This window comes from Coregonus lavaretus (assembly GCF_964263955.1).
Source record: "Coregonus lavaretus genome assembly, contig: HAP1_SCAFFOLD_1932, whole genome shotgun sequence".
NCBI classification, from domain to species: Eukaryota; Metazoa; Chordata; class Actinopteri; order Salmoniformes; family Salmonidae; genus Coregonus; species Coregonus lavaretus.
In genome coordinates, this window is record NW_028159787.1 from 1697 (window position 1) to 73785 (window position 72089).

General features: G+C 43.0%; 1 protein-coding gene across 1 annotated transcript; it reads right to left on the reverse strand.

Annotated features, from left to right (window-relative positions):
* Window positions 1-3742: 3742 nt before the first annotated feature.
* Window positions 3743-31093, reverse strand: LOC311122443 (E3 ubiquitin-protein ligase Midline-1-like). The gene is made up of 10 exons (XM_084196794.1): window positions 31000-31093; window positions 28624-29395; window positions 14414-14509; window positions 11603-11710; window positions 10389-10537; window positions 10090-10217; window positions 9154-9297; window positions 5929-6090; window positions 5475-5682; window positions 3743-5227 (listed from the first exon to the last, which is right to left on the reverse strand). The coding sequence occupies exons 2-10, from the start codon at window positions 29335-29337 to the stop codon at window positions 4879-4881; spliced, it is 2058 nt and encodes a 685-aa protein (XP_084052920.1). The 5' UTR covers window positions 29338-29395; window positions 31000-31093; the 3' UTR covers window positions 3743-4878.
* Window positions 31094-72089: the final 40996 nt, after the last annotated feature.

Sequence of the window (72089 nt, forward strand, 5' to 3'; positions counted from 1 at the left end):
TAATCATCTTAAAATCACTACCCCTGACTGTCAGACATTGGCACAATACTTTCTATGATTTTTCCAAATTATGTTATTGATTATGGAAGTACTTTCTTTTCACATTATACTGGCCTCTGCTGGCCATTCATGGAGTTGACTGGATTTGACATCCACGGTCGATGTAATACTTTTTGTTTAAAGAAAAGAGTATCATGTGCCATAATATAAAATATACTTATATGGAAAACTTTTCGGTTTCTATTCCTTTTAATACATGACCAGCAATATGGGTACCCTGTTGAAATGTGTGTAGATGCCTGTTATACAACGAAACAGCCACACCAAACCAGACAATGTTTATCGAATTGAATGAAGGCAGTTGATATAGACATTTGTTTTTGTTATTTTTCCTATTTCCTTCTTATCAACTGTCCTTCACTTCCTGTGTCTGTAGATTGTGATTCTGTGCAGTTCTCTCACGGGTAGCTAAGACTCCTGGTGTGTTGGCCAAACAGGGGCCATGAGGGAAATGTCACAGCACTACTGCTAAGTCATGACCTCCACTGAAAAGTAATTGATGTGCAGGGTCACTGTAAGTTCATGAACAACAGACATTCACGCACACAGTCACATATCCATGCACACATGTATACACGCACACGCCTGCACTCACAAGCATGCATGCATGCATTCACACTCACTCATGCACACAGTTACAGTGTGGAAAAAAAGTTTTTAGTCAGCCACCAATTGTGCAAGTTCTCCCACTTAAAAAGATGAGAGAGGCCTGTAATTTTCATCATAGGTAGACGTCAACTATGACAGACAAAATGAGAAAAACAAAATCCAGAAAATCACATTGTAGGATTTTTAATGAATTTATTTGCAAATTATGGTGGAAAATAAGTATTTGGTCAATAACAAAAGTTTCTCAATACTTTGTTATATACCCTTTGTTGGCAATGACACAGGTCAAACGTTTTCTGTAAGTATTCACAAGGTTTTCACACACTGTTGCTGGTATTTTGGCCCATTCCTCCATGCAGATCTCCTCTAGAGCAGTGATGTTTTGGGGCTGTCGCTGGGCAACACAGACTTTCAACTCCCTCCAAAGATTTTCTATGGGGTTGAGATCTGGAGACTGGCTAGGCCACTCCAGGACCTTGAAATGCTTCTTACGAAGCCACTCCTTCATTGCCCGGGCGGTGTGTTTGGGATAATTGTCATGCTGAAAGACCCAGCCACGTTTCATCTTCAATGCCCTTGCTGATGGAAGGAGGTTTTCACTCAAAATCTCACGATACATGGCCCCATTCATTCTTTCCTTTACACGGATCAGTCGTCCTGGTCCCTTTGCAGAAAAACAGCCCCAAAGCATGATGTTTCCACCCCCATGCTTCACAGTAGGTATGGTGTACCTTTGGATGCAACTCAGCATTCTTTGTCCTCCAAACACGACGAGTTGAGTTTTTACCAAAAAGTTCTATTTTGGTTTCATCTGACCATATGACATTCTCCCAATCCTCTTCTGGATCATCCAAATGCACTCTAGCAAACTTCAGACGGGCCTGGACATGTACTGGCTTAAGCAGGGGGACACGTCTCGCACTGCAGGATTTGAGTCCCTGGCGGCGTAGTGTGTTACTGATGGTAGGCTTTGTTACTTTGGTCCCAGCTCTCTGCAGGTCATTCACTAGGTCCCCCCGTGTGGTTCTGGGATTTTTGCTCACCGTTCTTGTGATCATTTTGACCCCACGGGGTGAGATCTTGCGTGGAGCCCCAGATCGAGGGAGATTATCAGTGGTCTTGTATGTCTTCCATTTCCTAATAATTGCTCCCACAGTTGATTTCTTCAAACCAAGCTGCTTACCTATTGCAGATTCAGTCTTCCCAGCCTGGTGCAGGTCTACAATTTTGTTTCTGGTGTCCTTTGATAGCTCTTTGGTCTTGGCCATAGTGGAGTTTGGAGTGTGACTGTTTGAGGTTGTGGACAGGTGTCTTTTATACTGATAACAAGTTCAAACAGGTGCCATTAATACAGGTAACGAGTGGAGGACAGAGGAGCCTCTTAAAGAAGAAGTTACAGGTCTGTGAGAGCCAGAAATCTTGCTTGTTTGTAGGTGACCAAATACTTATTTTCCACCATAATTTGCAAATAAATTCATAAAAAATCCTACAATGTGATTTTCTGGATTTTTTTTCTCAATTTGTCTGTCATAGTTGACGTGTACCTATGATGAAAATTACAGGCCTCTCTCATCTTTTTCAGTGGGAGAACTTGCACAATTGGTGGCTGACTAAAGGACCAAAAGAGATGTCATTGAAAATCATGTCATCCTAACAGTTTCCTGGGCTGGTGGAAGAGCTGCCTCTTCAAAATCACTGTACCCTCCCACTGGGCACAGATGTCAGTTTAACATCTATTTTGGATTTACATTTGGTTGAGTTGTCAACTAACCTGAATTCAATGTGAAATCTGGACGGCAGGTAGCCTGGCGGTTAAGAGTGTTCGGCCAGTAACCGAAAGGTTGCTGGTTTGAATCCCCAAGCTGTCTAAGTGAAGATAAAAAATCTGTCAATGTGCCATTGAGCCAGGCACTTAACCCTAGTTGCTCTGGATAAGAGTGTCTGCTAAATGATGTGAAATCAATCAAAGATTTCACCCTGTCATTGAATTCAGCATACACAATTCAATTACTTTTTGCAAGTCCAATCAGTTTTTCACGTCATCACATTGAATGATTTAGTTGAAATGATGTGGAAACAACATTGATTCAAACAGTTTTTGCCCAGTGGGATGGCAACACTGTGACACTCAGTGGAGTACCGTTTTAGGTAAAATACATACATGAAGGACTACACACACACACACACACACACACACACACACACACACACACACACACACACACACACACACACACACACACACACACACACACACACACACACACACACACCTTCCCAAACACTGTTGTCAAACATGTTTGTTAGTTGTAAGAGGAAGGACCCCAGTCAGTTGTATTCAGTTCTTTGTTGTTTTGTCTGAGGCTCTGGTGGGTAAGGCCAATATTGCCCGGTCACACCGTTGCCCCTGTGAACCAGAGACAAAAGCCTCTAGCGGACCAGGAAGAGGCCCTGTTGTCTACAGGAAGTCCTCAGGATAAATTATCTAGTTTGTAGGCTAAACTTAGACATAGATGGCTGGTTGGGTTGGTTTATGTTGGGAAGGCAAGGGTCTAGAAGGAGAAAAAAGTATATGCTAGGCTACGTTGACGGTCGGAAACGCACAAAGACCTGTGGTGTATTGCTTAAGTGATGTTTACGGCAAAGTGTGTATGTGTGTGAATAAAATATACAGCATAGCAGGCAGTAAACAAGTTAAAATGTATCTCTCTTTATTGAACCTTTGACAATCGACAAATTCTACTTCATATTTGTACAGTGACACAAGCATTCCGATCCTCTTTCCTAAAATATTGTCCACAGGATTCAAACATACAACTGAATTTTTGTGGTAACATTAAAGAGTACATCATCGCTGCATCCAATACAAGGAAACAGATAACCCCAAACCACACCTAAGAGACACATTAATGAGTGAACCAATCCTGAACCAAGATGATCTGTAAAATATCAAGATGGTCCTTCTTTTGAAAGAAAACAGAGTTAAAGAGAACATAATCTGTTATGTACATCATGGAGTGCCTGTGTGTAGTGGCGAGATGTATCCTACAACGTTTGAGTTCATGGTCACTGGGTCATACAGTGGTCAAGCTGAGGTCAAGGTGTGGCTAGTGGTGGCATCGACCTTGTTGAAATAATGCCTTAGTTTGTACGTGTGGTGCTTCCTGATGACATCACTGTATGACATATGAATGACAAATGCCCAGAGGCATGGTTGTTGTCATTGGAATTTACCTCCCAGCAGCCACTGGACCTGAATAGAGAAATTATTGTAATAGTCTTGTCCTCACTGTACCTAACAACAAAGTGGAAGTGTTTTTCAGTTCAGGTTTGTGACAACTACTAAGGACAATAGGAATTTAGTATTCACTCAGGAGAGGACAAAGTAGTTTGCATTATTTTCATGGATGAAAACAGGATTTGGAATAGACCTGAGAGAGTCTCACAAACATGCATGGCTGAATTACAAAGGACCTATCCCATTGCAAAACATGAAAACAATTGAAGACACAATTTGTTGTGTATCCCTGCTTGTCTAAAGTGCAACGGTACTTTTACACTTGGGGGGTTAAGGTACTGTAAGGAAGAAAGTAATGATGTTGTCTCAAAATATGTATAATTTACACATTAATGTATTAGGCCACAATACTTTTCCTAGATTAGAAAGTAACATCGATAAATTACATCAAAATAATTTCCCTACATTTGTAAATGTCTCCTATCCCCGGTAAACTGACCATAAATAATGTATGAACAATGTGTAAATGCAAGGGAAAATGTACATATTGAAATGTATCTAGGCTATTTTCTTACACTTAAATAATTCATATCTATTATATAAGCACAAGAAAATAGTAGGTAAAGACATTTAAATGCATTGCTACTTTGGTTCCATAATCATGAAGGTGGGAGTTGGGCAATGCTATAATTCACAAATGTACAGCTACATAGCTCTTTCCTTGTTTCCCATCCCAAACAGTGGTCTGTGGTTGAATCAAGGGTGGTCTGTGCGATTGACGTTGGCCCAAGGGGTGGTCCAAAGTGCCTAAAATGAAATGAGGTGGTAGCATGACGTGTTCTGGGATGATTCGAGAATGAAGACGTCCTTTGCTAGTTCATGGTGGCCCAAAGTGCCTTGGAAGTGGCTTAACCTAACCTAACCCAACCCAACCCAACTTAGTCTGGTTTGGCCCGGTGGAACTCTAGTTCTCAGTCCTGGGTTTCCAACCCTTCTAGGTGTTCGGGGATGGGCAGGCCCGTGAGGACAGTCAGACACTTGTTCCACACGTTGAAGACGGGACACACGGGCTGGGTGAAGGACACGTGGAACGTGTGCAGGTGTTGCGAGCCCACGGCGTCGTAGAAGGTAAGTGAGCCGGCGTCGTAGTCCAGCAGGACACCCACGCGGCGCAGGTGTGGCGATGGCTCGATGGCCAGCTCCTTGCTGTTGTGACGCACCACCCACGAGTTGTTGCAGCGGCACAGGACCCAGGAGGCCGAGTTCTTGCCGATCCACTCGTGCTTGGGGGCCGACTTGTAGGCGATGCCCACCGCATACCTGCAGATAAATAAGTAAGAAGACTGTTAGCCAGCCTCTAAAATCAAAACACTTCAACACTTCTTACATGTGCATTGAATCTTTCTCTGTCTACATTCTATAAATGTGCCTTTAACTGACTTACAATGTGCCGTAACATGACCACCCCTTTAGCTCTGTCATTCCTATCCAGACAGATCCAACAGGCCAAACACCATGTGGTTCAGAGCAAGACATCGGTCCATCAGGTCTCCCAGGTCTAACTCACCATGTGCTTCCTCCAATCAGGGCCTCCCAGTAGTGACGTCCGCTGTCGATGTAAACGTTGCCGACGACTCCGTAGCTATTCTGGCTGGTGAAGCGCTCCTGGCCGTGTCCCTTCTTCGATGCCGTCTCGTCGCGCTCCACCGTCAGGTTGTCATGGGAGACCTTCAGCTTCTTGTGGGCGGACTTGGGGTCCAGCTTGAAAGGTTGGCCTGGACGAAGAGGACAGAGAGAGACAACATGGTTACGTTAGCAAAGGGCTAGGATAGGATAGGCTATGAAGGCAGCAGCTGTATGTATGGTGTCCATATTAGGACACCATCCCCGACATGTGATGCTGTGCTAATATGGACAATATGGTGTCCATATTAGGTAAGAATCACAAGATACTGTGCTTCTTTAAAAACGGCATGTTATAATGCCAAGTTTCCTTATATCGTAATGTATGGAGCCCTTACTGTTGGTTTTGAGTGTTCCTGGCTCACTGCTGCGGGCACCCGCCTGGTTGATGGCTTTGACGATGAAGATGTACTTGGTGCCGCTCTGCAGGCCGTGGACGGTGTAGTGGTTCTGCTTGATGTTAGGCACGATCATCCAGCTGTCTGCAGAGTTACAGAGGCCTGGGATGGAGACACAGATGCACAGTTCCAGTGTTGTCATGCATACACACTCAGCTATGCATTGGTGCGTATGAGTGAATACACAAATGGCTCCGTTTGCACACACGTAGTCACATGAACACACACAGAGTGGCTATAACAGACCCACAACACAGAGTACACAGACGTTGTTGTTGAAGTATTGTGGCTTTGATAAACTTTGAAAAGCAAACATCTTCAATTAATTAGGTCACTCGTAAACTGCTGTCAGGCACAATTCCATGACATAAGCAAAGTTAATTGTCACATAATGAGGAAAACTTTGCCTGCCGCAGAGACAGCCAATCCTCAGCCAAGGTAAGTATCATACTTGGACCAAATACCACCATTCACCATTTAATTAAATCCATATTTCCCCAACATATTGCATTTTTTGTTCTTCAGTTAGCGAAGTCTTATCTATAATTTGAACGAGGTCTAGGTTTGAGTCTGTTTGTGTTAGGGAGAGGAGGAAGTAGATTAATGTGTTCCTAGGAGACCAGAGCTAGAGGACAGAGAGGAGTGGTCCAAATTCCACTATCAGTCATTTCCTCAATCTATTCTATTGCCTTTGATCATATCCAAGTGAGAGGGGGAGGATTCATTATCAGTGTTCAGACAAAGCTTCTTGTCCAATATGATTTTGGTATCAGAGGGTGTAGTAAACGTGGAATTATGGGGTGATTTGTCATACAAAGTAAATTCATTATGAAAAATGTGAGTGATCTTCAAAAAGCCACTGTCAGCCAGAATGCAACATAGCATTATGACATTAATATTGATTAATTTATAATCATCCAACACATTCCCTTTCTATTGTGATTAACTCTACTCTGTTGTTTCATGTGGTTACTGTGGGCGTTAGGAGGTTGGAGGTCATTCACATCTCAATGGCTGTGCTATACATGTGATAGGTATATACTAAACTGCGCTGCGCCACATTGATGCCCGCAGGCTTAACTCTCTGACAGAGTGGCCATCATGCTGAGTGCACAGTGTATTCTCCGTAAGATTTATGCGACATCTTTTTGTGTGCGAACCCATTACACCTTTTTGTCCGTCCCTATAGGCTACCATGTCCCATCATACCCCATCATCATGTCTAACGTGTTCTGAAGGCTGCTGTGCTGTAAATGTACAGTGCACTGTGAATGTACAGTACATTTGCCAATATTTTAAATGGAAACGTGCCATTCTCACCTCACACATGGCAGCCATTTTGGAACGGAGTGCCTGCCACACATTATTTACATTAGTGAGAGAAAACTCAGTCAGTTATTCAATTGCCCTGCAATTAAATGACCCTGAGTGATACCCTATGGGACCAGTGTTTGCCGTCACCCCTTTCCTCTACCGTGTTTTCTAAGATGTGACATTGTGACAACACCTCAGCCTCAGCCCAGAGCTTAGACCTGGTGATTGGATGTGAAACTAGAGCGGGAAGAAAACATAGCAGAGAGGAGGAAGTGGAAAAAAAACAAGTGTCACACTGGGTTTACAGCACCCCTCATGAAAAGTGCTGATGTTGGTAGACTTGAAAAAAAGAAAGGCCCTTAGAGAGTCTTCTGCTCAATGGGGCTCCAAACACAGCAACTGACACAATTGTTATGTTCAATTATCATTCAAGGGTGAACATGGTAGACTTCTATTATACATTTATGTTCATTCATTTTGTATATCGGTATCGAAATACATTCTAAAAGGCATTCAACTTGAGGGCACTGGAGTTTCAACATGATTTAAGCATGGAAAAAGCCAGTTTTGCAGCAACACTGGTGATGTATTGCAATACTAAAGCTATAGTTCTGGTAGTGTTCAGTTTCTTCTCTTTTTTTGTTGCTAAAATGCTACTTGATGTTTGAAGTGAAGTGAGATGCTCACAATAGGAGACATATCATATCCTATTTATTCTCAAATTAATTCAAATCACATTTTATTTGTCACATACACGTGTTTAGCAGATGTTATAGCAGGTGTAGCGAAGTGCTTGTGCTTCTATCTCCGACAGTGCAGTAATATCTAACAAGTAATATCTAACAATTCCACAACATATACCCAATACACACAAAACTAGTAAGGAATGGAATTTAAGAATATATACATATATGGACAAGTAATGACAGAGCGGCATGGACTAAGATACAGTAGAATATTATAGAATAGAATACAGTACATATGAGATGAGTAGTACAAGATATGTAAACATTATTAAAGTGACTAGTGTTCCATTTCTTAAAGTGGCCAGTGATTTCAATAGGCAGCAGCAGCCTCTAATGTGCTAGTGATGGCTATTTAACAGTCGATGGCCTTGAGATAGAAGCTGTTTTTCATTCTCTCGGTCCCAGCTTTGATGCACCTGTACTGACCTCGCCTTCTGATATCTTATAACCTTTTTTGCTAGCCATCCGCTTTCATCAAACCACACTTCTCCTTCTGTTCTCTGAATCTAAGAAGCTATATTTCCCATCCCCTGACCTCATTTTATATTGCTTGCCCAGTGAAGTATGCATGAGTGTGGCTTTCGGCGTGATCCGTGGGGGAGGAGGGCTCTGAGCACTGATTCGTGTTATGACTGTAATTCGAGTCAGCTAGTCTCCCTCCCTCTCTCCTTCCCACTCTGTCCCCTTTGACTCTGCAACAACTCAAGCTGAGATCCTTAGATTTGAGCTCACCCCATTGGCCCTAGTCAGGCTCGGTGAGAAGAAACGCATGATTCGGTTTTGATTCTTGAGTCCTCCAGCTGTTTGGCTTTCCACTTGATTTTTCGCTTGGCTTTGAGTTGGAAAATACTAGAGTTATCATCAGGAGAGTGTTCTGTGAGAACAAAGCGTTCTCTCAAGGCATTCTGTGGACTTACTAGCACCATTGGCTTGCCATGTGAAGATACCATTGTGTGTCTGGTGGTGTGTCTTGTATGCCAGAGGGTAGTTTAGCTTACACCCTGATACATACTGACAACATTGGCTTGACCTATGAAGATAGTTGTGTGCTTGGAGGTGTTTCTGGAATGTGTGACTGTATTTTTGCCTACACCCAGATACTTACTGACAACGTTGGCTTGACCTGTGAAGATAGCATACTGGAGTTCATAGGAAAGCACACTGAACTCGTCGTCTGAGGTCCAGTGGACGGTGATGGTGTCGTACGATGCAGTGCAGAGCTCTTCTCTGATGCCCGGAGGACTTGGCGCTAGATATGGGTAATGAGAAATTAGAGAAGGGTAAGAATATAAAATGTTATGCATGCTCTGGCATAACAATGAAATAACAGTGGTTCACCTTTGAGCGTGCAGTTTTACAGGAGGACTTTTAAAGGAGGACTGAAGGCTAGTGACTTATATTGATTGCCAAGATTTTGCTTGCTAATGATCATTTATAGCCTAGATAATATTTCAGAGGTTGACAGTGTGATTTAGCTGATGACATCTCTCTCTCTCTCTCTCTCTCTCTCTCTCTCTCTCTCTCTCTCTCTCTCTCTCTCTCTCTCTCTCTCTCTCTCTCTCTCTCTCTCTCTCTCTCTCTCTCTCTCTCTCTCTCTCTCTCTCTCTCTCTCTCTCTCTCTCTCTCTCTCTCTCTCTCTCTCTCTCCGCCAGTGAGTACACATCGATGACTCAGAGTGATTCTCTTAGTGAGCCAGCCCTCAAGCGAAGCCCTCTGCTGCCATCACAAAGACCAAAGAAGAATCTCTTCCACAATCTCATATAAATCTATTCATATGATGTATCTTTTTTTGTACTGCAATAACATTGACAATTTTGACATTATGTCGATGTGGAACTTTCAACCCCAGTTATGTTGAGTGCATATATTGCCAGTGCTTTGATATAGTAGACATCATGATACAAAGCAATATCACGATATAGGCAACAATATCACAGTATATTACGATATTGCCAAATTATCACAATCTATCGCTATTGTATTGAACTATCACTATTGGCGCCCACCACTACTAGTAAGCAGAGCTGATTGTACTCTGTACCTGTGAGGTAGTCCAGGCTCTCCAGCAGCTTTTTCTCCTTGGTGAAGTCCAGAGCGAACGTGTCAAACGTGTCCGTCAGGTTGATCTCTGGAATCAGGACCTGAGAGGAGGCGGTCGCCATGGAAACCCTAACACAAACACATATCCCAGAGGGTTTAGTTCACAACTATCCCACTATGTTGCACATTTTCATAAGATGCCAGAGGTCATGTTGGTTGACTGTGAATTCCCAATGGTTAGTCAGAGAGCCAGTGTTTGTAGTGAACTTCTACCACGCCCTCCGTGCTGGCCCGGCTCACCTCTCGGTGATACTCTTGGCGGTCTGGAGGAAGCGGGCGTGGTCCGTCTCCTTCAGGGTCTGGTCGGCCTGGGTGATGAGGGCAGAGGACCTCTCGATGCACTGCTTACAGTTGGAGATCTGCTGAGCTAGCTTCCTAATCCTGACCGCCTGTAGAACAGATAGGACAGAGGGGGGTTAGAATGGGTTAAAGGTGATTAAATTAATCCCACGTCAGGGATGGTAGAGATTTAGCCCAGATTGGGCATTTGGGATCCTATCCAGATGTTTTTTGCTTGTTGCTTTCTCTTCACCTAATGAGAGGTTTAGAGAGAGTGATTGAGGGCAGTGAAATGTGGTTGGTTGGATGTTGTATTTATGTCAGAGACACTACCCTCATCAACATTTTCTGACCCACTCTAACTAAACAACTAATCTTTGGTTTCATTCGAATGTGTATGTTTTTGTTGCAATTTTCTGGTATTTATATGAAACAACTTGTCACCCGTATCCTATATCTGGACAATGCCAGAGGTGTGGGAGCAGGAAAAAATACAAAATTGTCTCTCTATCGTCTCAGCGTCAACCACCCACCATAAAGGATTTCCATTTAGGCAGGTTTCATTTCCAGCCGAAAGATCAGAGCTAAACTGCCTCTATGGCCCTTCAACTTTAAAGCCCCGCTCCTGACTCAAGTCCTGACACGAGACCAGGAAGGAAGGAAGGAAGTCCCGCCCTTTAGAGAAATAGCAGGAACCTGGCTTCTGACTAACCCTGGAGAGCTATTGGTAATTCCAACGCCAACAGAAATACAACAAGGGAACTGAAGCAAGTAAAAGTAACACAAAGAGTGAATTCGTTTTCATTTCCTCTCTGACTACAAATAGTTAGCTTTGAGCGAACTCCAACTCAGTCAGTCAGTAAAAGTAATTGAGACATGCCCTGTAGGTCAGACATTTGGATACATAGGCATGGTCCAATTCCCCTGGTGACCTTGTGCAAATGTTCGCTTTGCATCATAAATGAACAGATTGGGAGTAAACAGACGGTGGATTTTCCAACAGCTCCAAAGCAGACCCCGAACAGAAGGCGAGAGACATTTACCCTTCTGTTATTTTACTATTACATTCCCTCCCAGACCATACAGTTCAGACTGCAGCTCAGAGAAAGTGCAGAGGATTGTGTGTGTGTTGGATGGGATCCCCTTTCAGACCCATGGCCACTCCTGGATCTTACCTTTCCCTCCTTGATTTTGGTCCCAATGATCTGTCTCCTTTGCTGGATGATATCAATCAGGAGGTCGCATTCTTCCATCAGCTTTCCCTCCTGCCGTGATGCATTGACCTGAGAAACACAAATGAACCATAATTAATCTGTCTGATAATTCATAGCCTCATGGATACCATTTGTATGTCTGTGTGCAGTATGAAGGAAGTTAGAGGTAGTTTTGAGAGCCATTGCTAACTAGCGTGGTATCCACAAGTTCATCTGACTCTGGCTATGTCGAAAAACAAATCTCGCAGTATCCCTTTAATGGTTTGTAATTATCAAAATGTCTGACCTACAGGGCATGTCTCAAGGCTAGGAATTTGAAAAAAGTAGAAAAAACGGATTAATTGCCAGAATCTTGCAGTATCCATTTAAAGCTCTTGTTCAACTAATGCTCATTCAGATGTCAGTTGGTTTTGCGTTGCAAATAATAACCTACGGGTGAATGAATCAATATTGAACCACAGTAACTTAATGTGTGTTTGTTTCTGGCTACTACAGAAAATAAGGAATGCCTGCGCCTGTGTTTTACTGAGTCTAACAGTGCTCAATTCTATGTAGCATTTGGATCAGTCTACAGATCGGTGAGTGCATGCACGCTCAGGTCCACTTTACTAGCCACAGACCTTTGAAATAGATGCCTCTTTGGTGCCCGTTTTTATGTCCTGGGGAAACACAGATTTCACCACCTGGACAGGTTTCGACCGAAGCTTGCGAAACGTGGTGTGGGGAGTCATGAAAGAGGGGATTGTTTGAGCGTTGCCAGGCCAACGAGGTGTGTTAAGGTCACTCCCTGGTGTGGACAGGCTGTTTATAATATGAAAGGGACTCATTGAAACCCACACAGATCCGTTTTTTCAACGCCAGTAATTAGGTTCCTTTGCCCTGTGAGTGGGTTTATCTACTGTAAATTCACAGGGTTTAGAGGAGATCATGGGTGAGGGCCCCCATCTCTCCCTCTGATCTGCTATGAAATATTTGTGGATTTTAGGTCTAATGAACCATCTATGTACTATAGTAGGAGCTGGATGTTCAGTGAGGACATACAGTATTCCTCTTAAATCATTCTAGCATCTCTTGAAATCTTAGATTAATTAGATTAATAATTATTAATTAGCCCCGCTTTTCTGTCTCTTTCTCTCTCTCCCCCATATACCTACAAAAACAGGCAAACAAGCATACACACATGCTGTTGCAATGATGCCATGACAGCATCATGAGTACACATGGCTGGCACACATCCTTTAGCTGTGGGCTCAGCCTTTGGCCATGGCAAGGGAGCGTGTGATGGACATGACAGATGAGTCTTTGGCAGGAGCATAAGTGATTCATTTAACCTGAAGGAGATGCATTTCTGGAGAATTGCACTTCAAACAGACTTTTAACTTTTAACAGAAGGCGGATTTGCTTTAGAAGGCTTTAAAATATTCAGCAATCTCTCCAAAAAGTACACACGCGTCCTGTGTACTCTCTTTAAGTGCTGAGAAAGGGTACCTTTCCACTCCTTGCACATTTATGTACAGTGATGATGACTATGCTAAAAAAAACTCTAATTGTAATCCTTGGGGTGGATATAGTGAATTAGAGTTTACACTCGCAGCAAATTAAAATCTACAGATTTAATGAAGTTGCTTCATGAGTTGCACAATAATTCTGCAGCTCATTCCACATTCCTCAATTATTCACGCAGATGACTTTTGAAAAGTTGATTCACTGAGCACAAGCTGCACACACACACACACACACACACACCACACAAAATAAATAACAGAAACACTCGAGAGTTAGCCTGTACAATCATTATTTAATGGGTGGAAGTGTGTTTAAAAACCATGTACACATTTGTTCTGACCTACATCCACCATGAAACAGAGGTCTGATATTTCCCCTCTTTCTCTCTGATGCATTATTTAAATACATCAATTTTGAAAGGACAAGGTTTGTGGATTTTAAAAGGCTAAATGAAATTACCAAAGTGGACTGACAAGTGGACCTGTCCTCAAATGTTGGCACCCTTTTAGTGTACTGGTTACAGTGTCCATGGAGACATAATACAATCTCTGTTTAGAGCATAAGTCAAAAAGATTCAGGCCATGTCATTTTCATTTCCTTGTCTATCCATATGTGAGATGGTTGTTAGAGGCAGAATAGCTAGCCCGCCCTTCCACCATGGGGCTGTAACTTTTTCCTCTCAGGCGCTTCTAATTTGAATCATCACAGATCAAGAACAAGTGACTATGGACAGAAAGGCTTAATCCAGAAGAACCTTCATTAAAGCAGTGGCACAACCAATCTTTTGTCTCAGTATTGATACATAAGTATAATCTGATTGTATTGCACATGCACACATTTAAATTGGACATGTATATAACATTTTTATCATGTGTTACTTGACAACTCAATAATTAGTAGCCTACATATCAGGAAAATACTGTGCATTTTGAAATTGTAGAATATGATTCTATGTACAAATTCAGATGGTCAAACTCAAGCAGAGACAGGAGCATCTGTTGCCACATAAACTACTTTATGACTGACAGATCATGACATGACTGACATGACAACATTAGCATAAGCATGTCAGGGAAATCATCATTCTTCATTTGAAATTTGACATCAATACAAAAATCAACAAAGTTTGTTGTTTTTCTCTGAGGTGAACAGCATACAGTAAATTGGGCTTGCATCCCATGCACTATACTAACTAACTACAGTATGCCCCTTGCACGTGCACACATCCCTGGACTCATAGCATGGTCAGTGACATAGAGCACTCACCTCTACATGTTGACAGGTTTGGATCAACTTTCCCATCAACCCCTCCAACTCATTGTTCCTCTTGACCAAATGACTCAGGTTGGAATCCAACGCTTGCTGCAAAAGAAAGAGAAAAATACTATTGAAGACTTGATGCCTTGAACAAGGAAGACAAAAGAGAAACAACAGCTCTTGTCCTTGTTTTTCATACGAACAAGAATAGAAGAAGTTGGTTGAATTGCACAAAGCTAAAAAGCAACCTACCATACTTTCAAAAGAAAATAAACACAAAACCAAGCTGATGAAAAGGTGTCGGAGGTCCTACATTTTAGAGAGAGAAAAATGATGAAGCCAAAACAGAGAAGCTTCCTCCTCTCCTCCTCCTTCTCCCTCGCTTCCTCCCTCTCCTCCTCCTCCTCCCTCGCTTCCTCCCTCTCCTCCTCCTCCTTCCCTCTTCCCCTTCCAAAATCTCATCCACAGTTGTCACATTCGCTTTTGGACGATTTGGACACTAACCTCCGGGCGCTGCCCCTGTCCCTCGTCCCGATACCGCCTCATCCTGACTACTCAGTCTCCGAGCAGGACTCACAGCCTAACACGAGAGCCTGAGCCAAAGCCTGAGCCACTCCGGAAAAAAACTAACCAATCCATAAACCCGGCCGACCGGCAAATGAAGCGTCAAAAGCTAATCTGACAGCCCATCTACCTATCAAAGAGTCTTTATGTAAGCTGTTCTTTCTGACATTTTTTCCCCCCTTTTGCCCTTCCTATTCTGCCTAGAAACAATCTGTCCTCTTTATTTCAACATTCTATCATATTATTGCCCAACCGACCATATTTAGCTACAATGTGATGCTCAGTAGGGATTCAATGGAGTTGCCCCATGGGTAAACAGCGTAAACAACAGATGAGCCAGGCAGGAGAATTAGGTTGGGGGGGGGCTTACCAGTCTAATGGATGGCCTTAATACGACGATGACATAAAAATAAAAAAAACGTTAAGGACCATAGGGGATGGCATGATCAACGGGGGTGTAAAAATAACTGAACCCGTGGAGGAAAACAGCAATACTACAAGGACTACTAGCGTGTCTTCTTGCTTGAATGGACATACTGAATAGGTATCACTGGGAACCAAAACCATAGTTCAGTCACCAACTAAGGGGTCAAACAGTATGCCCCATGTGACTCCCTCCATTATGTTCTCTTCAGCATATTCAATCTAATGGGCGTTTGAATTTGACGTTAATACAATGGAATTTGTCCCCCACGGTCCTGAGAAGATTAATTCAAATGTCCCTGTTGTAAATTTGTATTAGGGTCAGGAGAAATCACTCTTGATCTCATGTATTTATAGCCCATAGTCTCAACTCATTGAGTTTCAAGTGGAAACAAGCTGTCACGATCGCTGAAGGAAGAGAACCAAGGCGCAGCGTGGAATGCGAACACACTTTTATTTTTAATGATCACACGAACAAAACGATACGTGACGTCCTTGGCAATAGACACTAACCAAACACGGAACAAAATCCCACAAACACTGTGGCAAAACAGGCTACCTAAGTATGGTTCCCAATCAGAGACAACAAGCAACAGCTGATTCACGTTGCCTCTGATTGAGAACCACACCGGCCAACATAGAAACAAATGAACAACCTAGCACACAAAACACATAGAAACAACCCACCCTGGCTCAACATAACAGAGTCCCAGAGCCAGGGCGTGACAGTACCCCCCCCCCCCCCAAAGGCGCGGACTGCGACCGCGCCAAACATAAACCGAACAGGGGAGGGCCGGGTGGGCATTCCGGCTCTGGGCTTGACCCCCACCCTCCAACAAACCCCCCATAGTGCCCCTGGTCCGGTCTGGCCCTGCTGGCTGGATCTGGACTGGACATCGGTGGAGCGGATCGCTCAGGCTCCGATGTGGAGCAGCTAACCGGTACCTGACCAGGCACCGGTGACCCAGGCACGGGCTGTGCCGGACTGACGACGCGCACCACAGGCTTGGTGCGGGGAGCAGGAACAGGCCGGACCGGGCTGACGACGCGCACCATTGGCTTGGTGCGGGGAGCAGGGACGGGCCGAACCGGGCTGACGAAGCGCACCACTGGCTTGGTGCGGGGAGCAGGAATGGACCAAAACGGGCTGACGACGCGCACCACTGGCTTGGTGCGGGAAGCAGGAATGGGCCGGACCGGGCTGGCGACGCGCACCACTGGCTTGGTGCGAGGGGCAGGAACAGGCCGCACCGGGCTGGCGACGCGCACCACAGGCTTGGTGCGAGGGGCAGGAACATGCCGGACCGGGCTGGCGACGCGCACCACAGGCTCAGTGCGAGGGACAGGAACAAGCCGGACCGTACTGGGGACACACATCACTGGCCCTACGCGGGGATCAGGAACGGGCCGGACCGGACTGGCAACACACCCCAGTACCTCTCGCCGTGCCTCTACATTCTCCTTCCCCCTGCTGACCAGTGACTCCCGTAACCTGGCGGCCTCCTTTGCCAACCCGCTGAACCACTCTATCCCGGCCTCCTGCTGCCCCGTCGTCCACGGCGTGAGCCCCCCCCTAAAAATGTTCTGGGCGTCTCTCCTCCCCGTGGGCCAGGCCTCCATGGCTCTCGCCAGACTCTCGCTCCTCTGCTCCCAAGTCCAGCCTCTCTCCTCCTCACGCTGCTTGACCCAGTCGAAGTGGACATCCATCAGAGTCACCTCTGGCGTTGGCTCCTGGACACGCTGCTTGGTCCAGTTATGGTGGGATCTTCTGTCACGATCGCTGAAGGAAGAGGACCAAGGCGCAGCGTGGAATGCGAACATACTTTTATTTTTAATGATCACACGAACAAAACGATACGTGACGTCATTGGCAATAGACACTAACCAAACACGGAACAAGATCCCACAAACACTGTGGCAAAACAGGCTACCTAAGTATGGTTCCTAATCAGAGACAACAAGCAACAGCTGATTCACGTTGCCTCTGATTGAGAACCATACCGGCCAACATAGAAACAAATGAACTAGATAAACAACCTAGCACACAAAACACATAGAAACAACCCACCCTGGCTCAACATAACAGAGTCCCAGAGCCAGGGCGTGACACAAGCTCTGGGTTGAGGAGGATATTTGTGAAGTATTTTCTTCTTATTTACCTCGTAAGAAGTCAGAAGAAGTCAGAGTATCAGAAGAAATATGAAAGAAGCATCTGTTACACATCTTGGGACTGTTGGACAATGAATAATGTATGACTATGTTGGGGTGATCCAACCCTGTTGTCTGTAAATGTGTTGATAGAGTAAATGAGATCCACTGAGAGATAAATCATGTGGACAAGAACTTTGTTGAAAGACCTTTGGCTGTATGGAGGAAAGAAAGGTCTGTCATGGTAGAAGGAAAGACTCATATTAGGCAGGAGACACATGGTCGACATCAAACCCAAATAACAGCCTATCCATTTACCAAATAGACTAGTTCCCTTCATTGCAGAATATCAGTAGCCACATTTCAGTAGTTAACATTTCAAACTGGGAGAAATCCCTGGTCATTAGTGGAAGGGTATACAGTGGGGAAAAAAAGTATTTAGTCAGCCACCAATTGTGCAAGTTCTCCCACTTAAAAAGATGAGAGAGGCCTGTAATTTTCATCATAGGTACACGTCAACTATGACAGACAAATTGAGGAAAAAAATCCAGAAAATCACATCGTAGGATTTTTTATGAATTTATTTGCAAATTATGATGGAAAATAAGTAATTGGTCACCTACAAACAAGCAAGATTTCTGGCTCTCACAGACCTGTAACTTCTTCTTTAAGAGGCTCCTCTGTCCTCCACTCGTTACCTGTATTAATGGCACCTGTTTGAACTTGTTATCAGTATAAAAGACACCTGTCCACAACCTCAGTCACACTCCAAACTCCACTATGGCCAAGACCAAAGAGCTGTCAAAGGACACCGGAAACAAAATTGTAGACCTGCACCAGGCTGGGAAGACTGAATCTGCAATAGGTAAGCAGCTTGGTTTGAAGAAATCAACTGTGGGAGCAATTATTAGGAAATGGAAGACATACAAGACCACTGATAATCTCCCTCGATCTGGGGCTCCACGCAAGTTCTCACCCTGTGGGGTCAAAATGATCACAAGAACGGTGAGCAAAAATCCCAGAACCACACGGGGGGACCTAGTGAATGACCTGCAGAGAGCTGGGACCAAAGTAACAAAGCCTACCATCAGTAACACACTACGCCGCCAGGGACTCAAATCCTGCAGTGCCAGACGTGTCCCCCTGCTTAAGCCAGTACATGTCCAGGCCCGTCTGAAGTTTGCTAGAGTGCATTTGGATGATCCAGAAGAGGATTGGGAGAATGTCATATGGTCAGATGAAACCAAAATAGAACTTTTTGGTAAAAACTCAACTCGTCGTGTTTGGAGGACAAAGAATGCTGAGTTGCATCCAAAGAACACCCTACCTACTGTGAAGCATGGGGGTGGAAACATCATGCTTTGGGGCTGTTTTTCTGCAAAGGGACCAGGACGACTGATCCGTGTAAAGGAAAGAATGAATGGGGCCATGTATCGTGAGATTTTGAGTGAAAACCTCCTTCCATCAGCAAGGGCATTGAAGATGAAACGTGGCTGGGTCTTTCAGCATTACAATGATCCCAAACACACCGCCCGGGCAACGAAGGAGTGGCTTCGTAAGATGTATTTCAAGGTCCTGGAGTGGCCTAGCCAGTCTCCAGATCTCAACCCCATAGAAAATCTTTGGAGGGAGTTGAAAGTCCGTGTTGCCCAGCGACAGCCCCAAAACATCACTGCTCTAGAGGAGATCTGCATGGAGGAATGGGCCAAAATACCAGCAACAGTGTGTGAAAACCTTGTGAAGACTTACAGAAAACGTTTGACCTGTGTCATTGCCAACAAAGGGTATATAACAAAGTATTGAGAAACTTTTGTGATTGACCAAATACTTATTTTCCACCATAATTTGCAAATAAATTCATAAAAAATCCTACAATGTGATTTTCTGGATTTTTTTTCTCATTTTGTCTGTCATAGTTGACGTGTTCCTATGATGAAAATTACAGGCCTCTCTCATCTTTTTAAGTGGGAGAACTTGCACAATTGGTGGCTGACTAAATACTTCTTTTCCCCACTGTATATGGGAAACTTTTGAGATTCAAATACAGTTCTATAAAAAAGTGGGCTACTCCTGAGTGTGGTCAGATGACATTGAAGGCAGTTGCAGGGAGTTCTACAAAGGGAATAGATTCTAACGTCTTTCCTTCAACATCTGTATCTAATCAAGAGAAAGCTACCACTAACCAAGCTTTCAATGGCTTCTTGCTACTTGACCTTCTAAGATCCCTGTAAGAACCCTTTACTATGAGGGAAAAACATTTACTATCCAATATTTGATCATATCTATTTTGGAGGAACCACCAATGGCATCTAAAACACTATTTATGTGACACTATCACAGCATTTAGAGAGCTGAGGACAGGCAAGGCTGTTTTTATCTTAATGCACAAGTCAACCTATAATTTATGCGTGTGGCTTGTAAATAACAAAAGTATTAACCTCTTTGGATGTCCATTTCTATTCCATTGTTTGCCTTTGTTAACGGCGTGACTCAGAAGGACCAGGATCACGACTTCGCCCTTTTCTCCTTCTGCCATAGCCCGAAGTGAGCATCCCCCTAAAGCATCCCCCCTAAGATGCGTGCGTCCTAGGAGGCCTACCATCTTCACACCTCTGAGTAAAATGAATGAGTCATTGCTATGGTGTGTCAGGTCCTGTACCTTTATACTGTTAACAAGGTCACTGATAAAACATGACGTGTGACATAACTCCTTCTGCATCCTCTACACGACGGTAACTAGGCTGGTTTTTGTGCTTTGCCTGGCATTTAATTACATGCAAGCATATACCTGGATTCGCTGGTCAGACACTGATTTGAAAAAATAACAAAAGCTAGCAGACAATGGCCCCGAATAACTACATTTCCTATCATGTCAATGCCCATTCCCCAATATTACATAACACAATACCAAACTTCTCTGAGCAAGACTTCTGTTAGGAACAGTAACAAGTACATGTTTTATCCCTGTTTTATCTCACTGTGTGTGGTATTGACTGACATGCAGTGATGTTAGACATAGTTAGCCTCAGGCAGTGATGTCATGGGAGTAGACCGATTATCCTATACTGTTCCTACACCACTGTCTCTTTCCTCATAGGCAGGTGGGACATTGTTTTCCTGCTCACTCTGTGTCTGGGTGTCCCTGAACAAGCAGTCTAATCCTCTGAAAAATGTCTGTCATCACACATCACAACTCCCTCTAACCTGTTGTTGCAGCCAGGTCACACCAGATCCACTTCAGTATTCAACGTTTGTCCAGGACATCGGGAGATGCCTTCGATACCGTCCACTAGGGGCAACGTGAGCACCTATTACTATCTAGTAGGCTGGCGGCTTGATAGGGTGTTATGGGTTAGGATAGAGGAAGGGCTTGAACTGCAAGCTACGGCTCAGAGGATCACGGTTTCATTCCCAGTGCTAGGCACTCGTTTGCATTGTTTCTGTTCTAACCCTATTCCAAACCTTAACCGTTACCTTAAACAGTCGGAATGAATGCCTAAACTTAACTGTTACGTTTGTTTTCTGTTTTATCCCTTTGAGATCAACAGTTGCAAAAATGCAACGCTGCCTACATTGCATCACGTACAGGTCCTAAACAAAAAAATTATGTCAAACACTATATGCATCTCCTTAGACACATATTTATATCTTAGTAGTATTTGTTGTGTGTCAGTATGATTAGTTTGGCATCAGTAGCCTCTGGAACATTAGAAACCTGTCCACTCGACTGAGACTGCACTGGTCCCCTACAAAAGCATACGTTGGTAGCCATCCATGCAAGTACATGACTTGAACAATGTTTTGCTGTCTTCTCTAATATGTAGTGATTGTGTAAAAAAATATATAAAAAAATACATTCTGAACCCAAGCTAGAGGTATTTTCTAAATGTTGCAAAAATGCATTATTGGGCTTAAATGGTTAAACAGTTGCAACACTGAGACAAAGGGCCACATTCTTATGAAGAGTTTCGTTCTAAAATCCACCAATTTTTTACATTTGTGTTTTATCATAAGAAAGTATTACTTATGGGTACCTTCATATGTGTGCAACATATTGCTGTTGTCAGATGTTAAATTCATAGATTTTAGATGTTTCTAAAAAAAAAAATGTTGTTGTTGCTAAAAGCTAAAAATCCATTGTTTAGCTGGAATGGAATGTTCATATCCTTTATATTTGACTGTGATATATGTTGTCTCACCTAGGTATCTTAACATGAATACACTAACTGTAAGTCACTCTGGATAACAAATGTTGATGTCACAAATGTATCATTTTTACAGTTCTTTAAAAAATTAAAGTTCTTACAGAATTCCCCTGCCGAGGGCGCTGTGGGACTAATTTCCAGTATGTGTTTCACATTTGACTGTGTAAAGCCTAGCAGAACTACTTATTTATCTAAGAGTGATATATAGCGTTTTGGAATTAAACTCTTCATATGTTGATAGACAAGTAAGAGATAGACAACCAAATAGGAGTAACTTTGATGTTGCCTCTACAGATCAAAATAATAAAAATGTATATCTTTAAAAGAAAATGGTTTATGAGGTCAGAATACTGCCATTGATGATCATTCATTTTATGGTAAAGATGTAAGATAGGAGGTTATCTCATCAAATTAACCTCGTAATGATCTGACCCTTTTTTTCAATTTTTGCCTAAAATGACATACCCAAATCTAAATGCCTGTAGCTCAGGACCTGAAGCAAGGATATGCATATTCTTGATACCATTTGAAAGGAAACACTTTGATGTTTGTGGAAATGTGAAATTAATGTAGGAGAATATAACACATTATATCTGGTAAAAGATAATACAAACAAAAAAACATGCCTTTTCTATTATTTTTTTTGTTCCATCATCTTTGAAATGCAAGAGAAAGGCCACAATATACAGTGGCTTGCGAAAATATTCACCCCCTTGGCATTTTTCCTATTTTGTTGCCTTACAACCTGGAATTAAAATGGATTTTGGGGGGGGTTGTATCATTTGATTTACACCACATGCCTACCACTTTGAAGATGCAAAATATATATCCACCATTCCTTCAATTCTGACCAGTTTCCCAGTCCCTGCTGATGAAATACATCCCCACAGCATGATGCTGCCACCACCATGCTTCACTGTGGGGATGGTGTTCTCGGGGAGATGAGAGGTGTTGGGTTTGCGCCAGACATAGCGTTTTCTTTGATGGCCAAAAAGCTCAATTTTAGTCTCATCTGACCAGAGTACCTTCTTCCATATGTTTGGGGAGTCTCCCACTTGCCTTCTGGTGAACACCAAATGTGTTTGCTTATTTTTTTCTTTAAGCTGGTTAGACTGTAAACTCTCCTTCCAGACTCACATTAAGCATCTCCAATCCAAAGTTAAATCTAGAATCGGCTTCCTATTTCACAACAAAGCCTCCTTCACTCATGCTGCCAAACATGCCCTCGTAAAACTGACTGTCCTACCTATCCTTCACTTCGGCGATGTCATTTACAAAATAGCCTCCAACACTCTACTCAGCAAATTGGATGTAGTCTATCACAGTGCCATCCGTTTTGTCACCAAAGCCCCATATACTACCCACCATTTTGACCTGTATGCTCTCGTTGGCTGGCCCTCACTACATATTCATCGCCAAACCCATTGGCTCCAGGTCATCTATAAATCACTGCTAGGCAAATCCCCGCCTTATCTTAGCTCATTGGTCACCATAGCAACACCCACCCGTAGTATGCGCTCCAGCAGGTATATCTCACTGGTCATCCCCAAAGCCAACACATCCTTTGGCCACCATTCCTTCCAGTTCTCTGCTGCCAATGACTGGAACGAACTGCCAAAATCTCTGAAGCTGGAGACTCTTATCTCCCTCACTAACTTTAAGCATCAGTTGTCAGAGCAGCTTACCGATCACTGCACCTGTACACAGCCCATCTGTAATTAGCCCACCTCATCCCCATATTGTTATTTATTTTGCTCATTTGCACCCCAGTATCTCTATTTGTACATCATCTTCTGCACATCTATCACTCCAGTGTTTATTCTAAATTGTAATTATTTTGCACTATGGCCTATTTATCGCCTTACCTCCATAACTTACTACATTTGCACACACTGTATATAGATTTTCTATTGTGTTTTTGACTGTACGTTTTGTTTATCCCATATGTAACTCTGTGTTGTTGTTGTTTTTATCGCACTGCTTTGCTTTATCTTGGCCAGGTCGCAGTTGTAAATGAGAACTTGTTCTCAACTGGCTTACCTGGTTAAATAAAGGTTAAATAAATACATAAATAAAACATTTAAAAAAGCAATGGTCTGTGGAGTGTACAGCTTAAAGTGGTCCTATGGACAGTGTGACGACCCTCCCACTCTGTCTGCCGTATTCTCTCTTTGCTCTTGTTTCCTTATTAGGATGCCGGTGGGCGGAGTTGGGAGGGTCGTCAGCTACATGGGAAACACCTGGGCCGGGTGTGTCCCAGCATAAATGGACCTCTTCCACATTCATTGAGGAGACTCTCTCCAGGCAGATACTTTGACTTTGGTTGTGGTATTTTTTGTGGACTTTTTGGTTGTTTGATTTGGCACCTCTCAACACTTTTCCATATTACATTTATGCAAGCAAACACTCACTTACACTACTGATTACTGATTACACACCCCATCGTTATTTGAGTTAGTTACTTTAGTTAATAAATATATACTTTAAGTATTCCTTGTCTCCACGTGTCTCCCTTTTGTTACGAACTTGAGCCGGTTCGTGACAACAGATACTCCAATCTCCGCTGTGGAGCTTTGCAGCTCCTTCAGGGTTATCTTTGGTCTCTTTGTTAGCTCTCTGATTAATGCCCTCCTTGCCTGGTCCGTGAGTTTTGGTGGGCAGCCCTGTCTTGGCAGGTTTGTTGTGGTGCCATATTCTTTCAATTTTTTATAATGGATTTAATGGTGCTCCGTGGGATGTTCAAAGTTTCTGATATTTTTTTATAACCCAACCCTGATCTGTACTTCTCCACAACTTTGTCCTTGACCTGTTTGGACAGCTCCTTGGTCTTCATGGTGCCGCTTGCTTGGTGGTGCCCCTTGCATAGTGGTGTTGCAGACTCTGGGGCCTTTCAGAGCAGGTGTATATATACTGAGATCATGTGTCAGATCATGTGACACTTAGATTGCACACAGGTGTACTTTATTTAACTAATTATGTGACTTCTGAAGGTAATTGGTTGCACCAGATCTTATTTAGGGGCTTCATTGCAAAGGGGGTGAATACATATTCACGCACCACTTTTCCATCATTTATTTTTTAGAATTTTTTTTAACTAGTTATTTTTTTCATTTCACTTCACCAATTTGGACTATTTTGTGTATGTCCATTACATGAAATCCAAATAAAAATCAATTTAAATTACACGTTGTAATGCAACAAAATAGTAAAAATGCCAAGTGGGATGAATACTTTTGCAAGGCGCTGTAATATTGCAGTTTAGGCGAAATTTAGATTTTGGCACTTTTACGTGCGTCAACTTTCTCTTTATCTCACTCAGTTTTCCATTTCTCCTGTTTCATTTTTCCCAACCTGTTTCTGTCGGATATAAACTCAGTGATTTTGTTTACGGAGAAAGGCAAGCAGCTTTGAGCTATTTACTGTCACTTAATGGACTCCAGGCCTTCATGTGTACACCATGTGGGAAAGTTGCAGGATCCGTTCTTGAAGTCCATCTGCATTAATTCCATGTAATTTTGTGCTATTAGTTTTGTTGACATCAAATGTATACAAAATCATTTATATCACCGTTTACCCTCTATTTGCAGTGTTCATGATAAACGTAACCTTTCTCCTGACACCGCTATGCTGCGTAACATACTGTACATGATAACACTTCAGAAACAGTCAATGCTTGTGTTGTCTGTGGTCCATCCCTTGGCCTAGACCCTTGAGACACAAAGTCATCTGCATGGCCAGTCATAGATCAGAGGCAAGACAAAGGGTCATGACCGTGTAACAGTATGACTCAATTACTCCAGGGCATGGAGGAAGAAATTGTACTGGGGCTGAGTAAAGTGAAGAGTTGTGGCCAAGCCAGGAGCTGTGTCATTGGGGAGGGGAGGAAGACAGAGGACAGTCAAAGGTCTTTGCTTAGCTACTACTTGTTTATCATCACTCTGCATTGTTAGATGACCCAGATCCATGGACCTCTGATGCTATTATGAACCATTTCCTCTCTCTGTACGTTTCCGTGAAATTGTAATTTTATCTCCCAAAAGGAAAGGGTGTAGCCACAATGACCTAGCCCCTTCACAGAGGCCCACTGCCACCACTGAAAATACTGCAATCATAGGACTGTAATTTCCCTTCACGCATTTGGTAGCTCAGCGTAATATTCGTACATGTTCAATGATCCTTAATGTTTTCTTTCCTGAGCAAAGCTTAAAAGTCGAATCAACACTGCGTGAATTTTACATGGTGTGGTGCAAATGGTTCTGGTAGTAGTGACCTACATCCGAGCTTCGCATGCCCTTACAAGAGTGCTTTCATGACTTATTAAGATGTTAATAGCTTTGCCGCTACGCTTCTTTAAATCTTTCAAAAGGTGAAGTGAGAGAGATTAGACTACAACACCAGGCCTTTTGATGTAGGTCTGTCACAGAGTGAGAGTATTAACCTATCATAAGCAAATCCTGGGTTGTGTTCATTTGGCTCCAAACGGAAGAAAACTGACTGAAACAGGGAGGGACTACCTGGACTTAAGAAATGCTCTTGTTTGTATTCCATTCCAAAATGTTTTCCATTGCGTGCCCTAATAAACACAACCCTGGTTGTATACTGGAGTCGAATATTCCCCCAAAGAAAGATCCCCGTCAATGGACATACACAAGCATGTTCTTTCTCTAGGTAGAAATGTGTTTATTTTGCAGTTGCAGTGCACACATGTGGTATTGCGTTGTCACTGCATCAGGAACTATCTCCATTTTATAACCAAGAACCCAAAGCCTCAGAGCAAGTCTGTAATCATGCACCCAGGTACCCATTCTAGTTTTGCGGGGGGCGGCATTTTTTGGACTCACCTAGGGCGACAGCACGGCAAGGACCAGCCCTGCATTCTTACATGATTGTGTTCCTCTGGTATGCTCATTTGTGCAATGTGCAATGCCCTTTAAGCGCAGAAGATCCATGAGAAATGCATGTATACCACTATGAAATTATTCAGTGTACTAATTGGGAGATCCACTGACCTTAATATGAATGCATCTGTCTGTGATAACGCATACATAATATGGAAGTTAGGTAGAACGACACTGTAGTGTAGAATTAAAAACCCTCTATCAATGTGTCATTTCTCTGAAAAACAAAAATAGCCAGTGCTTAATTTGAGCTGGATCCTGCCGGAATAGGATCCATCACCTCTCAGTTTTGCCAGGATCCGGTAGTCTACCTCTCATGGCATGACATTTTGTTTTTCACTGTCTGCAATACATACTGAACATAATAGTCAGTGCTTAATTTGGCCCGGATTCTGCCGGAATAGGATCCGGCACCTTTGAGTTTTGCCAGGATCCGATAGCCTACCTCTCCTGGCATGAAACATGATTTACACCATTGCAATGTAAACATTCTAATAAAGGAGATCACTCATTGGATGAGTCAGTGAAACTGGAAAGATTTTTTTATGACTATCATTTCTTCCTCAGATTGTACAATATGGTTGTGTTTAGACAGGCAGCCCAATTCTGATATTTTTTTCCACTAATTGGTCTTTTGACCAATCACAACAGATCTTTTCACATCAGATCTTTTCAGATCTGACTGGTCAAAGACCAATTAGTGAAAAAAAGATCAGAATTGGGCTGCCTGTGTAAACACAGCCTTTGTGTGTCTCCACACGCCTAGGCCTAGGCTATTGATGGATTCAAGACAAGGTTGTTTTTATTGATCTCAGATTATCAGTTTGTCAGTGTCAAAGTAGGCTGTCATTTCGATCATTTGTGTTGTATTAAAAAAGATTCTGCTAAAGTCACCAGTCATGTAAGTGCCTCTACTCTACTGTTCTATGCCACTAGGCAAATGTGATGATTTGCATGCAATGCTTTATTATAAAGGTGTTTTTTTTATCATGCATTCCGGTACCTCAGAGCCCCCCAGGTCATCCCCCTCTTGCGCTCACCTTTTGTTCCGGAACCTCCCGATTTACAAATTAAGCACATTTTACCTTTATGTGTTACTTCTGTAATCAGAACACACAGGACATATCCCTTGGACCAGATTGCAAAAGATGCCAAACTGAACATCAGTGATCACACATGGCCTTCTCTCAAATCAAACTCTATTCTTAATTTGTCCTGCAAAATCCATATTGGACACCTCCATCAAACACCACACTTCTGGGGACCACCATGCCCAAACAGACACCCTTCTTCAAATGGCAGCAGGCCCCCATCCGACAGCCCTCCTGAGTGGGCTTCAGCTCCCCCCTGAGAGAGGGTTTAATACCAGGCCATCTCCCAGTGGGCCCTCCCTAACTGCCTCTAACACGGCCTACAAGTCACACTCAATTAAACCAACCCCACCAAACGGAGCAATTACCACTGTTTAACCTCACCCTTCTGGAGGCAGCCATCTTCCCCATCACTAATGAGCCCCTATTTTCACACTGCCTGCACAGGAGAGATGCAGAGAGACCCTCTTGTCATTTTGGGGCGGTGCGGTACTAATACTAATTGTATGATTAGGACGCTTTAATGATAAAACAAAAATATGATAACATAATTTTTGTTGGAAATCTAGGCTACATGGTTAGTAAGGATTATGGTGTACTCAAAACAAAATATAGTAGCTGTATTTCTTCACCACAACATTACACTTACAAAGTCACACCTACGATTACGAGTGCACAATTGGGCATCTTACTTTCTCACTCTTGTCACTTCACACACAGCTTTCCACAGCTCCTCACTTCTCGCTTTTAATTCTTTACACCATCACACACATTATCCACAGCAGTTCTGATGCCTGCAGTTCTAATGCCTCCCCTCCTCAAAACAACATGTCCACCAGCAGAGCATAGCAACCAGGTTCATGCATACATTCAAAAAAGTCATCCCTTACCTTGAGTTTCTCGTAGCGGTCGCTCAAGGCCGCCACCTGGTGGTCTCGGTGTCTTCCCACCAGTTTGCACAGCGAGCAGATGAGCTGTTCGTCGGTGACGCAATACATGTTCACTTTCTCCTCCTCGTGCTCCAGGCACTGCAGCCCCCGCAGGTGGCAGTCCGGCATGGGCTCGATCAGACGGTGGCCCGTGAACGGCTTCTTATTAGGGTGCGTGGCTCGCAGGCACTCGTCGCAGTATGACACCTCGCACGTCACGCACGTCTTGACGGCGTCCTGCGGCGGGTCCTGCTCGCAGAACTGGCACTGCACGTGGCTGGGCGGCGTCCCGGGGCTGGTCATGGCGGCGGAGGTGGGGACCAGGGCCAGGGCAAATCGCCCGCCGTCCTCGCTAGGGGAGTTGGGCCCGCTGTGGGGCAGCAGGGCCAGGGGGCCGGAGGAGGCGGCCCTCTGGACGCGGTCGATGATGTTCTGGAGGGTGACGTTGCGTTTCAATCCTTCTAGGCCACGCTGCGGACTGAGAGAGATGACATAGCGGCAGGTGGGGCACTGGAAGGCTCCGATGGACTGGACAGGCTCGTTGGAGGCGCAGTGGGATACCAGGATGCGATGGGCACAGCCGAAGCACAGGCTGTGGGCACAGGGCAGGAGCAGTGGGTCCTCAAAGAGCTCAAGGCAGATTGGGCAAGTCAGCTCTGACTCCAGCGCGTCCATCCTCTCAGGCGGAACTCAGGCGCGGTGTCAGCGAAATCCAGGTTAACTGCTCAGCTAACTGGAGAGGTGGACAGAAAGAGTTTGGGGTAAAATGAACAGTTCAGATAAATACACGTGTGAATGATTATGTAAAGAGTTGACTGATCATTTTCATTGTCATCAGATTAAGTACTTCAATGAAAATGAAGCGATAAATTAATTCAACAAAAACGTGGAGTATTGAGCTATCAGAGCTTGTATTGTTTAAAATATGGGTGAGGTCATATAAATAAAGCAAAAGTCGCTTCTGTTATTTCTGTTTCCTTTATTTATTTGTCTAATGTTAATAAACAGAGGACAGGAGTACCATTTACATTAAACATGTCTGCATAAGTCAGATAATATTGTCTCAGTAATGGCAAGCTGTAACACACTGACTGACGGTGACTCAGAGCCCTTGTCAAAACCAATAAGGAGGGATGTTTTTTTACTTCTACCGAAAACCTGGTTACACAACTCAATACATTTGGCAATATACATTTGTATATAATTTTTGTAGGCCTCCAGGTGGGTTATCCAATCCCCAATTGATGCTGAATGCAGATAATCACTCATCAGAACAGAGAAAACTCAAACTTGCTCCCCCACAATGCTGTCTAGACAGGTCAGCTAAACACTCATGCCATTGTCTGAGGTGGCGGGTGCCAATACTCTCCCGACGCCATTCCCTTCTCTCAATCCTGCTGCAGTGAAAATGTACCCTCAGACTTCAGGTTGGCTGAATACAGCAAGGGGCAAATTATTTTCAACAAACTGATGCTGAGCAGAGCACAGGAAATAGGATCTGTCTACCTGGCAATACAATGATTTTACAGTTACCCAAAACCATTATGTGATTTTACTTGACCATGGCAATGCTGACCTGATCAATTTGAACCCTTCTCCAAAGTCTAGTGTCAATAACTGAGTAATCCTTCCTCTAATCAAGCCCTTTTTCCAGGGATGTCCCTGAGTGCAGTATTTTCAACAACTTGTCTGTCCAGCCAGTACAGTACTATACATCTCTCTGACCTAGTTCCAAGTGGGACTAGACTGCTACGCAACACCACTCCCCATACCCCTCTAGAACTCTGACAGACACAAATATTCTTATTTAGTATGGCATCATCTCTGAATTCCTCTGATCAGGGACATTGAGTTCACTGAATGTCAACCGCAGAATGGTTGAACCTTCTGGCATCGGGCATCGGACAGAAGCTGTAGTGACCAGACACATTCATTATTAAGGATCATACATTGTGTAATATTGTAAGTCACAAGTTTGAAACACATACACCAAACTTGCCTAGATTAATTGACCTGATACAGAACTGAATAAATCAAAATAGCACACACCGTACTAACAATGACTTGGCTATCACAGAGACAACTGCAGTGACCTAATGGTTTCTCTGAACTCTGTGACCAAATCGGTCCCTTTACTTCGGTGTATGCCATTATAGTATGCGACTGCATGTCAAAGTATCTGCCCTCACCCTAATAACACGAAATAAACCATGAAACAGCTGAATAGATTCCTCTGTTAAAAGTCCAAAGCAAGTGGATTCCCCGTCAGACTTTGCCATGGTCTTTGCCCTTCCTTAGCACGCGGATCCCCTGTTAGCCTACCCACTCTTTACCTACCGATGGATCTCGCTCCTGTGCACTCAACATCGCAGACATCTCTGCTGAGGCGGAGGACGATGCTACGGAATCAGAAAGACAGGCAGCAGGGAGCTCAGAGGACAGAGCCCTGAGCACGGAGACACAGCGGGGTAGAACATCGGTCCACAGCAGGCATCGCTCTGCTGCCTGCTTCTCCCTTAACCTCCTCAACGCACACTCTGAATACGCAGAGTCATCTAGTGTAGCTGCCGACCAGCGTTTCACAGGAGTTTCACAGGAGCCATAGAGGCAAAACAGGAAAGGACAGAGTTGTCCCGACAATTCCAGGAAAGTTAGCGAGTGAGAGCGGTTCACTAGAGCGGTTTGCTCTGTGGACAATCCCACTTCACACGAACACTGAACACCTCCGAACACACACTTCTGCCAGTGACACCGCACTCTGTCGGACCTCACAGTGGAGGTGAGGGAGGGAAGGAGGGAGAGAAGAGAGGAGAGGAGAGGGGTAGAAAGGGGTATTGTCCTCTCTCTCCCTTCTGCTCATTTATAGCTGCGGTCCAGTGAGAAATCAGATGTAACACATCATTGAAATACTGTGTGAAAATCAGATATGAGGGATACATATTGTGTACACTGGGGGGTACACATACAGATAAAAAAAATTTTTTGCGTAAAGTTCTATGACATGTAATTGGTTTAGACCTCTGTGAAAAATCGACTGTGATGACCTTTCCAAAGGGCTAACCAGGGTTAGCAGTTGAACTGAGTCTGAACCATTAAGATCAATAAAACAATGTGTGGAGTTATGTTAGTGCGCTGATATGCCTGATAGAGCGAGAGAGTCACAAGTTGAATTACAGTATTCTCCATCTAAACTTGTAGTTATCATGGCCGAATACTGACCGGGCACGCAGGGCACGTGCCCAGGGACCCTGACCTTCAGGGGTCCCCTTTGAATTTGTTAGTCACTCACTCTAGTATATATCTCTTCCCCATGGCAAAATTAGTAGAATCGCAAGACATTTTTGTGAAATTGAAAAAAATTCTCTACGCACATGACAGAAAGTGTAGAATTGCAGGATATTTACTTTAAAACTACATTTCTTCTCTCCGCCGTCAAGAGACATTTTTTGCTCACTTAAGGCCCTCAAAAGGGGGCTTGTTTTCATGATCTTGGGTCCAAGGAAAACATTGAGTTTCTCATTTGGGTCCCATGTTGAAAAAGTTTAAGAACCCCTGATTTAGAGCACCATGCATATCCCCTTGTGTCTCTCTGGATATCTTGTCTGTGTGTGGAGTTACTGGTTGTATCTTTAATTCAACTCAGTTACTAGAGGTTGTGGCTTTTTCACTCTCTTTGATCTGCAACCATTTTTACAGATCCTTTTTCTCTCCAGTTTCTAAAAACAGCCACTTCATGAAGAGTGGATAGAAATATGAAAGGGCAAGACAATATATTGTATAACGGTGCAAAGATCAGACGCTCTGAGACACAAAGGGAAAGTATTCGATTGGAGATTGGTTAACGCCTTCAAGCTACAGTACATTGAAATTGGATGTAAAAATAGCCTTTATGCTATCATAGTAAGCTTACGTCTCAAACTGAATGTTTGTAGCTAGAGTAGCCAAACAAAATACCCCTTATTCAATAATATGTGCTCAATAATTTATTTAGAAAAAATCCAAGATTCCCTTTCAGTTCGGTAAAGGGAGATCCCATAGAGTGGATGGCATTTTATAATCCCACGCTTGTTATCCCCGAACAACTGAAACTTAAAATAGAATAAACAAATAAATAAATAAACCAGCAGAAAGCTGCTGTAACAAAATGGAGGGGAATATTGTCCATCCGGTGGCTTGACGTGAGCGACCGTGGCATCCCACGGAGCGCAACGCTCAAAGTAGGTCAAAGGCATTGACCTAGCTAACATAATCAGTGTGTATGCGTATGCACATTCATTTCCAAATGAACTGAGACGGGCGAAAAAAGAGAGGAGATGCACAAAGTGTTTTGGGGCAAGATAATGAACCATTTATAGGTAGTGTATCTTGACATAATCTATAGTTTCCAAACCAGGGCCCAAAATTTATTTTTTTGTTCTAGCTACCTAGGACTTTTGTTTGCTTCTCTCCAAACATGTTTAATAATCTAACGGCAGATTAGAGGATTGGCTGTTAAGAGTGATAACAATGTATTTCAGACACACAAAGTTGGCTCAACTGAGATTAACCCCTGACCCTAAAGTTTATTCCAGGAGCTGTCCCCTCCCCCTACAATTTACCTCAATTTATAGATGTTTTTATTGAGCATGTAATTGGTCATGACACCACCCTTTGAACCATAGAATAACATTTGGTGGATGTTCATGCCCTTGATGTCTGCTTTTGTTGTCAATATATACTGTAGGCATATTTCCAGGGTCATTGTTGAGAGTGTGAAAATATCCACCACTAAATGGCTATTGGATCCTCTGATCTTGGCATAAAAATGGATTTGTCACAGCTACAGCTCCACAGCCCCTCCACTGTTCTGAGAACCTAGTGTCTCTCTCTCCCCTTCTCCCCATGACCGTTGCATGCAATGCCCCCCTAATCACCTCTAATGACCGCCCCAGACCGTACGTCAGACTCATTAGCGTTAGCATTTAGCCTCTCGCCCCCCCTCACTCTCAGCCTGCCTTTCTTTGTTTCGGCCCCAGACACCCTGCCCGTTTATCCATAATCCGCTCCTGCCACTGTGTCTGTGACCAATCAGAGTCTTTCATGTTGGGGATCGGGTCAGTCACGACTAATGGGATTGGATGCTGTGTTTGAGGCTGGGGTGCGAGCCAGGCGATTAGGGGGGGACCCGGAGCCCTAAACTGTCACATCTGACTCAGGGGGGTCTGTCTCTCTGGCTATGATCCTCATCTCCCTCCCCACTCCTGACTGACCCAGATATGGAATAATAATAAAACTGTTATAAAAAATTATTTTGTGTTGGGGACATATTGGGGAAGAATGTGTTTGTATAACAGTGTTTATAAAGCCGACAGGGCCAGATGTAAAAGTTTCAATGACGCGTGTGTGTGTGTGTGTGTGTGAGTGTGTGTGCGTGCGTGCAAGCATGCGTATGTGTGCGTGCGTTGCGTGCATGCTTACGTGTGAGTGCATGTTTGCACAGCAGGTCTGCATATGTGAGGTTATGAGTTTGTGTAGAAAGTGGGAGTGTATCCAGTTTACGGTGGAGACATCCTATATGACCTGTGTGATGTAAACAGTAAATAATGCCTTCATCTATAATGCATCATACTGTATAGGATCGTTCCCCTCTCCCTCGCTCCACTCCCTTACATCACAAGACAGATGACGAGAGAGAGATGTCTTATGAAGCTAGTATGTGTGCATGTTTTCGTGATAGTGTATTGAATGTGTGTGTGTCTACCTTTCAGAATATCTGAGACTGTTAATGTGATTCTGTGATACTGTTCAAGGCCCAGCTTAAGTGTCAGTCAGTGACATGGGAGGAGAGAGGGGTCAGGGGTGACATATGCCTCTCCACTCATCAGCCAGTTCTGGCAGAATCAAAGACCCAGTGCCGGGGGGAGAGAGTGGGAAAACTTTACCTGGCGTCTGTGGAATGTTATATGGAGCTCGGAAGCATACGGTACTGAGTTTAACAGTCCTAGAGGTCAGAGGTGGGAATGTAATAAAGGTGTGTGTGTGTGTGGGTGCACTCATTTGTGTGAGTGTGTGAATGCACCTGTGTGTGTGTGTGTGTGTGTGTGTGTGTGTGTGTGTGTGTGTGTGTGTGTGTGTGTGTGTGTGTGTGTGTGTGTGTGTGTGGGTGCACTCATTTGTGTGAGTGTGTGAATGCACCTGTGTGTGTGTGTGTGCATGTGCGTGCGTGTGTGCTTCCATGTGTTTGTGTGTTAGTGTGCCTATGTGTGTGTGCACCTGTGTGTGTGTGTGCGTGTGACTGTGTGAGTGCGTGTATGGTTGTCTTATCTCTGTCACACATCATCAACTCATACTGATACCCTTTTCTACCAGCAGAAGATGTCGCTACAGACCGCAGATACAGTCGTGGGATTGGGGGCCCTCGTTCTGACATATCAGTAAGACCACAGGTCATTGGTTGCTCCATCAGTCACACCACAAGAGGCTGACCCCAGGTTATCTTTGGCATGCTTGAACTGACCTGGTAAACAGTCATATAAGGTCATAACAGCATACATAACACCCTACACATGGATCAAGTTAGAAGCTATATGAAACCATATGGGAGGTATTTAAAAACAGCCTATGTGTAAGTGATATCTGTTTATGTATCACACTTCAAATACTCCACCTTTTATTGCGTTTTCTGTGCATTGTTCTAGTAAAAGACATTCTTGCTGAGTAATGGAGAGTAAACTACAAAAAGAAAGAAAGAAAGAAAGAAAGAAAGAAAGAAAGAAAGAAAGAAAGAAAGAAAGAAAGAAAGAAAGAAAGAAAGAAAGAAAGAAAGAAAGAAAGAAAGAAAGAAAGAAAGAAAGAAAGTTGCACACTAATTATGCTCCCAAACATTTAATGGTTATAGCAACCAACGTTTCAGCACGTAGTGCCTTCTTCTTCAGGGTTTTCTGCGCAATGTACCATGCACAATGCACAAGCTATTATCTTGCCTGTTTTAATACTGTTGTTTGTCCATTCTTGTGATATGAATGTGAGGACTGTTAAATTCTTCAGTTTATACATGAAAATGATCCTCAAAATTACTTTGTAAAATGTTTCAAGAAAGAACGCTCTCTGGTGGCAACAATGCAGACTTGCAGAAAGACACATAGTTATACATTTGAGCATCTGCTTCTCTGGATCTTGCGAGAGAAGGCTCTCATCATCCCACATTCCATAATTTTCCCCCAAAATGGCAACCACCAAACTAAAGTCACACTTTTCCTATTTCAATTGTTCTCGCTCTACTGTGCCGATTGACTATGGCTGAAACTGCATTCCGGTTCACATGACTTCCCTGATCGAACAGGCAGAGCCAAAATCCCAAACAAGTCTCTCATTGTCAAAGGCTCAATGCAGAAGAAGTTACCATGGAAATATTGTTCATGCATCTATTGGACCAAATAATCAAAGAACGCATAAGCATTGGAGCAGAATAGAGAGAAAAAAATGGTTGTGGCTCATTTCCTGCTGGGAGATACCCAGATTGCAATTAGCAAACAGCACAACTGTGCTCAGAACTGAGCAACTTGAGATGTGTTATGTTAAACTGAAAAATGTGCCACTACTATCGCAAAGATAACAGCTAAGTCACCATCCATCTAATTACCTTATATCAACAGGACACACAATGCTGTTGTTGCTATATTTATGCCCAGTGACAAACACAGAGCGAGTCACAGTGACTCATTCCAACAGTCTGTCATGTCCTGTGGCAGGTCAAAGTGGCCTCACGAGAGCTTATCAGACTATGATCCTCAAGCACTCGTCTCCACCGATCAGGTTGACTGTGGACCGCTTTATAACAGGGTAACAAAGCATCAAACCCATCTTGAAATCACAGATCTCCCTTCATTATCAAAGAAAATAAATGATCCCAGATCTGTTTGTGCTGTCTGTCAACTCATATGGTCATAGTCATGCCAAACATGGACAAACAGATCTGGGACCACGGGAGAGAAGGCTAGAGGAGCATCTCTGTGCCTTTGACCCACAATACAGTAAGTGAAGGGAAGTGACCATGATAGGTTTGTCCTTAGGGACAGGAGTCCACAGTGTCAAATGCATGCTTGGCTGGAGAGGACATGTCGCTGAATGGCAGATGTGATCTCATCAGTATCACACCATGTTGACAGCAGTGTGCTAAGGGTTTTTGGAGGAACTCGGAAATACATAGCATAAACAAACACAAATACACATGTGTATACACACACATGCAGGTACATGCAGGTACACACACACACACACACACACACACACACACACACACACACACACACACACACACACACACACACACACACATGCCAACCTCCCAATTGCCATCCCACCCATGCCGCTCCCATAGTCAGTGTGTCAAATTCTCTTCAATTATTTATTTAGTTTCTCACACCACACTAACTTTGTGAACACCCCACCGATATCTCTCACCCACTCACATAAAGTCTTCTAAGAGGACAAAAGCTCATCAGCGTCCCAAAATTAGGTCACATGAAAACGATTGTGGAAACGAACAGAGGCGTCGCTCCCTGCACTGATACCATCACAACATGCACCCTTAGGAGTCCCACTGTATTCCTGCTGTCCAAAATATTTAACATATCACAGTCCCCTCATTTGAAAATGCAAAGCACTATAACAACTACTTATGTCACAACCCCAAACAGCAAGCCCATTCTAGTCTCATAAACACAAGAACACAGTTGCTGAATTAAAGTGTATCATACTCAAATTCTACAAATGATCAATAGGTTATATTGATACAGTAGAATATTCACTTAAGTAACTGCCTGTGGTAGTCCCATCTGGAAATGTTGCACATTTAACCTCATAGTCATACGATCATCAGCTCTATAACTGTAGTCCCAGTTAATGATGATGAGAACTCATGTCTCTCTGTGATATAATCATCACTAGATATATAGAGCTTTGGAGAGTACTCCTGATGACCCCTGCTTTAAGTAACCAGAGACCCCTCAGCCTCAGGGACCACACAACAACATTTCCACACAATCAATCACAGTCCTCCTTACCTGCCACATGGTTAAAATCCCATTGTCCATAAACAGAGTGAAATAAGAGGATAAGAAGAAATGGAGAGAGCTGAACTGAGCTGCTGAACCGTCAGGTCAGAAGAGCCCCTTCCTTCTCCGTTACAACAGACCAGCTGCAGCAGAAGCAGCCCTGCTATAATCCAGTCCGACTGGGGGAACTTTGTGTCAGTGTGCGTCTGTCTCTGGCTGTCATATCGCCTCTCGTGGCATATTTCCTTGCACCCTAAAGCCGCTCCTCTCCCCAGCCCAGTGAGAACACGCAGGCAGAAGGAGGGAATCTAGCGCACCGCTCCGCCTCCGCCTCCCCCTCCCCTTCCCCCTCCCCCTCCACCCCTCCTGTTCCCCTTCCCCTCCACTCTGTATTCAAATAGCTTTGTGGGCGGCCCTGTTTTAGATGAGCCAATTGGGAGATAGCTAGAGTGGGGACAGCCCACGCTGTGCAGTCAGTGGGTACAGTACAGTATGCCTGTTGTGGGATTATGGCAACTGAAATTAAAATGTGTCACTCACCGATCCTGGTTTATAATCTTCTCGCCTTCCTGGTATTGTCCCATTTATAATTTTCACACTCTTTGCAATCTTACCAAAGCTCTGTCGCTCTTCGTCTCTCTCTTGGTATCTCTCGCTCTCTCTTTCTCTCTCTCTCTCTCATTCTCGCGCTCTCTTTGTCTTTCTCTCTCTTTCTCTGTCTCTCTCTCTCTCTCTTTCTCTCACTCACTCACTCTTTTTCTTTCTATCTTTCTCTGTCTCTCAAACACACACACACACACACACACACACACACACACACACACACACACACTTGCAAAAGTTAATTGAAGCATGCTGTTTTCTCTCCCCAAATGAAAGAAGATTATAGATTCTGGCCCCAGTCATTTACTTCTGGAGACAAGTAGGGCGTCCTACAAAACGTGTAGAACCCAAAAGAGTTCTACATGGAACCCAAAATAGTTTGACATGGAACCCAAAAGAGTTCTACATGGAACCCAAAGGAGTTCTACATGGAACCCAAAATATTTCTACATGGAACCAAAAAGGGTTCTCCCTGGAACCAAAAAGGGTTCTCCCTGGAACCAAAAAGGGTTCTCCCTCAACTCCCGCTTTATATTGAGTGACTCACTGAAGTGTTTCACTTCTGGTGAACATGACTTATGCCTTTATAAGACTTTGTAACGAGGATGATCAGTAATCCTTCCTTGTTTTCTTACTCAAGGGATTGTGGGTAGATGATGTCCTCAGAGGGACATAGAGTGAGCTTATAGAGTGACCTTATAGAGTGAGGACATAGAGTGACCTTATTTTGGGCCACATTCCCCCATAGTCACTTGTAATGTCGCTCGAATCTGCCACCTCCACTAAAATCAGTGCCTTTCAAAGCAAACGTATTTGGAAGAAGAATGTAACATGCTTGTATTAGTCAGAAAGAGTTTAAGTTTAAGTTCTTGGCTGATTGAAATGAATCAGGGCACTTGGCTAGTTAAGCACCCTGATCGTGGCAGTGATTCTGGCTCTTATTTTTAGAGTTGGAACCGGATGAGTAAGGTACAGTTTAAAAATGTACTTCTTAGAAAGACAAGAAAATCAATTTCCATCTGAGGTTAGTTTTAGACAAGAGTTGAGCTTTTAACTGAAAAGTTCTTGTATCATCCCAAAATATGTTTTTATATCAGCTAAGCACGTTTGATGAAACATGATGTATGGTCTGCATAAATGCAAAAATATATATATTATTAAGTTTTAAGACAAAGGCTATGTAGCAGGTTTGAGCAGGAGAGAGGTTTCTCTACCTTTGGGAAAAACACTACACCAGAATAGACTCAGTAAAGAAGTGTCCATCTCCAGAGTAAGATGATATCCTCCATTTCCCTTAGAGGGGTGCCTGTGAAGTAAAGTAAAAAGAAAATCAAATAAAAGCCCTGCTCTCTTTGCAACCTTTTGAGAGCTGCTGCTGCTGCTGCTTTGGGATGTGCTGTTAGGAGGAGAGGCCTCTTCACAAAGCACATGAATACCCACAGCACAGACTCTTTCTTTAATTAAGCCCACAATAGACCTCCAGTCACAGAGCCTGGCGGGAAAGCGCCCAGCTCACTGTAATAACACAATGCATGCCACTCAGCACACAGGCAGAGCAAAGTGTTCTTCAGACTCCTCAGTGTTCAAGAGACTCTTATACAAGTCAAAAAGGTCATTTTAAACGAGGTTGCTCCTTGCGTCCTCCAATCAAAAGGGTTGTATTCATTGATGGTGTGCTTCTATTCTTTTCTCTCTTCTTCCTGGAAGGACTACAATATAATTGATACAGGGAAGTAATATCATCAACCTACACAATGTCTGTAAAGTCATAGTGTACAAAGTAGAAATGGCAGCTCTTTCATCCAGGTGTGGACGATTATTGCGGTTGAAATGGACAAAAATGATTACCACAAGCTGTTATTTGGGGTTTCTCTACATTTCTTTCTAGGACGTGTTTTGGGAGCCTTGGTTTTAACGTGGTGGAATGCTTGGAATGTTCAGGAGATTGCCTCCTTTCTCTAAGTGAGCCCATTAAAAGGATAAGCCTGACCAGGGCTGTAACCAGATCATCTAGAGGGCACTGGTGTTATGGATAACACACACACACACACACTCCCCTCTTATCAACATCTTCTATCTTCCTCCCTAGTCATAACATCTTTACCACTCACATCTATCTTGACTCCCTCCTGCAATCAACTGGTATGGTGTGACAGTAGAGCTCCTACTCATGTTAGTGGTAGTTTAATAAAGCTGAGTGGAAATCTAGAGCTCTCTGCATGACAAAGAACTCACAGAAAAAGGAGGGCACTTTAATGAAAGTATGTGTCTGGCTCGGGGGCATCACTCTCTAAGGTGTCATGGCCTCCAGGCAAATCCCAAATACGTTTCTTCACTTGGTGACCTTTGCCCCTTTAACTGACTTCAGATGGGCCTTTAAAGAGCGGTTTTTACTATTTGTGGTGATATATATGGCAGTGTTTGCATTTGGTATCTCAACACTGGCACCTAGACACTGCTTCCCGGGATGGCCAAATGTTTTTGATCTAATCACCAAGATCCACAAGTATGCCTGGCTGTGTGGTACAAAGAGACACAGAGAGAAAGGACATTTATCAGCTGAAAGGACCAGACATTCTCTTTTAGCTGTGTTATGTTGTTCAAGGACTTTCTATGAGTCGGCTGTGGTTGCTAGGCAATAATCAATAATAGGACACAAACTGATTGAAATGACCGCTCAGGGACAAATTAAGAGGCCAATAATGACTATAACCAGTGATGACTACATTCTCCTTTCTACCAGGGGACACAAACCAGTGAGATACAGGAGATGAATGGAACGAGAACAACAATATCTTTATCCTCATGAATTGTGTGGTTTTATCTAATGGTTCAGTAGATGTCCTTATGCTGAGTCTAATCCAGCGGTGAACAGTGCAGTGCAGTGAAAACAGTTTGCGGTGATGCTGGAAGTGTTGCCAAACACACACACACACACACGTCCCTCCCTCTGCGCTGAACTCAGCTGTCGTTCTCTGTCACACAGGGGAAATCCAGTTCACACACACACATATGGGTAGACGCACACCCACACACACACACAACACTGGCATGTCACACAGCATCACCATTTGCTCACAGTGGGAACAGTATTACAAAGAGGCCTCAAACTGTCAAACACGTCCTCTCCGGTCTCTCCCTCAACCCACCCATCACTGACACCAGCTAGGCTCCGGCAAGGACCTAACATATTGAGTGAAATAAGGTTTGGACCCTGTGATGGTGTTATGTGCTATAATCCTCTACATCCTCAATCTAGAGACATAAATACTGTATATGTTACATTTATTTACTATGACCAACTCACATGGATCACAGTGGAACTGCGATGTGCCAAACCCATTACGACGGCCAGCTAATCCTTTTTAGCATGCATCGTATGTAGGCACTAGTTGTCAAGTGCCCATGTAAGCTGTGACGCTTGAAGTTATTAGAGATGAAATTATTAAAGAGAGAAATGATATCTAATGAGTGCTTCACTCATATCCAGTGTGGGGGAGTGAGCACTGGGGGTTTGTTCAGCCAATCTGAACGTATAAGACAGTTATAACACGTACTTATAATAAGTCAAAGTGTATGAAGACGGATGGGAGCTTAAGGTGCAGACTCTGTTCCCAGACGGGCTACCACCTATACCATACGCCCCCGCTAGCAACATCACACTAAAAATATCCAGGTGTACAAAAATGCACGTTTAAGAATAAGTCATGAATAAGTCAGTCACTCTAACGTCGCTGTTCCCCTAACAGTGGAGCTAGAAGTAATGCAGTGTATAATGTGACAGCCCGTTAGGGATAGATGTGATTTATCTCTCCTTTAAAACAGAGAGCAAGAGGTCTATTCCCTCGGCTAGCTCAGAACTGGAATATCTCACTTCGCTCTTCGCTAATACGAAAGTTATGTATCATCTTTAGGTATCAAAGGCAGAGAGATGGGAGAGACTGCAGATAAATGCATAATGGGGCTAAGAGAAGAAGGCGTAGGAACATTCGTCAGAGTCATGCATTTTACATGAGTGGACACGGGCTAGCTATGGCAGATTAATTTAAAATGGTGATGAGCGACCATTAGGCCAGGCTGTAGTTATGGATCCTATCAAAATCTTGAATGACTAATTTCCCTTTAATTTTCCATTCACCTTCTAAAAGTTCAGAATAGGGTCCAAACTAAACAACAAGTTTTAAGGATCTCAATGGGAAGTCATACATTGGGTTTCTTTCACCTGAAATCGTTTTAACCCTAAACAGTTAAAGGTCTGAAAGGTCCAATGCAGCAGTTTTTATCTCAATATCAAATCATTTATGCTGGGCTATCATCTAGCCTAGCTTGAAAAAAAATATGCTCTGTTTTATAAATGCAGTGCCATTAACTGAAAACATCATCCAATCAAATATTCAGTTAATGCCAACAACTCCATCAGTGCCTTTTGTCAATGCAACATTTTCTAAAATCATGTTGGCACAAAGCCTAACATCAACCAGATCAAATCAACAGTGTGCACTTGAGATACAATAACCCTACATGATGGCGTTAGGTCCTTGTAAGTCAACTCAGATACTCAGATTAGGCTAATACTGGTACTGACTGATGTCAATGATTTGCCCTGGGTCTAATTCAAGACATTCAAGCCAAAATACATTTGCAGTTATCAGTTTCTGCTATAAGATCTCTCTCAGGCTGTTTCTGCTCTATATTGAAGGTGTCAACCGTGTCATAGTCAACAAACCTCCACAGCAGCTTCCTATCATGTCCCTGTACACTCAAAGACTGACATTGCACTAACACTTTCATTAGATAGTGATATGAATCCAGCCTTAGGGTAAAGTCATTGACCATTTTGTTTGTGGCAGGGTCATAGCTGGTTTAATAGCCATGACATTGAAGCTGAAGACAGGTTTGCACAACACCATCCCAGGGGTAAACATACTACTACTGTATGTCCTCTGCTACTGTCCTCAGCATAGAGCTGGAAAAGGGTGGCCACTGCATCTTTCCCAAGCCGTCAAACTTTAATGAGTAAGTGCGGGTGGTAGAATATAACTAAATATCCACCATCCACCACAGTAAATTGGTTTTGCTTGGTTTTCTCAAGCCTGTCTTTGCTAAGAGGTACGTTCCAGTGTCATGTCTGGTCACGCGGAACACAAACCACCCTTCACACAGTCCAGTAACCCCACAGTGTAGAAGAAAAAGGCCCTCACAAACAAACCACTTTTAGTTCTATTGAAAACTCCAGCATTCTTGACTGAAGTGGGAAACTGTGTGATGTGGAGGAGCCAGAGAATGGCTGCCAGACACTGGAAGCCACAGCAGGGGGAGAGGATAGATTTTCAGCAGGAATTTGGGAGACTGGCTGGCCATGAATAGATCTGAGACACTGCTGGTCGCCCATGCCAAGGCCTTGCTTGGAAACGGTGGTGTTTCTACCATGGCAACAAGGAGTTGGTTTATTAAAATCGGACCACAGTAATTAGACTAAAGAGGGACTGTGCTGATGTGAACTCGCCTTTGCCTTGTTGACCACTGTGAACCAGTGTGGTATCTTCCCTTAAGGCTTTGACTAACAACATATAGCAGTCTATGTAAAGGAATATCTGGATCATTGATATAACTAATAGGTCAGCTTGGGTACAGAGGTTAAATGTCACCATTTTTACATTTGAATGAGACCATGTCGTTTGAACTGAAACTGATCCCACCAAAGTAATACGAATACATTCTCCATTTTGTTTTTAGTGTTTGGGGGATGGCCTTGACTTGCTGATAGAGTTTATTTGACAAGTATACAAAGACAAAGCCTTTGTATAACAGCATCACTTTCTCTGTGTTTCTATGTCAACGGTCTCAGCAGTGTGACCAACCACAGCTCTGTTCCATGCCTAAGGTCCAGAACTGTCACTCCTGTCACGACTGCCTCAACTCTGCATGTCAACTAGCATCAGGGATTTTCTGAAGAGAGGGGCAGACTGAAGCTATTTATAATTTTAATTTGAGAATGAAAATATTCCTGCAGCAACAGGAAATGTGAATTATCATGTAGATTATAATTAATGGAAATTTATTGAAGGGGTTGATACATTTTTCATTAGGGCAAATCAAGTTTGACATTTTGAAGTGGAAATTGCAAACTTTAGAAGCCTTTTTAAACCTTGAATACACTACAAGTTCGAATTTCCTGCTATGCAGGAAAATTCTCAGCAACAAAACAGCGATCAAATTAAGATCCTACATCTGTATGTCTGAGCCCAAGCAGTCCCATTTCACATTTTCTCTCAGAGGACAAACATTAGCTTGAGGTCAACTGAGAAGTCCGAATAAGAAAGTACATATTTTCACAAGTGAATAAAGCGTTCCGGACAGCTATCCTACCTTTCATCGGTTTCCCAAGAGAATATTACCTTCTTGACCTCGAAATGTTAAGAAATATTTCAGAATGTATCTTATCACTCCCTTGGGACTAGCTGATGGTGTTATATGTTTAGATGAGGGGGTGGAAGGAGGAACCAGGCCCCTGCACCAATACACTTATCCTGCCATCCAATATTTATGTTAGGACACAATCTGCCATGCTGTAACAATGGACCCAGGGCAGAACCGTGTGAAAAGTAGAGAGCAGCCACACAGACACACAACCAACAATGAATATTAAAACTTAGGTCATACCCACCAATTCTGATGTGCACTCTGTATACATGCCAAGCATGTGTATTATTGATGTTTATAAACTGGGTGGTTCGAGGCCTGAAAGCTGATTGGCTGACAGCCGTAGTATATCAGACCGTATACCACGGGTATGACAAAACATGTATTTTTACTGCTCTAATTACATTGGTAACGAGTTTATAATAGCAATAAGGCACCTCGGGGGTTTGTGGTATATGGCCAATATACCACGGATAAGGGCTGTATCCAGGCACTCTGCGTTAGCCACGGTATATTGGCCATATACCACACCATCACGGGCCTTTTTGGTTAAATGTATGTACACTGCGTGGATTATTCATCAGTCGTCCTGACTGAAACTCACTTCAAATGTCCTTGAGTTGCACTGAATCGACATACTCTATAAAAGCATCCTACATAAACTCAACAAAAAAAGAAACGTCTTCTCACTTCTCGCGTTTATTTTCAGCAAACTTAACATGTGTAAATATTTGTATGAACATAACAAGATTCAACAACTGAGACATAAACTGAACAAGTTCCACAGACATGTGACTAAGATAAATGGAATAATGTGTCCCTGAACAATGGGGGGTCAAAAGTAACAGTCAGTATCTGGTGTGGCCACCAACTGCATTAAGCACTGCAGTGCATCTCCTCCTGATGGACTGCACCAGATTTGCCAGTTCTTGCTGTGAGATGTTACCCCACTCTTCCACCAAGGCACCTGCAACTTCCCGGACATTTCTGGGGGCAATGGCCCTAGCCCTCTTCCTCCGATCCAACAGGTCCCAGATGTGCTTAATGGGATTGAGATCCGGGCTCTTAGCTGGCCATAGCAGAACACTGTCATTCCTGTCTTGCAGGAAATCACGCACAGAACGAGCAGTATGGCTGGTGGCATTGTCATGCTGGAGGGTCATGTCAGGATGAGCCTGCAGGAAGGGTATCACATGAGGAAGGAGTATGTCTTCCCTGTAACGCACAGCGTTGAGATTTACTGCAATGACAACAAGCTCAGTCCGATGATGCTGTGACACATCGCCCCAGACCATGATGGACCCTCCACCTCCAAATCGATCCCGCTCCAGAGTACAGGCCTCGGTGTAACGTTCATTCCTTCGACGATAAACGCAAATCCGACCATCACCCCTGGTGAGACAAAACTGTGACTCGTCAGTGAAGAGCACTTTTTGCCAGTCCTGTCTGGTCCAGCGACGGTGGGTTTGTGACCATAGGCGATGTTGTTGCCGGTGATGTCTGATGAGGACCTGCCTTACAACAGGCCTACAAGCCCTCAGTCCAGCCTCTCTCAGCCTATTGTGGACAGTCTGAGCACTGATGGAGGGATTGTGCGTTCCTGGTGTAAATCGGGCAGTTGTTGTTGCCATCCTGTACCTGTCCCGCAGGTGTGATGTTTGGATGTACCGATCCTGAGCAGGTGTTGTTACACGTGGTCTGCCACTGTGAGGATGATCAGCTGTCCGTCTTGTCTCCCTGTAGTGCTGTCTTAGGCGTCTCACAGTACGGACATTACAATTTATTGCCCTGGTCACATCTGCAGTCCTCATGCCTCCTTGCAGCATGCATAAGGCACGTTCACGCAGATGAGCAGGGACCCTGGGCATCTTTCTTTTGGTGTTTTTCAGAGTCAGTAGAAAGGCCTCTTTAGTGTCCTAAGTTTTCATAACTGTGACCTTAATTGCCTACCGTCTGTAAGCTGTTAGTGTCTTAACGACCGTTCCACAGGTGCATGTTCATTAATTGTTTATGGTTCATTGAACAAGCATGGGAAACAGTGTTTAAACCCTTTACAATGAAGATCTGTGAAGTTATTTGGATTTTTACGAATTATCTTTGAAAGACAGGGTCCTGAGAAAGGGACGTTTCTTTTTTTTCTGAGTTTATAATGACAACCCAGTGGAAAAGGGTCACTGTAACATTTATGATTAATTTGTAGTTCAATGTTGAATTTACAATTAGGCCTTGAGGAATGCAGTATCCTGGGGGTTTGAAAGCGCTTCGGCCCAAAAGGAAAATTCCACCCAAAACCACTAATTCCTATAATTAATTCCTGTTAAATAACACTAACACATTTTTTCTTTATAATACAGTTGGTAGCAACGTGAAGATCGTGGAAATCTGTCAACTACAAAACCCACAATGCAATACTCTCTCTATGGGCTGGCCTGCAAACATAGCTACACACAATAATACCAAAGTCAATATCAGCATGTGAGTACCTAGTTAGCTGTAAGATTGCCTAAACAAACTGGAGTCAGTTTAGGAGTCTACAATCTCACAATGTTCAACCTGCAGATCGATGTGCTTTGCAGACCCACATTCACAACGGCACCATGCAATGCACCCTGGACTAAAGGGGCAGACAAATAGGAGAAGTGTGGTGGACCCCCTGTTAAATTACACATTTCTCAAGGTAGGAATATCGCAAAAATATGATCAAAGGCTCATTCGAGAGAAGACAACCTCCCAAGTTATGACATGGGCTAGTATTGAAATCTGACATGTATGTTTTCGCGATCTAAATGTCATATTCTTATTAACTTCCAGTGTAGTGAGAGCGGCTTTATCGCAATGTTATGTCATACCGGCTGTATTTCTGCCTGCTTGAACGGCAATAGCTTAGATACCCATGAAAACATTAAATGACCCCAGGAATTGATAGTACATCGCTCAGAGATGCACAAAAACAATATTACATTCAAAATGGGTAAATATTTCCTTCATCTATAATTTATCAAAAAAGACCAGAAGTTAGGTCAGAATTGTATGTGTGGGTGTTCCTTTGTTGTTAGGTAGCCTAAGGGTTAAGAACGGTGGGACAGTAACCGAAAGATCTCTGGTTTGAATCCCTGAGCCGAATAGGTGAAAAATTTGTTGATGTGCCCTTGAGCAAGGCACTTAACCCTAATTGCTCCTGTAAGTCTCTCTGGATAAGATTGTCTGCTAAATGACTTAAATGTAATGTAAATGTTAACTATCAACTACAAAAAAATTTAAGACTAAATTTATCCCAGCTTATTTGCAGCTGTTAAGAAAAAGCCTGTCAGGTGAGATAATTCTAATTAGGTAACGACAACATGGTTCTGCAGATGTGCAAAATGAAAACCAGTTGTCCTTGAGCACAGTTAAAGGTACTGCCCTCTAATGTACCCTGTACATTCCTGTATTATATTGTTATACAATTTAGCAGTGAGCAAGTCATTCAAGTGGTATTCACACAAACCCTGATTCTGGCAAACCTCTGAAGACAAATCTCATGAAAATCTCTTGAAAAAAGCACAAGATATGATTGTTTTTCTTATGTCACCATCTCCAAGAGTTTTTGCCCTTTTTAGAGTCCTTCTGGCTGCTGCCTGTGAGCATACAAATAGGCCAAAGCATTATTCCAACGAAACAAAGATGGGACATTATATTGGATGTCAGTCAAGACTGGTGGTCAGTCAAGACTTCATCTGAAAAATGTCCTCTGCATGAAAGCTAACATGATTTGGATGTTTGTTTCAACATGCAAAGCAATTGCCTCATATTTCAGCCACAGTAATAGGACATCCAATTTTTAATTGAGATGAATGTGTTATACTGTTCTCAATCATTTTACTTCAAAATTAATCAGCAATGTAATAGGTTTATGTATTATTGAATCTATGGTATTTGTGGTCTCCAATGTATACTGTACAATCAGTCACTTTGGGCTCCCGAGTGGCGCAGCGGTCTAAGGCACTGCATCTCAGTGCTTGAGGTGTCACTATAGACCTCCTGGTTCGATTCCAGGCTGTATCACAACCGGCTGGGATTGGGAGTCCCATAGGACGGCGCACAGTTGGCCCAGCGTCGTCCGGGTTTGGCCGGTGTAGGCCGTCATTGTAAATAAGAATTTGTTCTTAACTGACTTGCCTAGTTAAATAAATAAATGTAAAAGTTGTTTTTGGACACACATTTGCATATAGTTACCTCAAAGTATTTGTACTTTTATTTACTTTGTCTTACTGAATCTGAATAAATGTGAAGTAAATCTCAATACCATGCTCCAGAAGTCTATCCCAGTCCAAGTCAGACCCGAAGAGTGGAAGCCACAGACAGAATAACAACAACTTCCACATGCAGGTGCCTCCCATGCCCAAGTAAATGGAGCAAGCCCCCAAAACACACCTCCCCATGTGTGACCAAGCTTAGTGCATCAGCATCTGCCACTAACTAAACAAACTCCAATAACCCACAAGGATGGACCTGAACAAATGAAGAAGTACTTACATTCAAGACTCTTTCATGATCCTCCGACCGAGAACAGACAAGCATATGATGACCAACCTTGGAAAACAATGAAGCACGGGCACGAGAGAGAGAGAGAGCGAGAGATAGAGAGCGAGAGAGAGAGAGAGAGAGAGAGAGAGAGAGAGAGAGAGAGAGAGAGAGAGAGAGAGAGAGAGAGAGACGGAGTCACGCATCCAACGGGCACTCAAAACACAACATGAGTGATCAAGCCTCCACAGTGACTCTCTCTCTCTGTTGTTCTCACCCCTCCTCTCCTTGTCCTCCCCCTCCCCTTCCCCCTTTCCCCTGACTCGTACTTGTCAAGTTGCTCAGGCGAGCGTGAAACAGGCTGCAGAGACCAGCGCTTTGAGTGCTTTATCCTGTGGTTTGGACCTCTCTTCCCATTACGCGGAACGTTGAGCGTTGAGCTGCCTGCTCCTCCACTACTACCCCAACCTTCCTTCTTCCCACTGTCCCATTCCTTGACTTCAGACTGGAACACAAAAGAGCGGGAAACCTCAGGGGGGAGATGCTACTGATTGTGTTGACACTTAGCAGACTTGGCGCCAACGGTTTGTCTCGCTACCACTATCATTCTCTCTCATAGACCTGGTGGAGACAGTGAACCAGCTCTTTCCTACATGGGCTTGATCCCTTTTAATTAACTTGTTAACACTGAACATGTACCATGTACTTCTTATAAACCTACTTATAAAACTATCTGTGAACTGTTATAATACACTTTTTTTAAATATGTATTTTTGTGAAGTGTAAACTTGACTATACCTGAATATAAAGTGTCAACTCCCTCAACTTGAAGTGTGGGTATCATGGGGTATTCCAGACAGTCCTTGAAGACAGAGGGATCAGCTGGGGTTTTCTTTCCATTCAAACACACAACAGTCTCCCTTGTTGTTCCTGATGATGATCAAGCTCTCTATAGCGTTGCCCACTGACTTGGAAGATGTGCTATTGGCTCTGGGTAAATCTAGACCTAAATATTTTTGCAGCAGATTGAAGGATTTTGGAATTACAAGTATTACACACTCTGCCCCGGCATGCCTGCAGTTTGGTTGACGATGGGGGTTCAACATTATCCACCAGAGCTTCAGTTTAATGTCCTGTAGTTCTGGAGCGAGATCCAAATTGACCGCTTTAGACATCTGGGAAAAGCAATAATATTTTGTACCCCCTGATGACACAGGCTGGGGATTTGAATTACCCTTAGCGGTGCCAGCAGTGCAAAGTCAAGCTGCAACAAGACAGCCCAATTTCCCCAAAGGCAGGAAGTGAAACTGATTTCACTAGTATCCCTCCACCCACACGTTCAGACACATGAGAGATAATCCAACAATGTGTTCAGTTAGATTACAATTGGTTCAATCTTATCCCAACAAAGCTAACAGAATAGGCCCACCCAACACAAAACTGTTATTTTCATAATAGGGTTTACACAGTAGGGATGCAACATGGAATCTGATGCTGGATCAGTTGAGAAGTACGCTAGTGGCTAGCTAGACAAAGTCGACTCCCTAAGATTACCATCGGGCCAGTGATTCTATTGCTCTGATGCTAAACAAGCAGTATAAGCGAACTGTGGTTAGAGAAAAGAGATCATTGAATATAGCTGGACAAAAACTCTTCAAAGAGGCAAAACCAAGATCAGTAATGCCAAGGTAGTGGGTTCGATCCCCGGGACCATCCATACACAAAAATGTATGCACGCATGACTGTAAGTCGCTTTGGATAAAAGCGTCTGCTAAATGGCATATTATATTATTATTATATTATGGTTAAACTGGGGGGAATGGAGGTTCACCACCTATGGATTTGCTGGCATGAAACAGTGAAAGTTGAATCCTAAATGAAGTAACTTCTCATGAAGTTCCTAAAGGAAGTAAATGAAGTAACAGCAAAGGACAAGATAGTACACTTGTACTAGGGTCGTTAATCTCAGAGTGGTGGGCAGGGACAAATGATTATTTAGGTCGCCAATCCTTATCTGCAAAGCCTTTTAAAGCTAGTATCAACGACATGCTGTTCTTATCTATATTACAGCAGCAGTAGAAGAAGTCCTGCTGAGACTGAGCCTGTCCTAATATGGACACCAGGCAGCAGTCATCTCCTGGGCAGAAGAATGATGGTCTCTCAGAGCTGCTTCAGTAATACATAGTGACGCCAAAAAACACAAAACCCAGGGCCACCCAGTAAAAAGTAAGAATATAGCATCCCTCCAGTGAATTGCAGTAGTTTGTATACAAGTGGATGTGACAGGTTCACTGTAATACAGCTTGCTTTGGTCCCTGTCAGCGGTGGGTCAAGTTTAAAACATGACTCTCCAGCACAAATCTCAGGGTCAAGTCTGTGTCAGAGGAATGGATGGGGAAAAGCATCCACTGGCAATGCTGTTACCTCCAAGCCATTGAACAAAGACTGCCTGATCACGACATTAAAGCTTTGTGTCACAGTATACACAACAAGATTTCTGCATGTGGAGCAACACAAGCCTTCATAACGGTGGACCATCTTCACCATCCTCCCCTCCATCCTCCTCAATCCCATGGGCTCTTATGTAATATGGGTCAGAATCAAAGATGGAGATGGCTCGTATAGGACAATACACAAATCCATCCAGCTAAACACTGTCCCTGAGGGTGTATCTTTATTAACTGGGCACCAATGGAATGGGATTTGAAATCATCCAGAAAGTATTTTCCCTTAAACTACATACACTTTACACCATAAATTGGTGAATTATTTGCGGTATATATTTTGATGGCTTGTAAAGAATAGGTCAAATTTCTTTATCATGATCATTGTGTCTATCACTTAAATTAACTAGAATGGCATGGCGGAATGCATCATGCACTTGATTGTTAGAGTTATGAAGCAGTAGCCAGGAAACTGCTAGTGTGATTGTTAACTACGGTATTGCAAGTTAAAGGCAAGATACTTAGCACTTTAGCTTAATATTGAGATATACAACATACATCTCAAGACCATAGAACAATGCTAACCAACGACCCAGTCACCCATGTCAGTGGCCATGAACTGTACAGTGAGGTACTGTACATCCCAACAGAGCCATGTGCCAAGATGGAAGCCAGCGTTGAACTCCATCAGTCTCTGCCCATTTAGTCAGTGCAGCATGCCTTGCTGCAGGCTCTCCAGTACTTCTGGAGCTTCTCTCATTCGTAGGACTGCTTCTCCTCCGAGCCTCCTAGCCCGCCAGGCGATGCCTCCAGGCTTCAGTGTGGGCGAGGATGGGGAAGAAGCATGTCACGACCACTTACCACCTCATGCCACTGCGACTCTCAGCAACCTTCCATTCCCTTGACCCCCGGTTGGCTTTCTAATTAGAGTAGGCCAAGGCAGCTGTGAGACAAGGAGCAACCATGGGAAGTGACCTGGAAAAATTATTCATTTTTCTCTGCTGCCCCTGAGGGGTTCGCAGGGCAGGAGACCGGGTGGGGGTGGATGCAGATTGTGCTCTGAACTTTACTGTGTTGTTCCAGACAGAAGCATATATTATTATTATCTACACATTCAGAGGACCCTCCAGGACCCTGAAGCGTCCTCACAGCATAGTTTTACTTGGATTCAGTTTGGAGCCCCCGCTCGCTCACTGTGTTCTACAAGCGATTTCTCGCTATTTGCTTCTTTGGGGGGCATGCTAATTTAATTACATTCACTGCCTGTTCCAGAAGGCCAAGAACAAAATCAACACAATTAATGAGTGATTCCTTTTGGTCTTTGTTCCTCCACAGTTCAGCTAGCTCAGTACTCCCCCAAGCCCAAAAGGATTAGCAATTATTATTTTTAACTCAAATCCGCCTCTGTCATTTTCATTTGCTAAGTATAAAGGAAATACCTCCTTCACAAGTTCACAAACTCTTTAAAGTTTAAGCTCTGTGAAAAGGGAATATGTATGCATGAGATTGAGTGTAAACACCAAGGTCTTCGTGGACTCTGGAATGCTGTCATAGTCATAGCTGATGATACTGTATCTCTTCCAGGACAGCTCAGCACGCAGATGGATTTTTCAGGATGATTTTCTGACTGAATAGACTGCAGATGGCCTCCATCTCCCATGTGCCACTTCATTGCATATTGGGGTTAATTAGCTAGCGAGTGCAATGATATGGAGAAGAGAAACCATCAGACGTGGATGGATGTAGAGACTACTGGGTCGTATTCATGAAAACAAATGTTTCTTATTGAACACGTTCAGGTAGTCCCTCCCTGTTTCAGTCCACTTTTCTTCTGTTTGGTGTCTAATTAATATGACCCTGCTGTGTGACCTTCAAATGAACAACATGCTAGTAGTCCACCCTGGGGATAACGTATATAATATGTTAACCATTGTAGCTACAGGCATTAGTGGAAACTAGGTTATGACTGTATATTTCCATCATACTAATTAATTTATGGGACGATTATGGCAAAGGACACAGATTGAACTGAGAATACGTAACTATGGTATTAACATACATATTGTTTTATATTATACAGAAAATTGCAACCTTTGACTGGTGCAACTTTTCGGGAATAATGGATAACACTTGGATTCCACATCTGACATATTGGACACATACTTGAACACACTTGGACACACACACACCGGGAAACAACTGTGTGGTTAAGGGCAATGGTGCATTAAAGAGATGCGCTATCCAGGCCCTTTTCCATCCCTGGAGAGGATTTGTGTAATTTCTAATTCCATGTCTTTATTGGGCCCATGTGTGCCACACACATCCACAGAGCCATCCGTGACACCACTGCTACACATCAAGCCCGGTAGTAACGTCACTGTACTGTAACACACCCTGCATTTGCTTGGACCATTACTACACGCTCTGCAACACTATATTGTAATACCTCTGATTGGAGTGGTAGACTGGTGGAGCACTGTCCATCAGATCACTGACACACATGTACAGATGTGGGATCTTAATTTGCAATGCAGGACATTTAAAACGTGTAGTGTATTTGAGGTTTAAAAAGGCTTCTGAAGTTTGTAACTTCCCCATAGAAATTGCAGACTTGATTTTCTCTTGCAAAAAAATGTATCAACCCCTTCAGAAATTTCCATTAATTATAATCCACATAATAATTCACAATTTCTGTTGCTGAAGGATTATTTTCCTGCTGTAGCAAACTGGCTCAAATTAAGATCCTACATCTGTAGCCTATGGACGGACCACTACCGCACCACACATTGTCCACTGTCGTACTATGGATAAACATCATATTTGTGATAATGTCACAACAACACGGATATAGTTACTAATAGTCAGTGTGTGTCTCCCAGTGGTCTTATATCAGTGTTTAGTGGTGACATTAACTTTACCACTGTGGTCTTTAGGCTAATCTGTAGTCCACTGGCTCATGGTTTCTAACCTTTGAAAGGTCATTGGTTGGATAATCGTCTCGGACAAACAATGTCCTGGGACTAAGGTCTTGGAATGTCAACTTCAAGTTAGAATGCATTCTGATGGGCAGCCAGGACCTTTCCATGGGAGACTAATGGCAGCTAGAATAAATAGAATGTGTAGTTGTTTCTCTGCTGAGAGAGAGAGGGATGGGGAGAGAGAGTGGGGAGGTATAGAGAGAAATAAAGGAGAGAGAGGGAAGAGGGAGAGAGAAACAATTAGAACTAGCCCTGATTATATTATGCTTTCAGTTTGCAATAACAGCAACTGTTGAGCAGGTAGCATGACATCTTTAAAAATAAATCTCCTTGCCGTGTTTGTGAATGTCTGTCATCCTCTCATGCTCCGCCACATTTAACAAACATGTATCTTGTATTTGTCTCATTGATTTCACCACATACTGCACAATAAATGTGTTCACATGCAGTACGGTACATGACAAGACATTGTTCATCTCTCTTGAGAAGCACACAAATCATTCATTCTATGTTTCATTGTTTCATCGGAATAGGGAAGTTGTTTTATAAAGTGTTTTCACAGGCCTCTATAGGTTTTAGGAACACAACAGACCCCAGGTATGGAAATGGGAGTATCAGGTTTAGTCATTTCCTGTGAATATGTCAGCACATACCAGTGGCTGTTTTATATGGAACATTTCTTATGATTGGACAGCACATTGAGTTGAGCTGGATCATCGAAGATGGAAGGACTACATTTTGGGAAATTGAGAATAAACAATGGTGTGAATCATTTGAAGAGGGACTGTCATTCTACTGCATGATCTGAGCAATGACCTACAATTTGATAATGTCAATTTGAAACTCTTGTCATTCGAAGGTAACCGCCCTACTTCATTCACTTCTCATGGATAGTGCACCACTGATGAACTATTGTCATCTGGGTATTTCAAAAGAGAACATAGACAGATTGTGTTCTCTGAACCCCACAAAGAGCATAAAGAGGCTTTCTATATTTCCTCCATCAGATGCGTGTATTTCTCCCGAAGGAGATCATGTCGAGGCCTCTTCAAATAAAAGGGGAAACCGCAGCATCCACTTTTGTCGATGCATATTTCATAACCTCTCATTTTATATATAAATATATATTCTTATTTGGCCAAGTGGGTCCCTGAACAATGCGGTTTTAGCTCTTAGGAGGCATTAAGAATAAGCCTTGCACTCTCAGATGAATAGTAACAATCACACTTTGAAGGAATGAAGGGAATTGAAGGCTTTCAGAGCCACATGAAAACTTAAACACATCTCTGGCACATTTTTTGTTTAGTGACTAAAGCCAGCTCTCAGAACGAGGTTTACAGAGAGATACAACACTAGATTTGTAGTCTTTTTTGAATGTAATGGATTTATAAATTGTTCCATTGTGTGTTACTTGCAATGTGTGTCAACAGCTACAAAAGTGCATATGTTAACACAAATGTCCCACTGTGCACACACTTGTTGAATCAACATTGTTTCGATTTAATTTGTCCACGTATTGTGACGTGGAGTCAAAATGGAAAATACATTAGATTTGAAAAACGCAATCAACCAGTATTGTTTTCACCTCATTTCAACCAGGGTTGTAAACATTGAAATTAGGGTAAAACTTCAACTTAAATACTTTGACTTAAAGAGGAACTTTGGGATTTGGTTATTGAGTTCATCTGACTCTGGGGAAGTAGATAAAAGGCCTTATTGCCAAAATCCCGAGGTATCCCGATGAAGGTAGACTCAGTGATATGACGTAGATGCAGAAAGTAATAGCATAGTGGGTCACTTTCTCCACCAACTAAGAGCGTTGAAGCGCAAGGCTCAACTTCTCCACTGTTTTGGTGCCGTGGCTACCACAAATTATGACAACTGACTATTTCATTGACTTTCGGACAAATCATTATTTTCGTTCATTCATGTATTCCTTCCTTCACTTGTTTGTTGTGGTTGCCATAGCTGTTTATCATCGAAACACAACTTACCCTATTTTTGTTTTCACAATTCCCTGGCAAGATGGCTACGCTGCATATCAAGTGTCAGTCTGGGCAAGAAATGTGTTTTCGTGAGTTCAGTTACAGAAATTGCTTATGGCAGACTGAGACTGCTATACCAAAACAACATTCCAGAAATACTTTGTTAGATGTATAGAGATTCAGCCAGCTGAGATTGATGGTATTCTTGCACACACACACACACACACACACACACACACACACACACACACACACACACACACACACACACACACACACACACTCACACACACACACACACACACACAGAGAGAGACACACACACACACACATCCAAATCAATGATGTTTACAAACATGTTGTGAGAGTGCATAAATGGGTTAACATAAGCTGATTTTAGGTCAAAAGGCCAAGTTGAAAGTGTTTTCAATCAATCAATGTTTGCCTAGTATTTTCCACTAAATAGCCTTTGGATGGTCGTTGATCCCGCTCGCTCTGGACAACATGGGATGGCATAGTGATAGTTACATACATTCTGCAACCTACTATCAATCAACTTTATCAACCAGCATCCACAGGGCTGTAACTGTCTATTGTTACCTCTACTGTGCACTTGAATGAATCAAATTATACTTTTAAAAAGCTCCCAGTAAAGAATTTGATTTGAACAAGCTGAAGATGTGTGTATTTTCCCTTCACATGGAGATGTAATTGTCAGATGTTCATTGGAACATGTTGCACTCTCACTAGAGGCAGAAAGACCCAGGCCTGGTATGATACAGTGCACTCCATTCCTCTAAGAAATGACATCAGAGTTAGCATTGAGGGCAGCTGGGACACGTCATACTGTACTGTGGACTGGACCATTGGTGCAAGGCAAATGAACTCATCCAGAGATTATGCTCAAATCTGTTTGTGGAGAACGAAGCAGCTGTTAAACAAACTAATTACCACAGATAATGACTCTCAGTTTTCAGAACAAACTCTGTAATTTGTAACATGCACACGAACACACACGCATGCACACAGTGTACAGTCGTGGTCAAAAGTTTTGAGAATGACACAAATACTCATTTTCACAAAGTCTGCTGCCTCAGTTTTGATGATGGCAATTTGCATATACTCCAGAATGTCATGAAGAGTGATCAGATGAATTGCAATTAATTGCAATGTCCCTCTTTGCCATGAAAATGAACTTAATCCCCCCAAAAAACATTCCACTGCATTTCAGCCCTGCCACAAAAGGACCAGCTGACATCATGTCAGTGATTCTCTCGTTAACACAGGTGAGAGTGTTGACAAGGACAAGGCTGGGTATCACTCTGTCATGCTAATTAAGTTAGAATAACAGACTGGAAGCTTTAAAGGGAGGGTGGTGCTTGAAATCATTGTTCTTCCTCTGTTAACCATGGTTACCTGCAAGGAAACACGTGCCGTCATCATTGCTTTGCACAAAAAGGGCTTCACAGGCAAGGATATTGCTGCTAGTAAGATTGCACCTAAATCAACCATTTATTGGATCATCAAGAACTTCAAGGCGAGAGGTTCAGTTGTTGTGAAGAAGGCGTCAGGGCACCCAAGAAAGTCCAGCAAGCGCCAGGACCGTCTCCTAAGGTTGATTCAGCTGCGGGATCGGGGCACCACCAGTGCAGAGCTTGCTCAGGAATGGCAGCAGGCAGGTGTGAGTGCATCGGCACGCACAGTGAGGCAAAGACTTTTGGAGGATGGCCTGGTGTCAAGAAGGGCAGCAAAGAAGCCACTTCAATCCAGGAAAAACATCAGGGACAGACTGATATTCTGTAAAAGGTACAGGGATTGGACTGCTGAGGACTGGGGTAAAGTCATTTTCTCTGATGAATCCCCTTTCCGATTGTTTGGGGCATCCGGAAAACACCTTGTCCGGAGAAGACAAGGTGAGCGCTACCATCAGTCCTGTGTCATGCCAACAGTAAAGCATCCTGAGACCATTCATGTGTGGGGTTGCTTCTCAGCCAAGGGAGTGGGCTCGCTCACATTTTTGCCTAAGAACACAGCCATGAATAAAGAATGGTACCAACACATCCTCCGAGAGCAACTTCTCCCAACCATCCAAGAACAGTTTGGTGACGACCAATGCCTTTTCCAGCATGATGGAGCACCTTGCCATAAGGCAAAAGTGATAACTAACTGGCTCGGGGAACAAAACATCGACATTTTGGGTCCATGGCCAGGAAACTCCCCAGACCTTAATCCCATTGAGAACTTTGGTCGATCCTCAAGAGGCGGGTGGACAAAGAAAACCCCACAAATTCTGACAAACTCCAAGCATTGATTATGCAAGAATGGGCTGCCATCAGTCATGATGTGGCCCAGAAGTTAATTGACAGCATGCCAGGGCGGATTGCAGAGGTCTTGAAAAATAAGTGTCAACACTGCAAATATTGACTGTTTGCATAAACTTAATGTAATTGTCAATAAAAGCCTTTGACACTTATGGAATGCTTGTAATTATACTTCAGTATACCATAGTATCATCTGACAAAAATATCTCATAACACTGAAGCAGCGAACTTTGTGAAGACCAAAACTTGCGTCATTCTCAAAACTTTTGACCACGACTGTATTTTTCCTGAGTCACAGTTTCCACTGTATGTCCAGGCATTGCGCCATGGTTCCTCAGCAAAGTTCCACTTTCTCAAATGGGAGGAGATCCATGGAACTCTACCCTGGACTCCACCCTGCTGTTGGACCTGGGCACAGCTTAGTGCTGTCTCTGGGCATGCCCACGGAGAGGGCAGGGGAGGAGAGGACCAGATGTTGATGAAGTTATTTCTGGCTTTAGCCACCATAATCTTGCTATTTGTAGATGAATGCAAAAAGGGACACACTTCAGTTGACAGCACCCAAAGTGTTGGCAATGTTTCCTTTTGTTGTCAATCTTTGTTTTGACTTTGGATCTTTTAGAAAACAACACAAACAACAATATGGCTAACTACGAAGTCATACTACACCCAGTGCTTGACTTAGGATGAAATAAGTGCAGGAGCTGTCTTTTTCCAACTCAGTCCATTAGACTACGTTCACCGAAATTCACAAATGACAATATGCTATAGAGAGCTCTGATTATTCACTGTTAATGGTTCATACACCTTTTCGATGACTTCTCAATGACTTTTAACCACATTTTCAAGACTATTATTATAGCCTACCTGGAAAGTTAAACATTATTGACACTGGAAGGCTGCTGTGTCTGATCCCATGTAGACCTACCATCTCCTGCTGTTGTGCCCTTGATCAAGGCACTTAACCCCCCACAAAGTAAAACTGCACTGTTAGCCACATGTTGTCAACATGTGGTCAACCCTCCATCTGGAGAGCTCCTAGGTGTGCAGGCTTGGCTTTTGATCCAGCTCTGAAACACTGGTCATCAAGGTCCTGTTGAGCAGATGATGTTTAAGCTATAATGTGGTTAGACAAGGGCTTGAACAAAAGCCTGCACACCCAGTAGCTATCCTGGAGGATGGTCGCCACCCTTGATATAAAATATTGCAACATTAGGCCTACAAGCAAATACTTTTGTCTTTGTAAAATTATTCCTTAATTCAATGAATCAGGGATCAAATGGATAAGGTAGGCTACTTTAAAGCAAGGTATCTAGACATGTTGTATATAAGGCTCAAATATACATGTTTCAGCAAGTTATTTGTAATTTAGGCTATTCTTAGAATATTTGTTTGTCACGGGTCACTACTTCACAGAAGAGCCGTTTGAACATAAACTTTTTTTTAAAATCAAAATGCATTTTTTGGCAGAAATGCCTTCTCGAACATATGAACTTCCATGTGCCTTAATAAAAAACGTGTATGCCATCTGTAAATACGAACACAATTGTTAAATTACGAACCTAGTTGGTTTAGCCAAAGAAAAAGGCAGCAACCTTCCCGCTAGCCATTATTGGCTGAGATAATGAGTGGGCTGGACATACTGAAAGATGAGTTTGGATTGGTCTGCTATATAGCACGCTTCTGTCTATTTGAGCTGGTCAGTATGTCTAGGTAATACTGTCTAATGCGGCTTTTTTAAAATGTATTGTGTATTAAAACTGCATAAGTGTTGCTCTCCACTTTCTGGAGGACCGAGTTTTGAAATCAGTGGAATTCGAGTATGATAGCTAAGGAGATGGAGAAAACACCTGTCTCTGGATTACATTTTCAAACTAAGGGAAACCATGGCATCTGACAGGAGACGTGTCCATCCATGAATGATGTATACGGGTAAGATAGTCTAGCTAGCTACATTTTCAGATATTAGACATTTCTAATTTTGACAGAAAGAGCCATTTGCTTGGCTCGTTAGCTACCTGCAGATTCATGTAGGGTAGTAATGTCATGAGTTGTAATTATGGTTCATTGTTTACCTAGCTAGCTAGCTACATGTCTTAACAAAAGACTTCACTATGCAAGTAACCATTTCGGGTGCATTCGTAAATTCAGTCTGGCCAGAGCACAGAATAACTGATGAATTTACGAACGCTCAACACCCGTTGAATATAGCCAGTGTCAGTTAATGTCGGCAAAAAAACGTAATGAAATTGTTGCCTGCAGCACAGTTACAGTCACCAATGCTCTGGATAACATGAAAACGGCCTAACCAGCTCTGCTAAAGCGAGTAAAATGGTCAGAGTGGGGTATTCTCTCATTTTGTGTCTGGAAGTAGCTAGGAAGTTAGCCAGTTAGCATGGGTGCTTGACTGCCGTTGTGAGGTCAGAACGTTCGGATCAACCCTACTCATCGGCCTAAGCGTCCGATGTGTGCTCTGAACGCTCCGAGAGCAACACGTTTTGAATTTACAAACAGACAATCTGACAGCACAGTTGCAGTCACCAACGCTCTGGATAACATAACAGCCTAACCAGCTCTGCTAGGGCGAGTAATGTTCAGTGAGCTGTTCTGTGTCTGGAAGTAGCTAGCAAGTTAGCTTGGGTGCTTGCCTTCTGTTGTTAGTACAGAACGCTCGGATCAACCATTAAAAAGATGGGTGAGGCTAAAGCAAAAATCTCACATTTGGACTCATCAGACCAAAGGACAGATTTCCACCGGTCTAATATCCATTGCTCATGTTTCTTGGACCAAGCAAGTTTCTTATTATTATTGGTGTCCTTTAGTAGTGGTTTCTTTGCAGCAATTCAACCTTGAAGGCTTGATTCATGCTGTCTCCTCTGAACAGTTGATGTTGAGATGTGTCTGTTACTTGAACTCTGTGAAGCATTTATTTGTGCTGCAATCTGAGGTGCAGTTAACTCTAATTAACTTATCCTCTGCAGCAGCGGTAACTCTGGGTCTTCCATTCCTGTGGCGGTGTCACGACTTCCGCCGAAGTTGGTGCCTCTCCTTGTGCGGGCGGCTATCGGCGGTCGTCGTCACCGGCTTTTTAGCTGCCACGATCAACGTTTCTGTTTTCTATTTGTTTTGTCTGTATTGTACACACCTGGTTCCCATCACGTTAATTTGTTTCCCTATTTAACCCTCTGGTTCCCTCATGGTGTTGTGCGTGATTGTTCTTTTTTTGGTGTTTATACTGCTGTGAGCTGATGTTATTTCCCTGCGTGGAAATTAGATTTGTTGTTTTTCGAGTGAAGTTTGTCTATTACTCAGTTCTGTGTCCTGCGCCTGACTCCGTCCTACTGCTGCACACCGACGCTTGATAGGCGGTCCTCATGAGAGCCAGTTTCTTCATAGCGCTTGATGGTTTTAGGGACTGCACTTGAAGAAACTTTGAAAGTTCTTGAAATGTTCCGGATTGACTGACCTTCATGTCTTAAAGTAATGATGAACTGTCGTTTCTCTTTGCTTATTTTAGGTGTTCTTGCCATAATATGGACTTGGTATTTTACCAAATAGGGCTATCTTCTGTATACCACCCCTACCTTGTCACAACACAACTGATTGGCTCAAACACATTAAGAAGGAAATACATTCCAGTAATTAAAACTTTTAAGAAGGCACACCTGTTAATTGAAATGCATTCCAGGTGACTACCTCATGAAGCTGGTTGAGAGAATGCCAAAAGTGTGCAACGCTGGCTACTTAAAGAATCTCAAAAATAAAATGTATTTTGATTTGTTTAACACTTTTTTGGTTACTACATGATTCCATATGTGTTATTTCATAGTTGTGATGTCTTCACTATTATTCTACAATGTAGAAAATAGTAAAAATAAAGAAAAACCCTGGAATGAGTAGGTGTGTCCAAACTTTTGACTGGTACTGTATATATATATATATATATGAGAGAGAGAGAGAGAGAGAGAGAGATGTACATATATAGAGATGTGTATATATATAGAGAGATGTAATATAGTATATTCTAAATTATATGTAATATAGTATATTATAATATATTTCTGCTATTTGATTCACTCAGTATGTTTCCCAGAAGTTGCTATTTCTGTCCCAAAACTGACAAAACAAACATATACTGGGTTAGATTGTTGTATTGAGTAATCGTGGCCAGCACGCTTAAGTCCACTTTGCTCTTCCGTCATTCATTGCCTTGAGATAAAACATTCAGTTTGAAATAATGAATACAAATTAAAGATAAGTGAACTGTTTGTCAACTACGATCAGTCAACCAAAGTAGACAGTACGCTTAGCTCCCCCCTGAGAAAAATCCAGCAGCATCTGCTGAACCACGATTGTCTGAACCGCTGTTATTCCAATTAAATTTCAATGCAAATCATGTCCAACAGTAATATCCAAAAGAACCAAAATACAGAAAGCAATATTCTGCATTAATTTCATACAACTGGCCCGTAGTGCATTAGTCGCTTCATGTATTTTGATAGGATACAATCATTACATAACCAATGTGCTTTCATTATTATAATGATTCATTATTCAAACATTATTCGTGTTCCTTGGAGAAAATAAAATCTGGGCAAAACCAAGTCCTGATCTTGTCATGTACACCTGTAACATTAGTAAACAGATTTGTGGGTTGCAGCATATGAACTTATATACATATTAATCCATGTTGAATATTTTAGCCCTGGACAGGAGAGGATCATGAATGAAAATAACCCCAACAACTGAAGTTCAATGGCGACGCACAGAACCTACTGTATATAAGCCTTAGCCCTCCTACGCTATAACCATAAGTAATTCATAACAAATCTTTATTTCAGTATAGCTATGAGAGAGAAACTGAGAGAAGCAGTGAGGAAAAGTATTTGGAACTTTGTCAACACAAAAGGGGAAAAAAGCACCAGCTCTGAAACATTCATGTGGACAGGACGGAGCGTGGTGATGCCTCACTCTTTTAAAGGAAACAGATTTCCTAAAGGGGAAGAATTAAGTCATGCTTACACTGCACTGTGTACATAAATCATACACCAACTAGGTTACACACAGTATTCACACATTGTAACCATACCTGTATGATGGGTGGCATTAGAAACTTTCTTCAATTTTGAAGAAAATGCTTTTTTGTTCTCTGAAATGAAGAAGGAGTAGGATGGATCCTTGGGGAACATCTAATGAAGCCATCCACTTAACGACTGTAAAGTTAATTGTCATGTTTAATGATGCAGGGTTTCGCTCCAGCTCTACGCACAGTAGCTGTGAGAACCACATAGAGGGAGAAGAGAGAGATCAATGAAGAAGAGGAGAGAGAGGAGAAAGGTGGGAAGGAAAAGAGTGAATGAAACAGGAAGGAAGAAAATATAGTCATTGCCTGACCTGTCCAACATGGTGGACTAGAGAGGCAAGATACACACTTGTGCATAGCCGATAAGTCCTGACCTCACGTGTCTTTCCAGAAAATAACCACAATCTATCTTACCGTTATGCCACAGTTCCACTCAACAACTGTTAAGTACCGAATCAATATTTCACAGAGACAGCTGAAGCTCAGACCTCTCCAAACAATAGAATAGAACAATAGATGGCCATCAGGCATTGGCCCTGCATTATTCATTCTCTCCTCTCCAAGTAAGACACATCACAAAAGGGGATGCAACTTACCAAACTTCAGATAAGTGAGTCTCAACATCCATCTTTCCTATCCACAAAAACTTTGTGGCAATTTATGATGTTTCAGGCCATCTATTATCACTAGTCTACCCAGGAGACTGAGTGAGAGGCCTTTGAAACACATTTTTTGTGAATCTTATTTATTCAATCTAACAATAGACATGGAGTGGTGTACAACTACAGAATTGGCATCCAGGCCAAAAATGCACAGTGGACCACGGGAAGAGATTTTAAGGTACCTCAAAACACATTCCGCTCATCTCTTCAAGTGGGATTCATTGAAAGTTCCTTTTTAATACGCAATTTGGTATGGTGTTAAAAATATGTGCAACCGTTAAACTGGTCTAAGTAGAGCAGATCTGTATCTCTCCACTTCAATCAAAAGATGCTCAACAAGAACATTAGCAGAGCATTCTCATTAATATGAGAATGAGTTATCTAAATTAGAAATGGACTAATTATATTCTAGTACGGCAGTCAATCTTAGCGAGTGTTGCACCTCGACATCCAAAGTCATTGAGAGCAGAAAAAGTGAGTTGTTCTGTAAAGAGGAAGAGTGAGGGAAAGAGAGAGAACATATCACCTGTTGGACTATATTAAGTAGTATAGACTTAAAAGTCAAGTTTGTTCAATCATTTCAACCCGTTACCCGCACAACTGATGTCAAATTTGTCTGTGTTAAAAAACATACAGTAGTGACTATACTTATGGCTGGTCTAGATAGCATACAATAGCTGATCCTTAAACGATTTGCCTGCTGCTATCTGCTGTGCAAAGTGAGTTCTCACAGCAAATGGTGCATACCACTCCCAGCAGTCTTTTTACAGACAGGCTCACTGGGAGAGTACAGTGAGAGAGAGGAGAGAGGAATGTGAAGGAGAGCCAAGGATCCTGCTTTTCTATTACAGATCATAGTGCCAAGGCCAAATTCAGTTCCTCTCTGCCCCTGCTCTCACATGCTTAGGAACGTTCAGAGAATGGTTTACATTGACATTGTGTGTGTGTGTGTGTGTGTGTGTGTGTGTGTGTGCGTTCATGTGTGCTCCTGTCTATGTGTGTGTGTGTGTGTGTGTGTGTGTGTGTGTGTGTATAGGCCTAAGATGACCATGCCTGTCCTCTGAGTCTTTTCTTCAGCAAATACACAGCCAACTTATCATCAGAGCTTCTGCTTCAGCTTAATTACTACCTGCTCTGAGAGCCCATAGTTATGTGGTTAGAGGCAGTCGTGCCCAGAACAATCTGTACACTCTTAGAGAAAAAGGTTATATCTAGAACCTAAAAGGGTTCTTCAGCTGTCCCCATAAGAGAACCCTTTTGGAACCCTTTTTTCTAAGAGGGTATACTGTAGTTTAGCTTTGCCCCATAGACACACACTGAGCCAAGATCAGGTTTTACTAACTGCAAGGTCAGCAGGAGGTACCACATTGTCCTCCAAAGCGGCCCTGTCATTTCTAATTATCTTTGTTCACTTTTAAAATATATGTTACTTGCCAGAGAGTTGTGGTTTTATTGTTTCTAAAGCCAACAAAAACAACCCTCTCTCAACATATTCTAAGAATGTTTAGAGAGCAAAGGCATTACTGTTATATCTGCTGTTATTTTCCTGTCTTATCCGGTGTCCTGTGTGAATTGAAGTATGCTCCCTCTAATTCTCTCCCTCTCTCCTTCCCCTCCCAGAGGACCTGAGCCCTAGGACCATGCCTCAGGACTACCTGGCCTGATGACTCCTTGCTGTCCCCAGTTTCCACTCTTCTGCCTGCGGCTATGGAACCCTGACCTGTTCACCGGACGTGCTACCTTGTCCCAGACCTGCTGTTTTCAACTCTCTCTCTCTACCGCACCTGCAATTTCAACCTCTAAATGCCCGGCTATGAAAAGCCAAGTGACATTTACTCCTGATGTACTGACCTGTTGCAATCTCTACAACCACTGTGATTATTATTTGACCATGCTGGTCATCTATGCACGTTTGAACATCTTGGAGAAAAATCTGGCCTTAATGGCCATTTACTGTTATAATCGCCACCCGGCACAGTCAGAAGGGGACTGGCCACCCCTCAGAGCCTTGTTCCTCTCTAGGTGTCTTCCTTGGTTTCTGCCTTTCTAGGGAGTTTTTCCTAGCCACCGTGCTTCTACATCTGCATTGCTTGCTGTTTGGGGTTTTAGGCTGGGTTTCTGTATAGCACTTTGTGACATCTGCTGATGTAAAAAGGGCTTTATAAATACATTTGATTGATTGATTGATTGATACTGTGAGTTCAATGAATAAGGGGAGGAAATGTGTTGATGGTCTATCTTAAATCCATGCAGACATAACTGAGATTTATTTTACAACCATTTTGCACCTGCTATCTCAATAATGACAGTTGAAATCAAAATTCCATGTTGAGTGACATCATTTCCTGTCAAGATGGTGACAAGAGATCCAGAATGCTGTCCCACTGTTACTTACTTTCCGCTGAACCGGTCATATAAACAAAGTTATGAAAAAACCTGCATCTTGAAACAACTGGTTTCCCTTCTCCTGAGGCATGCTGGGATTAATATCATCTCTGAAACAGTGTTGCCTCTCACCCCGGAGGTTACTAAGAGCAAGGGGATCACAATCTGTCATAACACCTTATTCTTCCTCTACTTCCCATGTGCGACTATACCGTCATTGCAGAACTCCCCTCACCTACCCTGAAGTAACAGAAAGGTGCTGTGAGTCATGAAGTACAATACCAACCCTGGGGTAATATGCCTGCTACTGATACGATACAGTACCGCTTGATTTTCCATATCTACAATAGTTTTTGCAGACGACGTGTTAAAAATGTGTGAAAAATATGTTTTGACAGCTATTACATGTAATACAAAGCTGTTCTTTACCAATATGAGTATAGAATGGTATCAGATGGAGAGAGGACCCTAAACCCCCCTCAACATATTACATAGATTATATCTATATGCTTTTTAATATCCTGAGTGAAATGTAATACGTTATGTGCCTTATCACGTCTGTCTGGAAGCTAGCCTGGGGCAAGGAGAGGAGAGGAGAGGAGAGGAGAGGAGAGGAGAGGAGAGGAGAGGAGAGGAGAGGAGAGGAGAGGAGAGGAGAGGAGAGGAGAGGAGAGGAGAGGAGAGGAGGGGAGAGGAGAGGAGAGGATGGCTTATCAAACATCATTTCACTAAGCTTATTGAAACCTGGTAATGTGGGGATATGTAGTTGATACTCAGCACACAGTCTCCATACGCTTCAATGGGTGAATGATGCCTTTATTGGGGCCAGGTGATGGGGCACAGAATGTTGCAGGATGTTTTAATAACCATATAAACCGATAGCTGACTGTACCTGTCTCTAGTTACCCTGACCTTCCTGTACCCATACACGTCCATTCGCTCATATGTCAACATAGCTATGCGAAACATTTCACGGAGTATGTCTTCATATAAGGGCTGCGTCCGAAATGGCTGCCTATTCCCTATATAGTGCACTACTTTTTTTCACCAGGGTCCACAGGGAATAGGGAATAGCCCACTATATAGGGAATAGGCTGCCATTTGGGACACAGCCATGCAGTCACAGTTCTTATAGGAGAGAAACAATCTGTCTGTCTCAGGTCCGTTCGCACCATGAGCCAAACTGTCTCCATTTGGTTTGCTGCCAGTGCAGCTAAAATGGAAAAATAGGACAGCTTACTCATAACAGTCTGTTCGCTCTGCAGGCAAACATCTGGACAAATGAGTAGTGTCAGAGTTGCAAGCCCTTTATTTCAAGGATGTAGTTGATTCATTCATTTAATGGATTTTGACTGTTGGATGGCATGTCCTTTGCACAGTGTCTGACTTGATGATCCCATGGTGAAAATGTCATGTGAGACATTCCATTACTGTAGATTAACATCATATTAAGGTCATACACAACACATGTATGCGTATGTGTTGACATATACATACAGTACATGAACGTATGAAGACATGTTTGTAAAATACCAGAGCACAGGCTCTACAATCACAGGCTAGAATTCCTCCATAAACTAAATGAAAAGAGACAGTGGTTGTAGGACAGATTTCACTTTTGCAAACAACATGCAGACACTTCATTAAGGGCAGATCCCAGCTGTAGCACATCACATTGGCAGTTGGCACAATGTTCGCATTGGGGGATGTTAGTTAGCGCCATCCTCCCTGCCAGAAGTAACAATCTCCTAGCGAGCATCTCCCTGCTGCTGCCCCGCTGGAGGGACCATTCAACCTGATTGTCACAATCAAAACAAAACAGGAAATTGCACTCAGCCAGTCAGAAGCATCAAGGCTGTCGCCGAGGAAACCGATGGTGCAGTGAAACAGAAAGATACTGTACGTGCCCCTGATGTGACGAGTTGCTTATCAAATTGGCTTATCACATCTGTTCATCCAACAGAATACATGGGAACACTCTTGAGGGTGTCAAGATGATTGAGGAATGTTTTCTATCAGTTATTTCCTCTACAATATCATGCTGGCATGGTTCATAGACTTGACTGTGAACTGGAATGATGTAGAGGAGAGATTGACTGTCACGGTTTCGGCCGAGGCTGCCCCTCCTCCTTGTTCGGGCAGGCTTCGGCGGTCGTCGTCCCCGGAGTACTAGCTGCCACCGTTCGATGTTTCATGTTTGTTTGGTTTTGTCTGTTTGTAACACCTGTCCCTTGTTAGTGTTTGATTGTGTTCCCTATTTAGTTTCGTATGTTGGGTCAGGTGTTATGTGTGATTGTTTTTGTCAAGCTGTTTTCATGTTGATGGGGTTTTTCTCTCTCATACTGTGTATTGAGAGTCCGCACTGCGTGCGCCTTTTCTTGTTTTACGCACTGTTGTGTGTGTGCGTTTTGTCGCTTTTGCCTCCCGGTTGGGTTGGTTATTTCTCCTGTTTGGAATTTATTTGACTACTAAAGACTGTTGACGAACACCTTTGTGCCTGCGCTTGATTCCCTGCACCACATCCACACTCAGCGTTCTGACATTGACTGCATCACTACTTGTCTTTGTGAGAAGTATTAAGATGTTGAAAAGACTGAACTCTCTGTTCAAATAGCTAACACACAGCTCAGACACCTGTATAAGACATGCCACCAGGGGTCTCTTCACAGTCCCCAAGTCAGAACAGACTCTGGGAAATGCGTAGTACTACATAGAACTCTCCTCCACATCAAGTAACTCAAGCGAGCAGTAAAATCTGATTAAAAAAACAAATAAAACAACACAGACGTGGTCAAAAGTTTTGAGAATGACACATATACTAATTTTCACAAAGTCTGCTGCCTCAGTTTTGATGATGGCAATTTGCATATACTCCAGAATGTCATGAAGAGAGATCAGATGAATGGCAATTAATTGCAAAGTCCCTCTTTGCCATGAAAATGAACTTAATCCCCCAAAAACATTTCCACTGCATTTCACCCCTGCCACAAAAGTCAGGGCGCCCAAGAAAGTCCAGCAAGCGCCAGGACCGTCTCCTAAAGTTGATTCAGCTGCGGGATCGGGGCACCACCAGTACAGAGCTTTCTCAGGAATGGCAGCAGGCAGGTGTGAGTGCATCTGCATGCACAGTGAGGCAAAGACTTTTGGAGGATGGCCTGGTGTCAAGAAGGGCAGCAAAGAAGCCACTTCTCTCCAGGAAAAACATCAGGGACAGACTGATATTCTGCAAAAGGTACAGGGATTGGACTGCTGAGGACTGGGGTAAAGTCATTTTCTCTGATGAATCCCCTTTCCGATTGTTTGGGGAATCCGGAAAACACCTTGTCCGGAGAAGACAAGGTGAGCGCTACCATCAGTCCTGTGTCATGCCAACAGTAAAGCATCCTGAGACCATTTATGTGTGGGGTTGCTTCTCAGCCAAGGGAGTGGGCTCACTCACTTTTTTGCCTAAGAACACAGCCATGAATAAAGAATGGTACCAACACATCCTCCAAGAGCAACTTCTCCCAACCATCCAAGAACAGTTTGGTGACGACCAATGCCTTTTCCAGCATGATGGAGCACCTTGCCATAAGGCAAAAGTGATAACTAAGTGGCTCGGGGAACAAAACATCTACATTTTGGGTCCATGGCCAGGAAACTCCCCAGACCTTAATCCCATTGAAAACTTGTGGTCGATCCTCAAGAGGCGGGTGGACATACAAAAACCCACAAATTCTGACAAACTCCAAGCATTGATTATGCAAGAATGAGCTGCCATCAGTCAGGATGTGGCCCAGAAGTTAATTGACAGCATGTCAGGGCGGATTGCAGAGGTCTTGAAAAAGAAGGGTCAACTCTGCAAATATTGACTCTTTGCATAAACTTAATGTAATTGTCAATAAAAGCCCTTGACACTTATGGAATGCTTGTAATTATACTTCAGTATACCATAGTAACATCTGACAAAAATATATCATAACACTGAAGCAGCGAACTTTGTGAAGACCAATACTGTACACACACTTATTGTAATGTTAAGGTATTGTGGATTTTTGTATATTGTAATTTGTAATAATGTCTTGTACGTTGTATTGATTTATTTATTGATGATGTAGGCTGTTGTTGTGTTTTGTTGTTATGTAATTGTTTTAACCCTGTTTGGATCGCAGGAAGCGTAGCTGCTGCTTTGGTAGTAGCTAATGGGGATCCTGATAAATACTAAATACTGGCATGATGGGTGCAGAACGCAAAACTAGCTGCATAACTTTGTTTTTTTAACTTCAATTTTGGACCTTCGAGTTGCATAGTTGCATCGGAATGTTCGAGATCTGTTTGCATATACTTTGGCTGTCAACAATGGCTGCCAGAGACTACTACACTTTGCAGCTCTAGGCTAGTTCCAACCATCTAGCAGTTCTTCAATCTCTCTGTTTCAGTACAGTAAATGCATTGGGAAGGCTAAATGAGGTTTGAGGATTGTACCTCCACTTCCTCATTTCAGTAGTTACGGGGTAACATCCATCATTTAGCCCTGAGCTCTGGACAACACCATGATGACCAAGGCCTGAAGTCACTATTGTCACGCTTAACGGCTGCTGACAGGGAGTGATCAACGACTGAGAAAGGTTGTCAAGGAAACTGTGCATGACGTGTATGACATACTGTATATGATCTATGTCTGTCATAGTTCTATGTCATCTGTCATAGTTCTATGTCATCTGTCATAGTTCTATGTCATCTGTCATATAGCATGTTGAGCGTCTGGGTGCTTTGTTTGTTTGCCACCTAGAAGAACGTCATTTATCATACTATTTCTCAGAGGTAGAATATTGTCAGACCTACTGTATGATCCAGGTACAATAGATGTTTCCCCAACCTACTCTTACCATTGGAAGGTTAAAATAAATCTGACCTTAGATCAGTTCTTTAGGTAAATCCGAATCACTTCACTTTGCTTATAAATGTGATCTGAATCAGAGTCAAATCAAATCAAATCAAATTGTATTGGTCACATGCGCCGAAT

Excerpts from the sequence above, each read along its gene's own strand:
- LOC311122443 (XM_084196794.1), bottom strand. The coding sequence starts at position 29,337 with ATGGACGCGCTGGAGTCAGAGCTGACTTGCCCAATCTGCCTTGAGCTC. Across the intron at positions 10,538-11,602 it reads CCAAAATCAAGGAGGGAAAG|GCGGTCAGGATTAGGAAGCT; the intron begins GTAAGATCCAGG and ends TCTGTTCTACAG. Across the intron at positions 10,218-10,388 it reads GCCAAGAGTATCACCGAGAG|GGTTTCCATGGCGACCGCCT; the intron begins GTGAGCCGGGCC and ends TGTTTGTGTTAG.